General features: G+C 45.1%; 1 protein-coding gene across 2 annotated transcripts; it reads left to right on the top strand.

Moving 5' to 3' along the window:
• The first annotated feature begins 18,671 nt into the window (after nucleotides 1-18,671).
• Nucleotides 18,672-62,368, top strand: FBRS (fibrosin). 2 transcript variants are annotated; one of them, XM_063430930.1, is made up of 19 exons: nucleotides 18,672-19,905; nucleotides 21,648-21,818; nucleotides 27,188-27,250; nucleotides 34,090-34,137; nucleotides 46,528-46,557; nucleotides 51,581-51,629; nucleotides 51,717-51,960; nucleotides 52,085-52,320; nucleotides 52,489-52,661; nucleotides 53,786-53,830; nucleotides 54,702-54,797; nucleotides 54,879-54,944; nucleotides 56,466-56,489; nucleotides 56,686-56,757; nucleotides 56,856-56,973; nucleotides 57,117-57,197; nucleotides 58,260-58,343; nucleotides 61,273-61,444; nucleotides 61,525-62,368. In XM_063430930.1, the coding sequence occupies exons 1-19, from the start codon at nucleotides 19,648-19,650 to the stop codon at nucleotides 62,165-62,167; spliced, it is 2,673 nt and encodes an 890-aa protein (XP_063287000.1). In that variant the 5' UTR covers nucleotides 18,672-19,647; the 3' UTR covers nucleotides 62,168-62,368. The 2 variants fall into 2 exon arrangements, with proteins under 2 accessions (XP_063287000.1, XP_063287001.1); XM_063430931.1 differs by lacking the exon at nucleotides 34,090-34,137.
• The last annotated feature ends 9,721 nt before the right edge of the window (nucleotides 62,369-72,089 follow it).

The following is a 72,089-nucleotide window of genomic DNA, read 5'->3' as shown; positions in this document are numbered from 1 at the left end:
TTTCTGTCGAAGGGCACGTGTACTAGAGTGATACTACAATCCTCGATAGGCACGCTGAACTTTGCTATGAGAATTACTGCACAGGGCCGGGCTTTTATTTCTGGAATACTGTACCTTCTTCCCCTTCGTGATGAGTAGAGTACTTTTCTTTTAGCTACACACACTAAGGCAGACCTACTCATGTGGCTTGATCTTCTATTTTGGTGGAATGGGAAGGCGATGTTTATTTCCCCAATCTCTAACTCATCCCCAGTCATTCAGTGTCCACAGCTATTTTTGTGACGCCTGGTTCAGAATTTTGACCAGTCAAGGCCCATGTTCTACCTTCATTCCATACTACTTCAAGCCTATTTGAAATCGACCCTATCATGGCAGCATCCAAAGCCTAGGGGCACCAGTGGCAAGGAAAAGCAGTGATATGATTCTCCGATAACAAGCAGCTTGCGGCATCATAAATAAGGGCAGATCATCATCACTCTCCTTCACGAGGCTAATTAGACAATTGACATGGCTAGCGGCTACACTACAATTTCACATGCATACACGTCCCAGGCCTCATCAATACAGCCGCTGACGTGTTGTCTCATTCTAATTTGTAGGTCAGCGACACACATTCCCTAGGTTCTATAGTGGAGTTTATTTCTTTTTGCCACCTTAACCTAAAATTGTCACTAAAGACCATAAAACTCTACCTTACTGGTATACAACACCACATCCTAAGTTGCCTATCCTAGCACAAATCATTTATGTCCACCTATCCTATCAAGAATATACTGAAAGGCTCCTACACAGCAACACTGCATGACAGACATGAGAAATGCACTCGCACTTGGATGCCCTGGCTGTGGTACCCAGGGCCGCCACCAGAAATTTTGGGGCCCCTAACTCAGCTCAGGGTCTGGGGCCCCAGGCACCCGCCTCCAAATACCGCCCACTGGGTCCGCCTCCAAATACCGCCCACAGGAATACACACACAGACACAAACACACACACTCATACAAAAGGTCACAGATACATACTAACAGACACACATACTGAAACAGACATATACGCATACAGGCATACATACTGACACACACATACTGATGATGTGGGATTATTAAAAAATCCTTATTGTACTTATATTCAATTATTGCACTAACTCCATTTTAACCTCATATTGTGAATCCTCCATTTTGTCCTCCTAACCTGACTTCTTCATTCCTCCATTTTGTCCTCATAACCTAACTTGTTCATTTTAAAACTACCTTACTTGACAGAATTTCCCAGCACATCTAATACAATAAGACAAAGACTGTATGTTCTAACAAAGACATGATTAACACAGGAATTGCTGACTTTTCCTTAAACTTGCAACATAGTATAATTTGAAGGCCATGAGAACACAGTAGTAATGAAATGTTCTATTCATAAGAGACCTTGCACCTGGCCACGAGGCCTGAGATCACCGACCGTGTAAAATGACGCTCAAGACCCCCTTGTGCCCACCCGTGTCCAGAACAATCCCACCTCTTGGTGGGTGGGCACGGGACTAACCACTTAGTTTTTAAGCCAATTAATAATATTGATAGGAGGACACTAATCCCGACACTTAACAATTAATCCAATTAATGATGTTTATTTGCTGATATTCTAATAATCAATGATGACGTAAAATACCTCTTAAAAGGGCCTGCGCGCCCGCTTTTTAATCACTTGCCAATAAATTTTCTCGAAGTTATTTTAACCTGAACCTTGTGTGTCAGACTTAATTACTTCAGCGTATATACGCAATTCAATTTTATTAATTTGGGCAGGAACAGATAGACATTTAAACATTTTGGTTTACTGCTAAAAAGTACCATAACAACTTGGCGCCCAACGTGGGGCATCGGGCTATGTCCGGCCGGTGAGCCGTCCTAAGGAAGACAAGGGTGGACGGAGGAATCCAGGGGGAAGGAAAGGAGATTGATCACCTCCAGGTACACGGTAGAGACTTCTGCAGAGCCACCGGTATGTTCCGGCCCCTTTGATTGACCCGTCCACGTGTCTGTGACTGCTTCCCGGGAGGACATCAAAGACAGGTAATATCTTGCCCGGTGTCTCGTTACTCACTTGTTTACCTGCATTTTAGTCTATCTGTTGCCTGGGTGTGTTTGAATTGTTTGCCTGTTTCCCCATTTTGAGATAAAGGGGGGTGGACCTGCAGGGGATTTGCCTGGGGTTCTCTGTTTCACTTGTTTTCCCCTTTTTGGGATAAAGGGGGGTGGACCTGAGGGGACTTGCCTGGGTCTTCAGTTTGTCTGTCTATCTGTTTGTATTTTACCCCTTTTGGGATAAAGGGGGGTGGACCTGTGGATGCGTTCCTGGGGGTCTTCTGTTGCCTGTTTTACTCCTTTTAGGAACCACGGTGCTGTGGTTGTAGGGAAAAAGGGGGGTTGACCTGTGGATGCGTTCCTGGGGGTCTTCTTTGCCTGTTTACCTCTTTTAGGAGCCTCGTGGCTGTGGCTGTAAGGAAAAAGGGGATTGTTGGAACTGTGGATTTTGTGTAGACTCATAATTTCCTGTGATCCTTCTTGTGACACTTTGAGAGCCCAGCTAGCCTCATTGTGCACGTGGTAACCCACAGCTTCGAGTGCTGGGGCTAGTGGAATTCCAAGTTTGGTAACCACTGCCCCGAGTACTGAGGCTGGGGGGATTCCAGTTTTGGTAAACCTCAGCTTCGGCTGGGGGGATTCCAGTTTTCTTTTGGTAACCACAACCCCGAGCGCTGGGGTTGGTGGAATTCCAGTTGTCTGTTTATTTGTGGTAGGGGACTTAGTCTTGTGGCAGGGGACTCTGTTTCCTGGGGGGATTCAAGTAGGCATTGCTTGTTTTCCGCATCACGTGGTAGTGAGACTTATAAGTGGGTTTTATAGGGGCACTACGGGAGTGAGGATAGAGGTGGCCACATTCTTGTGGACTGCTGAGTAGAGGGAAGCTGACGGAATTCGGACCGGTGTCAGTTGTTTTCCGTGGCCGCTGGTAGTGAGACTTATGAAAGTCGTTCTCCGAGCGGAGACACTACGGGGTTGAGGGAGGTGACTTTGGAGTAAGCACACGAGTAAAGGAAAGGGATTATTGTTGATTTCATTTGAACTGTGATGCATGCACTGTATTTCAATTGTATTGTTGTCTTGTCTGTCTAATTAGGAGTCTCATGAACTCCTGTGTCTGTCTCTAAGGATTTTCCTTGCCTTTCATCTTTTCTACACTTCCTATATTATTATACTATCCACTCCCATTTCTCTTAAAAGAGAAGTGATTGGTCACACACTTCTCACCTCGCTCCAATCCGTGTCTACCACCCCGGGTAGGCGGATTCAGTGACTAGTCTACGTTTTGGGAAGACGCACCTGAGAAAGTCCCACTGTTCTCGGGTGGCAGTCGAGCATTGTAGACGTTCCTGTTCAATTTTCTCTCTCTCTCTCTATATCTAGGACGCTGGTATAGGGGTAAAGGGACTATGGGACAGGATTTAGGTAAGCCCAGTAAGGGCTGGTTAGCATGTGATTTGGTAGAAAACAGAGAGGGTGAGGAGATGGTTAAAGGTGTTGAAAAGATTGCAAAAGTATGTAAAATTGCTGTACCGACATGTGGAAGATTGCAACCAGAAAGTTGGCGCAAGTTACTGGCAGAAATGAAAGGCAAGCTTACAGATAATGATTTATTAAAGACTGCTGAAGCATGGTACAGAGTAGCGAAGGCTATTCAGTTAGAAGGTTGGGTTGAGGAAGAGATAAATCACAAAGGTGTGAAATTGTTTGTGTATCATAAGAATTGTGTTGCTGGGGTTTACCTTCAGCCAGCGCCCCAAAATGGCGCCCAGGGGATGTCTATCCCCAAGGTTCAGTCAGCAACAGGTGATAGCCAGCTGACTATGTTCCCCACTCCAAATCCTCCCGAATCCAATCCCATCACCTCCCCTGTCTGCCCGGTCCTGAATTCTGATGGATCTTTCTTTACCCCTTCCCCGTCTCTAACAGTCCCATCATCCTCATCCATCCCCACGCTACCTTCCATGCCTAATCCTAACATTTCATCTGCCATTTCCTCCCTGCAATCCCTCTCCGTAGCTAATCCCCTCCCATCAGCATCCACCCAACTAACTACCCCTCCCTCCCTTGCTCCGGCTCCTCCTTCTGCACCCATCCCTACCAATCCCGTCCTGTCTCCTCCCATAACCGGCTCCACCCCAGTCCAATACCCTACCTCCTTAAATGTACCTACCCACCCTACTCTACTGCCCTCCCCTGCCTGGCCCTACCCCTTCCCATATCCCATGGCCCTGCCCTACCCCGGTTACCCTCCCTTTCCCCAAGCCACTCCCCAGGTTCCGGTCATGCCCAGTCCGGCTCAGTCTGCCCCGGAAGTGCCCATATCAAACATGGCCGCCACTTCTTCCCTTAATCCTAATGCAACTCCTTTTCCCGCCTCCAATATGGCGGCCCCCAGTTCAGCCCTGATGCCGGTAATCCCCGGTGACTACCTGTCCCCAGGTTATGACTCGCTAGCCACCCCTGCATCTGGGGCTCTTTCCCATCCCCCGATCCTTTCACCTCACGCGGGCCCTGCACCACGTAAGAGAGCCAATATCATAGAATTCGATGACGAAGAGGAGGACAGGGTGTCCCATGTCTCATCGGAGGTTGCTGCGGGAGCCTCAGCTCATCGTTCTATCGATGACCCCTTCGGCCACAAGGGTCGGGGAGAACGGACCCCTCCTAAGTATGTTGCTTTCAACCCCACTCAAGCTAGTGCTCTAATGAAATCACTCCCTGACCCAGAAAAGCAGCCTATGCCCTTTTACCGAGGGATAGTTCAAATTCAAAAGACTTATTCCGCCGCATGGCGTGATCTACTCAGCATTTGTGCTATTAAAGCAGGGGATGCATATTGGCCAAGCATGGCCCGTCACCTCAGTACAGATCTGCTTTCCAGTGATGTTGATTACCCCTCCGGGGTAACCTTTTGCACCCAATTAAGAGAATGGGCTAAGGACAAACTTGCAGATCAGGCCGCTGGCCTTACTGATGTTATTCAAGATAAAGGAGAATCAGTGGAAAGGTTTCATGCAAGACTGTATCAAATGTTTACAGATTTGGGGTTTGATCTTACTGACAAGATTCATTCACAAATGCTGTCAGGTGCGTTTGTCCAAGGTGTTAAAGACTCTATACACAAGGGAATCATTGCTGCACGCCCTGAATATAAGGTTGTTCCCCTGGATACCCTGCTTTTAGTTGCTAGAGGCTTGGAATCTGCTCAGACCCCAAGAAGACCCACTTCAGCTCCTCTCATGGTATCCCGCTCCACTCCAGTCCCAAGAGGTACTAGACCGGAGGAGGGGGGACATTGCTTTAATTGTGGAGCAAAGGGGCACTTTAGAAGTGACTGTCCAGAACCAAAAAAGGAGCCAAGGGAGCCCAGAAAGCCATCCAAGCCTGCCCCGGCTCCCAAAGCCACCAAACAGGTTCCAATAGTTGAGGAACCCGATGAATAGGAAGTTGGCAAGCCTGTGTCCGTAACCCCTGTCATGGCAGTGTCTACAGGGGATAAGGGGGGGCCACTTGCCACAGTGACTTTGCCCATTGAAGGCCACCCTACCACATTTCTAGTTGACACAGGTGCAGCCGGTAGTGTTCTGCGAGAACAAGACCTGCCAGACCCATCCTTCCTGTCAAATATCGATGTCTCTTGTGTTGGAGTGGATGGCCAGCCAAGGCATAGCCCTTTAACAACTCCACTACGAGTTGGCTCTAGCCTGCTTGCTCGCTTTGTGGTATCCTCCACATGCCCAATTAACCTGTTAGGTGCTGATGTTCTCTCACGCCTGCAAGCATCCATCACCTTCACCCCAGATGGGCAGGTAGAAATGTCTACACCTCTATCTGAATCAGACACCTCAGCCTTGTGCTCCTTGCCTCTGATGCTGCATTTAGAAAAGCCCCGTGAGGAAGCAGCAGAATTAAGGTCCAATTTCCCAGAGGTATTAAAATCACAGGTGCCCGCCAAGTTATGGTCCTCAGGCCCAGAGGACATAGGTCACCTAAATGTTCCCCCTGTGGTGGTAAAGCTTATTCCAGGAGCTAAATTACCAAGAAAGCCACAATATCCATTAAAACCAGCACAGGCTGCTGCCATTTCTATCCACATCAAGGCACTCTTGGAGAAGGGTGCCCTGGTAAAATGTAAATCTGAATGCAACACCCCATTATTCCCTGTGAAAAAGAAAACTCCAAAAGGTGAGCCAGAGAAGTACAGGATGGTTCAGGATCTCCGTGCTGTCAATGAAGCTACCGTCCTGGACACCCCTCTTGTACCAAACCCCCATACCCTGCTCTCTGGAGTCCCACCATCTGCAAAATTTTTCACAGTCATTGACCTAGCCAATGCCTTTTTCAGTGTCCCACTGGACCCATCCTGCCAATACCTGTTTGCTTTCACCCATGAGATGCAACAGTATACCTGGACTGTCATGCCCCAAGGGGCACAAAATTCTCCAAGTCAATTTGCAAAGGCCATGGCCACCATCCTTGACCCATGGCAAGCCGAGCACCCAGAAGTTGTTCTGCTCCAGTATGTGGATGATTTGTTGCTCTGTGGAGATGATATACCCACTACTGAAAATTGCTCAATTAGTCTCCTTTGCTATTTGGCAGAACAAGGATGTAAAGCTTCGCTCATCAAGCTCCAATTCTGCCAACCCTCAGTAATCTTCCTTGGACATTGCCTATCTCAAGGTACCAGACATCTTACTCGGGACCGGGTAAGAGCTGTACTGGACATTCCACCTCCAAGGACTTCAAAGTCTCTTCATGCCTTCCTAGGCCTCATTTCCTACTGCAGAGCATGGATCCCAGAAGCCTCTCTGCTTATGCAACCTCTCTATGGTGCTCTTAAGTCTGACCCATTCTGTTTGACCAATGAAGCTCTGGACAATTTCAATGCTCTAAAACGTGCCATTGCTTCTGCTCCTGCCTTGGGCCTACCTGACTACTCCAAACCTTTCAAATTATTTGTCTCCGAAAGACAAGGCCATGCAACAGGAGTTCTCACCCAAACTAATGACTTAAGAGGCCGCCAGAGGCCTATTGGATATTTCTCATGTCAACTGGACATTGTGGCCAGAGGGACTCCCTCCTGTCTCAGGGCTGTTTTTGCTGCAAGAGAGCTCATAGAAAGAACCTCAGACCTGGTCCTTGGCCACCCTCTGGTTGTTTTGGCCCCTCATGACATTTCTGCCATCATCAACCAAGTCCAGCTCAAGCACGTGTCTCCAGCCAGACACCTACGCCTACAGTGCCATCTTCTTCTGCCTGACAACATTTCCATCCAAAGATGTCAAGTTCTTAACCCGTCCACTCTTCTTCCACTCCCTGAGGGGGGTATCTATTATGGATTTATCACGGATGAAACCTACATTTACCTGCTCTGTGGATGTATCAAGAAAGTCATGCATCCACATTTGACATTTTAAGAAGATGAGACACCTCTTTGTGAAGGCCCGGATTACGCCTTCTGTACCATGTGGTACAAGCCGAACATTACTCCTGAACCTTGCTATGAAGATGAGCTTTACCACTGGACTGATGTAAAGCTCACTGCTCAAGATTTCTATTGTGACTCTGAAGGCAATAGCATGGTCTTGGTCCAACTACCTCAACAACTCAACTACCTCTACCGCCATTGGGATACTGCTATCCCACATATTCCTGTTACCAAATTGAAGACAAGGTCATGGAATGATCTTGGGCCCATGGCGAAGCTATGGCCCACCATGGATGAAGAACAGCTACAGGAAAATGGTATTGTCAAATACCCAACAACTGACCTTCTGGAAGCATGGCCACGCCACTTCTTAGAAAAAGAATTTCAAGATCTGGTCATAGTGAATGATTATGACCCTGAAACACCTCATGACTGTTTTGAACAGATGAAAATGGAGACAGTGCACCTACCAACTGTGCATGAGAATCCGTTACCAGATCCAGATTTTACCCTGTTTGTGGACGGTTCAAGATATGCTGATGAAGAAGGAAGATATCATACAGGATATGCCGTAACCACAACAGATGAAGTTATCAAATCATCACCCCTACCGCCAGCAATGTCTGCGCAAGAAGCTGAATTACAGGCTCTGACTTCAGCATGCATAATTTCCGAAGGAAAACGTGCCAACATCTATACAGATTCAAGATATGCTCTGGGCGTGGCACATGACTTCGGCCTAATTTGGAAGACAAGAGGATTTCTTACCACCGCCGGTACACCAGTCAAGCATAGTACTGCAATCAAGGAGCTAATGGATGCCCTCCTACTCCCTAAAGAAGTGGCCGTTTGGAAGGTAAAGGCCCATGGGAAATTGGATACAGATGAAGCAAAGGGCAACCATTTGGCTGATCAGGCTGCTAAGCTAGCGGCCAGGGATCTGCAGGAAGTGGATGAAGAAGTGTCCGGACAAGAAGAAGAAGTCCCTATTTTTGCTCTGCAAACTCTTCCTACTGATTTGCGAATTTTGCGAGAACAACAAGCTGCAGTCACTCCTGAAGAAATCCAGAAATGGAAAAAGAAAGGAGCTGTCCAAAAGGACGGAGTATATTACAACAACTTCAAATTTTGTCTTCCCAAAAATTTATATCCAGCAGTTGTCCAATGGGCACATGGGCCTGCACACCTGTCAAAGGAATTGATGGCCGCCCTCATACAGAAGTATTATGAAGCACCCGGAATCACAACATTGATCAGCAGCTTCTGTAAGGCCTGTGTCATTTGTGCAAAATGCAATCCAGGAAGACCAATCAAGGTGCCTGCAAAACACCTGGCAAAGCCCATGTACCCCTTCCAGCGAATTCAAATTGACCACATCCAAATGCCCAAGAGTGGGCCCCATGAATATGCACTAGTCATAGTGGACATGTTCTCAGGATGGCCAGAGGCCTACCCAGTGGCCAATATCACTGCAAAAACAACCGCAAGACGCCTACTTACAGAAATAGTATGTAGGTTCGGACTCCCAGAAGTCATTGAAAGTGATCAAGGCCCAGCCTTTACAGCAACAGTGACTAAAGAAATTTGGACTGCTCTAGGGGTGACCCTAGCCTTCCACACCCCTTACCACCCACAAAGTAGTGGTAAAGTAGAGCGCATGAATGGCACTCTAAAAGCCAGAATGTTAAAAATGTCACAAGAAACAAAAATGCCCTGGCCAGAAAGCCTGTCAATAGCTTTATTTAGCGTTAGGCACACACCTAGAGGGAAGCATTCACTGTCCCCATATGAGATTCTATTTGGGACAGCACCCAGACTAGGTTGTTAATATCCGCAGCAGTTACAGCTCCAATCAGATGTTTTAGTAGACTATGTAACTGAACTTGCAAGTGCCTTAAACAAAATACATGCCCAAGTTTTCTCTTCAATTCCAGATCCCGATTTGGATACAGGTACCCATAACCTGCTTCCCGGAGATTGGGTTCTGGTCAAGAAGTTTGTGCGGAAAAATACCCTGGAACCAAGATTTGACGGTCCATTCCAAGTTCTCCTGATTACCGCAACCTCCGTCAAACTGGCCGGTAGGCCAAATTGGATCCACGCTTCCCACTGCAAGAAATCTCCTGCCCCCGAGGAAGCAGATACCGCACAAGCATGTACCTCTGGTACACCTTCTCCTTAATTAGCCTCATAAAGGCCCAGCAAGTAGCCATCACCAAAGATATTAGTGGGTATACCTTCTGGTACAATTCATCATGCACCCATGTGGCTACTTACACCTTTGACTACTGTGATATTGTAGAATGCCCATTTCCCACATCACAAATCCAGAGTATCTATAGAGATATCCCTCATTCAAAAGACCCATATGTTTGTGTAGTTGACAAACAATGGGGGCACAATTGTAACCATTGGGGGGCGGCGGGATGGAATGCCGGGCCTGCCTGGGGTTACAAACCAAAAAGTGCCTTATCTAAAGTAGATGATCATGGTAGATCCCTTCTCCAGAGAATGACTTTGAGGAAGCCTGGGGGGGGTACACCAATTAAATTAATTCTTAACATTGAGCATCCAAGCCCAACAGATGCAGACCAGTATGTGATGGGAATGTATTGGAAAAAGGGTTCCTACCGTAAATTAGGGCATTTCTACCTCAAAGATATGTGTAACTCTTCTGAGTGGCAAGGGGCTACCCATATGGTCCCTAACCCATTAAAACCTCATATCCAGACCTTTCAAGACATGATGGCCATTGCTAACCCCACCTTTGAAGATACCATGGCCGCTGAAACAGGTTTTAATGATGTAAATTTATGGTTAGAATGGATGAAATATAATGCTAATAAGCATAATAAGACCGCATGCTATGTGTGTGGCGGTGCCCGGCCTCACCTGGGTACTGTACCTCTAATCCTGCCAGTAGATGTAGAGGAATGTGTTTTAAGCCTTTTTGCCTATCACTATAATTTTAACAGGTCCATATGTATTGCATGGACAAAGGAGTATCCTCTCCTAACCAAGGATGTCAAACCCCCAGATGGTATTACCGTGTATAAAGGTAATTACACTTGTTATGCTAATTATGATGGAATTGGTAAATTCTTAGGTAACTTCTCTAAGGGGTATTGTGCCACCTACAGAAATGTCTCTATGAACTTGTTGCAGTTTCACACCAGGTCATTAGGGGATATTTACTGGTTGTGTGGGGATTTACAGCTAAGATCCAGAATGGACAAAGAGTGGTGGGGGGAGTGTACTCTGGCTAAAGCCATTATGCCTATACATATCATCTCTGACACACACCTCGTCACCCATGAGTCCAGGCACACTAAGGTTAAGCGTGACGCCCCAGTGAAAGGAAGTTTTGATCCTCATGTGTATATTGATGCCATTGGAGTGCCTAGGGGGGTGCCCAATGAGTTTAAAGCAAGAGATGAAGTTGCTGCAGGATTTGAATCACTTTTTGCCATAGTTACCACAAACAAGAATTTAAATTGGATAAATTACATTTATTATAATCAACAGCGTTTTGTTAATTATACCAGAGACGCCCTCCAGGGGTTGGCCGAACAGTTGCAGGCCACATCCCAAATGGCTTTCCAGAATAGAATGGCCCTAGACATGATCTTAGCCGAAAAAGGAGGGGTTTGTAAAATTTTGCCCGACACCATGACATGTTGTACCTATATCCCAGAAAACACAGGCCCAAATGGTAAAGTCACATTAGCCATAGAGAAATTAAATGACCTGTCTGAAGAGTTAAAAAGGAATTCTGGGATAAAAGATCCCTGGGAAAGATGGTTTGGTTGGATGACAGGATGGCAAAAGGCTTCAATGCATATTGGTATGGCTATACTAATTTTTCTTTTTATCTTTGCTCTTCTCTTTTGTTGTATCCTCCCATGTCTGAGAAAATCCCTCATGAAGACTGTTGACCAAGCGGCACCCACTTTCACCCATCTCGAAGTTGATGACCAAGATTTCCAAGACATCAACTCACCCTGTCTGCCGCTGCAAACAATCCCTTTTGTTGATAAAGTGCAGGAATTCTAGGAAGGGACCAGTTTAGGGACAGCATCTGTCAGTGAATGGTAAAGGCCCCGTGTGGAGAAGTGGTGGGTTAGCTGCCATGGGACACCCATGGGTGTGAAGTGTTCGAGAGCAGGGGCGGACTGACCGGTCGGGCACTTCGGACATGGTCCGAGGGCCCAGCCGGGAGGGGGGCCCGCCATCAGGGGGCCCGGCCGCCCCTTTAAATGCTGCAGCCGCCTGAGCGCTCTCTCTTAAGAGCGCTCAGGCGGCTGCAGCTTCTCACCTCCCCTCCCCGTAGCGTGGCCAAGCTGCTCTGCGTCCGCGGTGCCGGCCGGAGTGATAGGAAGGTGCACACACACTGAGTGTGCACCTTCCTGTCAGTCCGGCCGGGTACAGGAAACAGAAACTCCTGTTCCGCGCGGAACAGGAGTTTCTGTTTCCTGTACCCGGCCGGAGTGACAGGAAGGTGCACACTCAGTGTGTGTGCACCTTCCTATCAATCCGGCCGGCACCGCGGACGCAGAGCAGCTCGGCCACGCTACGGGGAGGGGGTAAAAAGAGGGAGGGAGGGAGGGGTTAAAAAGAGAGAGGGAGGGGGGGGGGTTAAAAGAGGGGGGGGTTAAAAGAGAGGGGGGGTTAAAAGAGAGAGGGAGGGGGGGGGGTTAAAAGAGAGGGGGGGGGTTAAAAGAGAGAGGGAGGGGGGGGTTAAAAGAGAGAGGGAGGGGGGGTTAAAAGAGAGAGGGAGGGGGGGTTAAAAGAGAGAGGGGGGTTAAAAGAGAGGGAGGGGGGGTTAAAAGAGAGGGAGGGGGGTTGTTAAAAGAGATGGGTTAAAAGCGAGAGGGAGGGGGGTTTAAAAGAGGGAGGGGGTTAAAAGAGAGAGGGGGGGTTAAAAGAGAAAGGGGGGTTGTTAAAAGAGATAGGGAGGGGAGGTTAAAAGAGGGAGGGGGTTAAAAGAGAGAGGGGGGGTTAAAAGAGAAAGGGGGGTTGTTAAAAGAGAGAGGGAGGGGAGGTTAAAAGAGAGAGGGAGGGGAGGTTAAAAGAGAGAGGGAGGGGAGGTTAAAAGAGAGAGAGAGGGGGGGTTAAAAGAGAGAGGGAGGGGGGTTAAAAGAGAGAGAGAGGGGGTAAAAAGAGAGAGGGAGGGGGGTAAAAAGAGAGAGGGGAGTAGGGGGGGTAAGAAGAGAGGGGTAAGAAGAGAGAGAGAGGGGTAAGAAGAGAGAGGGAGGGGTGTAAGAAGAGAGAGGGAGGGGGGTAAGAAGAGAGAGGGAGGGGGGTAAGAAGAGAGAGGGAGGGGGTAAGAAGAGAGGGGGGTAAGAAGAGGGAGGGGGGTAAGAAGAGAGAGAGGGGGAGTAAGAAGGGAGGGGGGAGTAAGAAGGGGGTAAGAAGAGAGGAAGGGGGGAGTAAGAAGAGGGGGAGGGGAGAGTAAGAAGAGGGGGAGGGGGGTAAGAAGAGAGGGGGGGAGTAAAGGGGGTAAGAAGAGGGGAGTGGGGAGTAAAAAGAGGAAGGGGGAGTAAGAAGAGGGGGGAGGGGGTAAGAAGAGCGGGGAGGGGGTAAGAAGAGGGGGGAGTAAGAAGAGGTGGGAGTAAGAAGAGGGGGAGGGGGGAGTAAGAAGAGGGGGAGATTAAGAAGGGGGAGTAAGGAGAGGGGGAGAGTAAGAAGGGGGGTAAGAAGAGAGTGGGAGTAAGAAGGGGGTAAGAAGAGGGGGAGGGGGGAGTAAGAGGAGGGCAATTGCCCCCTCCCCTGTCCGCAGGCACAGTGCGTGCAGCCGGCAGGGGAGGGAGGAAGAGAGGACCCGGGAGCTCAGCCTGCAGCTCCTCTGGGTCCTTCTTGCGCGAGCACAGATCGTTGCCGCGGTTTCCACGGCAACGTTACGGCTCTTGCGAGAGTAAACTCTAGCCCTGGAGCTACGGGCTAGAGTTCACTCTCAACACTGTGACCACCAGGTATTCCTGGTGGTCGCAGTGGTGAGAGTGAACTTTAGCCCCATAAACACACTGCCCCCACACACCATACACATTCACACACTGCCCCCCATACACACACACTGCCCCCACACACACCATACACATTTACACACATTGCCTCACACACATACACTGCCCACCCATACACACACAGCCCCCCATACTAACATTGCCACACACATACACAGCCCCCTCGTACACACATTGCCCCACACACCCTACACATTCACACACTATACCCCCTCACACACACTGAACCTTTCACACACACTGCACCGCTTACATATTGCACCACTGCTCCAATACCCTACTACAGCCTCATATCCCAGCAGACCCCAGGTAAGTTGTCAAACTGTTCTTAAACGGTTTGACTACTTACTCTGGGAGGGGGGCCCGGCCCTCCTGGCACCATAACGACTACACAGAGTAGTAGTGGTTATTGTGCATGGATTATTTCTTTAAATAACCTACCAGTGCCCCAGTAGCCAGCAAGCCAGCCAACCCACAGGCCAGCCAGCCCACAGGCTGGCCAGTAGACAGCCAGCCAGCCTACAGGCCACCAGTTAGGCTTAAAGCCAGCAAACCCACAGCCTGCCAACCGCAGCCAGCAAGCCACAGCCTGCCAGCCGCAGCCAGCAAGCCCACAGCCTGCCAGCAAGCCCACAGCCTGCCGGCAGTAGCCAACAAGCCCACAGCCTGCCAGCAAGCCCACAGCCTGCCAGCCACAGCCAGTAAGCCCACAGCCTTCCAGCAAGCCCACAGCCTGCCAGCCGCAGCCAGCAAGCCCACAGCCTGCCGGCAGTAGCCAGCAAGCCCACAGCCTGCCAGCAAGCCCACAGCCTGCCAGCCCCAGCCAGTAAGCCCACAGCATTCCAGCAAGCCCACAGACTGCCAGCCAGCAACAGTAATTAAGGTAAGAGGAGCCAACTTGGCCTAGGTATCAGCTATGTTGTGTTGCTATATTGTGAATAGGAACCAGAGTGTTGGAGAGACCCCCCTCCAGGCCCCATTAGACTCCATTGTAGTCTCTAATGGGACCTGGAGGAAATTCTTTCTAACACACTCTCTAAAGGACACTGAGATAGCCTCTGCTAGAATGCTCCCCCCCCTCCATGGCCCATTAGCCCTCAATTGTAGTCTCTACTGGGGCCTGGAGGCGACTGTTTCCAGCAAGGACACTGAGATGGCCTCTGTTAGAAAGACCCCCTTCCAAGCCTATTAGACTCCTATTGTAGTCTCTAATAGGGCCTGGAGGGGATTCTTTCTATCACACTCTCTAAAGGACACTGAGATAGCCTCTGCTAGAAAGACCCCCCTCCATGGCCCATTAGCCCTCAATTGTAGTCTCTACTGGGGCCTTGAAGGGATTTTTGCACTTTTGTTCCTTGTGTCTAAAGATTGTGTAGGGTGTGGCTGGAGGCAGGACATGGGTGGCGCTTGCTGCGGAGTATGGGTGGGGCCTGTAAGGGGGCCCTTGATTTATTTTGCCCTGGGGCCCTGAGGGTTCTCAGTCCGCCCCTGTTCGAGAGCCATACTGACGGATGAGTTAGCCTATCAGGGTCAGATCTAGGGACAGTCTTGCACTTTGCATTAACACCTAGCTAGCGGCCACGGGGTTTCTGTGCCTTTGGGTTAACACGTCTTCCTGGTACTAACTTAATAAAGTTTTATCTCTTAGAATCTAACATTTCATAGGGGGGACTGATGTGGGATTATTAAAAAATCCTTATTGTACTTATATTCAATTATTGCACTAACTCCATTTTAACCTCATATTGTGAATCCTCCATTTTGTCCTCCTAACCTGACTTCTTCATTCCTCCATTTTGTCCTCATAACCTAACTTGTTCATTTTAAAACTACCTTACTTGACAGAATTTCCCAGCACATCTAATACAATAAGACAAAGACTGTATGTTCTAACAAAGACATGATTAACACAGGAATTGCTGACTTTTCCTTAAACTTGCAACATAGTATAATTTGAAGGCCATGAGAACACAGTAGTAATGAAATGTTCTATTCATAAGAGACCTTGCACCTGGCCACGAGGCCTGAGATCACCGACTGTGTAAAATGACGCTCAAGACCCCCTTGTCCCCACCCGTGTCCAGAACAATCCCACCTCTTGGTGGGTGGGCACGGGACTAACCACTTAGTTTTTAAGCCAATTAATAATATTGATAGGAGGACACTAATCCCGACACTTAACAATTAATCCAATTAATGATGTTTATTTGCTGATATTCTAATAATCAATGATGACGTAAAATGCCTCTTAAAAGGGCCTGCGCGCCCGCTTTTTAATCACTTGCCAATAAATTTTCTTGAAGTTATTTTAACCTGAACCTTGTGTGTCAGACTTAATTACTTCAGCGTATATACGCAATTCAATTTTATTAATTTGGACAGGAACAGATAGACATTTAAACATTTTGGTTTACTGCTAAAAAGTACCATAACACTGAGACATACACACAGGCATACATAGTAAAAGACAGACACATACTAACATACATACAGACACACATGCATGAGGACATAAAGGCACATATTATGGGAGCGGTGTATTCTGGGAGCGGTGTAATATTATGGGAGCAGTGCATTCTGGGAGAGGTGTAATATTATGGGAGCGGTGCATTCTGGGAGAGGTGTAATATTATGGGAGCGGTGCATTCTGGGAGAGGTGTAATATTCTGGGAGCGGTGCATTCTGGGAGCGGTGTAATATTATGGGAGCGGTGTAATATTATGGGAGCGGTGCATTCTGGGAGCGGTGCATTCTGGGAGAGGTGTAATATTATGGGAGCGGTGCATTCTGGGAGAGGTGTAATATTCTGGGAGCGGTGCATTCTGGGAGAGGTGTAATATTATGGGAGCGGTGCATTCTGGGAGAGGTGTAATATTCTGGGAGCGGTGCATTCTGGGAGAAGTGTAATATTCTGGGAGCGGTGCATTCTGGGAGAGGTGTAATATTATGGGAGCGGTGTATTCTGGGAGAGGTGTAATATTCTGGGAGCGGTGTATTCTGGGAGCGGTGTAATATTATGGGAGCGGTGCATTCTGGGAGCGGTGTAATATTATGGGAGCGGTGCATTCTGGGAGAGGTGTAATATTCTGGGAGCGGTGCATTCTGGGAGAGGTGTAATATTCTGGGAGCGGTGTGTTCTGGGAGAGGTGTAATATTCTAGGAGCGGTGCATTCTGGGAGCGGTGTAATATTATGGGAGAGGTGTATTCTGGGAGAGGTGTAATATTATGGGAGCGGTGCATTCTGGGAGAGGTGTAATATTCTGGGAGCGGTGCATTCTGGGAGAGGTGTAATATTCTGGGAGCGGTGCATTCTGGGAGAGGTGTAATATTCTGGGAGCGGTGTGTTCTGGGAGAGGTGTAATATTATGGGAGCGGTGTAATATTATGGGAGCGGTGCATTCTGGGAGCGGTGTAATATTATGGGAGCGGTGCATTCTGGGAGAGGTGTAATATTCTGGGAGCGGTGCATTCTGGGAGCGGTGCATTCTGGGAGAGGTGTAATATTATGGGAGCGGTGTAATATTATGGGAGCGGTGCATTCTGGGAGCGGTGCATTCTGGGAGAGGTGTAATATTCTGGGAGCGGTGCATTCTGGGAGCGGTGCATTCTGGGAGAGGTGTAATATTATGGGAGCGGTGTAATATTATGGGAGCGGTGCATTCTGGGAGAGGTGTAATATTCTGGGAGCGGTGCATTCTGGGAGAGGTGTAATATTCTGGGAGCGGTGTGTTCTGGGAGAGGTGTAATATTATGGGAGCGGTGCATTCTGGGAGAGGTGTAATATTCTGGGAGCGGTGTATTCTGGGAGCGGTGTAATATTATGGGAGCGGTGCATTCTGTGAGAGGTGTAATATTCTGGGAGCGGTGTGTTCTGGGAGAGGTGTAATATTATGGGAGCGGTGCATTCTGGGAGAGGTGTAATATTATGGGAGCGGTGCATTCTGGGAGAGGTGTAATATTCTGGGAGCGGTGCATTCTGGGAGCGGTGTAATATTATGGGAGCGGTGCATTCTGGGAGCGGTGTAATATTCTGGGAGCGGTGCATTCTGGGAGAGGTGTAATATTATGGGAGCGGTGCATTCTGGGAGAGGTGTAATATTATGGGAGCGGTGCATTCTGGGAGCGGTGCATTCTGGGAGAGGTGTAATATTATGGGAGCGGTGCATTCTGGGAGCGGTGCATTCTGGGAGAGGTGTAATATTATGGGAGCGGTGCATTCTGGGAGTTGTACAGTAACTTGTACTGACAGGAGGTGAAGGAATAGTAGGAAGTGGTTACTATGGTGACGTAACTTGGAGTGGGCGTTTCTTAGCAGCACACACTAGGTGTTAGTCACGTGCGCTTTAGCACAGGCGCCGTGAGTTACGGAGGCGGAGTTACGGAGCGACGGAGCCCACTGATGGTCTAATGTTGATGACGTCGGGGCGCCTATTGTATCGCGTTTTGTTGGTGACGTACAGACGTAAGCTTGCGTGCGGTAGGCGGGGCTTGAGGAGAAAGGGAAAGAGTGGAGTCAGGGACGGAGAGGGGAGACGGAGAGAGATATCGGGGAGTCCGACCGCCCCCCAACAGCAGCACCCTCACTGTGACACCGGCTCCCAGGGGCCCCTTCTCCTAAATTACAGGCTCCCAGGGGCCCCTTCTCCTCCATTACAGGCTCCCAGGGGCCCCTTCTCCCTCCTTACAGGCTCCCAGGGGCCCCTTCTCCCTCCTTACAGGCTCCCAGGGGCCCCTTCTCCCTCATTACAGGCTCCCAGGGGCCCCTTCTCCCCCATTACAGGCTCCCAGGGGCCCCTTCTCCCCCATTACAGGCTCCCAGGGGCCCCTTCTCCCCCATTACAGGCTCCCAGGGGCCCCTTCTCCCCCATTACAGGCTCCCAGGGGCCCCTTCTCCCCCCATTACAGGCTCCCAGGGGCCCCTTCTCCCCCATTACAGGCTCCCATGGGCCCCTTCTCCCCCATTACAGGCTCCCAGGAGCCCCTTCTCCCCCATTAAAGGCTCCCAGGGGCCCCTTCTCCCCATTACAGGCTCCCAGGGGCCCCTTCTCCCCCATTACAGGCTCTCAGGGGCCCCTTCTCCCCATTACAGGCTCTCAGGGGCCCCTTCTCCCCCATTACAGGCTCCCAGGGGGCCCCTTCTCCCCCATTACAGGCTCCCAGGGGCCCCTTCTCCCCCATTACAGGCTCCCAGGGGCCCCTTCTCCCCCATTACAGGCTCCCAGGGGCCCCTTCTCCCCCATTACAGGCTCCCAGGGGCCCCTTCTCCCCCATTACAGGCTCCCAGGGGCCCCTTCTCCCCCATTACAGGCTCCCAGGGGCCCCTTCTCCCCCATTACTGGCTCATAGTGGCCATCCTCCCTCAGTCCATACATTATAGACTCCCAGGAGCTGCTATTCTCCATCCAGCCCCACTCTCGCCCCTACCACAGTCCCCTAGGGCCCTGCTTCTCCTTTCTCAAAGGTTCCCCTATCTTTTAATCCCTGCACGCAGGGTCCTGTCACAATCCCTGTATCACAGGCTCCCCTTTGTTTTAATCCCTGTATCGCCGGCACTCGGGGCTCCCGTCGCAATCCCTGTATCGCCGGCACTCGGGGCCCCCGTCGCAATCCCTGTATCGCCGGCACGCTGGGCCCCCATCGCAATCCTTGTATACCTGAAACACCCCAACAAAGATTCACTAGGACACCTTCAGACATTAACAACTTTTAAAGAATCCAAAGCACCAATCCCTCTCATTGTTTTATATTCTTTATATCATCTGGGTCTCTTCAAGGTCACTTAGTTATCCCAGAACATCCTATTATCTTTTTATATTCACTGGATATTTCACCCCTACCTAAATCCTGCGTTCGGCTGGATCCCCCCGTCTGCCATCCTTAATTTCTGCACGTAATTGGGTATTGGAGATACCTCTTTTTGCAGCTTTGTGTTTTTACCCATCTACTTTCTGTATAAGCCCTAGGTTACATCACACTCATCACACATCTGTTATATCTGACTCACAGCATTTTCAATGTCTGTATAACCAGTATTAAAGCCAAACAGTATTTGGCTGGTGGTTTTTGTCAGGAACAAATATGCTGTATCCTGGTGGGTAATCTTTCTAAGTCTAAATGGAGGCTCAGCCCCACACACCTAGAGTCCGTTCAGGGCCACGCATTCCACACAGGCGATCCAAATCACAGAGAGACCGCCAGCGAGGACTGTCCCCTGCTAATTCTTCTTCCTCTAGTCCTGATACTGCACATTGGCCACGCCCACCACGCAAGAAAAGGAGACGGCGGAAAGGAGGAGAAAGTACATTGTTTCGAGAAGAAGATCTGATTGATGGGTTTTGTATCAGCAGTTATGGCAGCCTGGAGGCCATGCAGGTGAGAGAGGGAGTTAGGTCAGATAAAGGAAACTAGTAAAGTGGAGTTTTGGCAACAAATGGCGATTGGGCATCAAGTGTGAACAGATTTGTAATATACAGTCCCTGAAGCAGTAATTATTTCTATAATTGATCCATAAAGTTGAGATCAATTAACCTCTTGTAGCTCTGTGTGTGCTATATTGCATCTGATAGCCCTCCAGTGCCGGGCGGGGGACTCTCCTCCTCCTCTTCGGCTGAATGCGCAGGCGTGGCATGATCAGCCAGTCTCAATGCTTTCCTATGGACGCTGGCGTCTTCTCACTGTGAAAATCAGTGAGAAGCGCCTCTAGCGGCTGTCAATGAGAGCCACTAGAGGCTTGATTAACCCTATTATAAACATAGCAGTTTCTCTGAAACCTCTATATTTATAGAAAAAAGGGTTAAACCTAGCTGTACCTGGCACCCAGACCACTTCATTAAGCTGAAGTGGTCTGGGTGCCTATAGTGGTCCTTTAAAGGAGCAATATAGGGTCAGGAACACAAACATGTATTCCTGACCCTATAGTGCTAAACCCACCATCTAGCCATCCTGGTATCCTCATGATTCCCTAAATATAGTAAATCTTACCTGTATTCAAGTCTGCAGCTTTGTGCCTGTTTCAATTAGACCTGCCTGCTGACATGGTAGCCTGATCCAATCACAGTGCTTCCCCATAGGATTGGCTGAGACTGACAAAGAGGCAGATCAGGGGCAGAGCCAGCACAAGTCAAACACAGCCCTGGCCAATCTGCATCTCCTCATAGAGATGTATTGAATCAGTGCCTCTCTATGAGGAAAGTTCAGTATCTGCATGCAGAGGGAGGAGATACTGAATGTTTGGATGCATTTTAGGCAGCCATGACCCAGGAAGGATCTCTAACAGCCATCTGAGGAGTGGCCAGTGAAGTTATCACTAGGCTGTAATGTAAACACTGCATTTTCTCTGAAAAGACAGTGTTTACAGCAAAAAGCCTGAAAGTAATGATTCTACTTACCAGAACAAATTCAATAAGCTGTAGTTGTTCTGGTGACTATAGCGTCCCTTTAATCATAAAAACACAGATCCTGGTCTAAACAAAGAGTGTAACAAAGCAAAAGTAATCGACAGGAGGCACAGAACTGTAACATTTTGGCTGAATAAGCCGTTGTCAAAGCCTTACCGAGAGGAAGTCAGGTATTTGGTAGATCCAGATTACTGGACTTTTTTTGCCTTTTTTGGAGGGGTTCACGAATCCTCGCCAAAAACTGCTGAATAGAATTACCCATGTTGCTTTAGGGCTCTACTTGCTATATTGCTTAAGGATGCAGCAACTCCCTCTATTTCAGTAGTCCTAGCAAGCAATAACTTATGGATAGATGGAATGCCCTGCTCCACCATTCTCCTGCCACCTTTCATAAAGTGTGGAGTAATTAGTCACAGTGTTTGGAAACAATGTACCCAGAATGTCCGCATTGACCACCTATTTTTATTTATTTTTTGTATTTGGCTTTTGAAGGGCTTATCACCTTATCTTATGTAAAATTAAGCCTCAATAAATATTGTACTGCAAATTTGCACCATCATGACTAAACAAGGAAAAATTAAAATTTTGCAAACTTGTCAATCACTCAATCTTACTAATTAGCTGGAACAGTTATACAAACATCACAATTTCTCTTGCTGCTTTCATTCCTGATTGTGTCATTTCTTCATTAATGGTAATGCCCATCACATCTTTCAGAGAGATGTGTCACTGGATTCTGCACCACGGGAGGAAGCGGCCAGGAAGCATCCAACAACCAAGCGAAAGAGAAGCGATGAGGCCAGCTCAGATGATCCTGGGGCCAGTGGTCTTGAGAATAGAATGTCAATTCCAATAAACCAAAAAAAACGTAGACGGTACAAGGAGCAGGTATGTAGAACTATTTAACTAATAGTTACAAAGAAGCATGGCGTCTAGTGTTGATTTTGTATTGGGCATACACACTACCTTACATACAATAGGTGGATCACATGTGTGTGTGTGTGTGTGTGTATATATATATATATATATAAAAAAATTTGGTACAATATGGAGATTAAGTACTCACATGCCTGCAGCCAAATAGTAACATATAAATACAAAAAGTGTGTGCTATAACGTTAATCAAAAATAGAAAATGTGCTATCACCAAGAGTGTGCCTCACTCACTCAACAATACACAATACTAAAACAGAAAATAGCAGATATGGCTATACAAGCAATATAAGCTAAAAAGGAGGGATAGCACATAAAAGGAGAATACAACCATAAAAACGGACGGGATCTTTAAACAGATCTAAAACATAAATATAATATGGTGAAGTATGAATGGACAAGAAGTGTTATATCCAGGAGGTAAAGAACTTACAAGAGGTATAGTCGTTCTGCGCTTATCTCCCTTTAAGGGTGTCTGTAGCGAGTCAATATGTAGCATATACGATAAAAATTCCTCCAAAGGTCAAATCATCTAGGTAACAATCAGCAAGCATATCTCCACTGACAAGTGGACCAAGGTGGTAAAATGGATCAATGATGCAGATGGTGTATCAGCTGATCGCACTATATGAAGTGCTTGAACAAATAACAAATAAATACAGATATGATAATAAAATAAAATAGTATAAATACTCAATCCAACGCGTTTCGTCTTAAGGAGACTTCTTCAGGGATGTGAGTACTGTCCCAAAACGTTCCTTTTTTATATCTATCGATCCAGGTGATTTCCATTGAAGAAAACCGCGAAAACGGGTACTTCCGGGTTTCTTCATACGCTCCCTCATTGGACGGTCTTAGGTGTACGTCATGCGTCCTTGCGGGCGTGCGATTACTTCCGTGTTCCAACACATATCCTAGTCTACATTCTTGCGTTCCAACCGTGGAACGCATATGACATGGAAACTCAGAGGTCAGGACGGCAGTGGGCGGCAAGAACCACCCGCTAACATCTTGAGCTCATAAATAGAGAGGTATAATACATCGGTATATGTGGGAAGGTATATATATATAGATACATAGAGGATACAGGACTTAATAAATCAATATATATGCGGATACAAAGGAGACTCCAAGGTTTGTGAAGGAAAAGTATAACCCATGGGGCATCCAACACAAAAAAATGAATGAAATGAAAAAAATTAATGAAATGAAAAAAATATAATAAATAAATAAAAAAAATAATAAAATAAAATAAAAATATATATAATAAAAAATTTCACATAATAAAAAATTATATATAATAAAATAATGAACGTCAAAATAAGTCAAACCAATAGGGTATCATGTAGATCCGCATATATGTACATAAAATCATAAAAACAACAAAACAAACCTCCAATAGAGAGACTCGTATTGCAACATAATACAGATGATATTTTTTTTGGCTAACAGATTTTACACATAATATTTGAATTAAAAGGCATAACCTTCTTAGATCTTCTATAAAAAAAAGAGAACATTTGAGTTATTATGGAGTAGATGTAGACTTACATTATTATATATTTTTATTTATTATATTTTTTTCATTTCATTCATTTTTTTCATTTCATTCATTTTTTTGTGTTGGATGCCCCATGGGTTATACTTTTCCTTCACAAACCTTGGAGTCTCCTTTGTATCCGCATATATATTGATTTATTAAGTCCTGTATCCTCTATGTATCTATATATATACCTTCCCACATATACCGATGTATTATACCTCTCTATTTATGAGCTCAAGATGTTAGCGGGTGGTTCTTGCCGCCCACTGCCGTCCTGACCTCTGAGTTTCCATGTCATATGCGTTCCACGGTTGGAACGCAAGAATGTAGACTAGGATATGTGTTGGAACACGGAAGTAATCGCACGCCCGCAAGGACGCATGACGTACACCTAAGACCGTCCAATGAGGGAGCGTATGAAGAAACCCGGAAGTACCCGTTTTCGCGGTTTTCTTCAATGGAAATCACCTGGATCGATAGATATAAAAAAGGAACGTTTTGGGACAGTACTCACATCCCTGTAGAAGTCTCCTTAAGACGAAACGCGTTGGATTGAGTATTTATACTATTTTATTTTATTATCATATCTGTATTTATTTGTTATTTGTTCAAGCACTTCATATAGTGCGATCAGCTGATACACCATCTGCATCATTGATCCATTTTACCACCTTGGTCCACTTGTCAGTGGAGATATGCTTGCTGATTGTTACCTAGATGATTTGACCTTTGGAGGAATTTTTATCGTATATGCTACATATTGACTCGCTACAGACACCCTTAAAGGGAGATAAGGGCAGAACGACTATACCTCTTGTAAGTTCTTTACCTCCTGGATATAACACTTCTTGTCCATTCATACTTCACCATATTATTATATTTATGTTTTAGATCTGTTTAAAGATCCCGTCCGTTTTTAAGGTTGTATTCTCCTTTTATGTGCTATCCCTCCTTTTTAGCTTATATTGCTTGTATAGCCATATCTGCTATTTTCTGCTTTAGTAAATAGTAACATATGGCTCTCATGAGTGGTGCAGTGGGACTTTTCAGTAGGATGTCCTCATCCTTCTAGATGTTCCTGTGGTATATTCAGGATGAGTAGAATAAAGTTGAGCTGTGCAGGCAGATTTTCTTCACAAAGATCTTTATGAAAGAACCACTATAGGCACCCAGACCACTTCAGCTTAATGAAATGATCTGGGTGCCAGGTCCAGCTAGGTTTAACCCTTTTTGCCTTAAACGTAGCAGTTTCAGAGAAACTGCTATGTTTACCTATGGGTTAATCCAGCCTCTAGTGGCACCCTCAGGGCACTATAGTTCCAGGAAAATTAGTCTGTTTTCCTGGCACTATAGTGGTCCTTAAATCCAGAATAAATAAAAAATGTGCAGTAAAACCAATAAAATCGGTATAAATGGTTAAAAACAAACAATGGGGATGGATCAGTCCAAAGTCAGATATTGCCAAATTGCTTGTAGTGTCCGAAACTGAGGAAGCCCCTGGCACGGGGCGAAATGTTTCGGACACTACAAGCTCGGTATTGGCATTGGGTGGGCAGCTTTGGGGACAGTAGGAAGGGATGTGCTCGGTATTGGCATTGGGTGGGCTGCTTTGGGGACAGTAGGAAAGGATGTGCTCGGTACTTGCATTGGGTGGGCAGCTTGGGGGACAGTAGGAAAGGATGTGCTCGGTATTGGCATTGGGTGGGCTGCTTTGGGGACAGTAGGAACGGATGTGCTCGGTATTGGCATTGGGTGGGCAGCTTGGGGGACAGTAGGAAAGGATGTGCTCGGTACTGGCATTGGGTGGGCAGCTTGGGGGACAGTGGGAAAGGATGTGCTCGGTATTGACATTGGGTGGGCTGCTTTTGGGACAATAGAAAGGGATGTGATCGGTATTGGATGGGCAGCTTGGGAGACATTAGGAAGGGATGTGCTCGGTATTGGCATTGGGTGGGCAGCTTTGGGTACAGTAGGAAGGGATGTGTTTGGTATTGGCATTGGGTGGGCAGCTTTGGGGACAGTAGGAAGGGATGTGCTCGGTACTGGCATTGGGTGGGCAGCTTGGGGGACAGTAGGAAAGGATGTGCTCGGTACTGGCATTGGGTGGGCAGCTTGGGGGACAGTAGGAAGGGATGTGCTTGGTATTGGCATTGGGTGGGCAGCTTTGGGGACAGTAGGAAAGGATGTGCTCGGTATTGGCATTGGGTGGGCAGCTTTGGGGACAGTAGGAAGGGATGTGCTCGGTATTGGCATTGGGTGGGCAGCTTGGGGGACAGTAGGAAGCGATGTGCTCGGTATTGGCATTGGATGGGCAGCTTGGGGGACAGTAGGAAGCGATGTGCTCGGTATTGGCATTGGGTGGGCAGCTTTGGGGACAGTAGGAAGGGATGTGCTCGTACTGGCATTGGGTGGGCAGCTTTGGGGACAGTAGGAAAGGATGTGCTCGGTATTGGCATTGGGTGGGCTGCTTTGGGGACAGTAGGAAGGGATGTTTGGTATTGGCATTGGGTGGGCAGCTTGGGGGACAGTAGGCAGGGATGTTTGGTATTGGCATTGGGTGGGCAGCTTGGGGGATAGTAGGAAAGGATGTGCTCGGTACTGGCATTGGGTGGGCAGCTTGGGGGACAGTAGGCAGGGATGTTTGGTATTGGCATTGGGTGGACAGCTTGGGGGACAGTAGGAAAGGATGTGCTCGGTACTGGCATTGGGTGGGCAGCTTGGGGGACAGTAGGAAGGGATGTTTGGTATTGGCATTGGGTGGGCAGCTTGGGGGACAGTAGGAAGGGGTGTGTTTGGTATTGGCATTGGGTGGGCTGCTTGGGGGACAATAGAAAGGGATGTGATCGGTATTGGATGGGCAGCTTGGGAGACATTAGGAAGGGATGTGCTCGCTATTGGCATTGGGTGGGCAGCTTGGGGGACAGTAGGAAGGGATGTATTTGGTATTGGCATTGGGTGGGCAGCTTGGGGGACAGTAGGAAGGGATGTATTTGGTATTGGCATTGGGTGGGCAGCTTGGGGGACAGTAGGAAGGGATGTGCTTGGTATTGGCATTGGGTGGGCAGCTTGGGGGACAGTAGGAAGGGATGTGCTCGCTATTGGCATTGGGTGGGCAGCTTGGGGGACAGTAGGAAGGGATGTGTTTGGCATTGGGTGGGCAGCTTGGGGGACAGTAGGAAGGTGTGTGCGCTCGGTATTGGCATTGGGTGGGCAGTTTGGCGGACAGTAGGAAGGGGTGTGTTTGGTATTGGCATTGGGTGGGCAGCTTGGGGGACAGTAGGAAGGGGTGTGTTCGGTATTGGCTTTGGGTGGGCAGCTTGGGGGACAGTAGGAAGGGATGTGTTTGGTATTGGCATTGGGTGGGCAGCTTGGGGGACAGTAGGAAGGGATGTTTGGCATTGGGTGGGCAGCTTGGGGGACAGTATGAAGGTGTGTGTGCTCGGTATTGGCATTGGGTGGTCAGCTTGGGGGACAGTAGGAAGGGGTGTGTTTGGTATTGGCATTGGGTGGTCAGCTTGGGGCACAGTAGGAAGGGGTGTGTTTGGTATTGGCATTGGGTGGGCAGATTGGGGGACAGTAGGAAGGGATGTGTTTGGTATTGGCATTGGGTGGACAGCTTGGGGGACTGTAGGAAGGGATGTGTTTGGTATTGGCATTGGGTGGGCTGCTTGGGGGACCGTAGGAATGGATGTGCCCCCACCCCATGTTGTGTGTTTTTGCTTTTTTGGGAGACCATGCATCACATGATACATCTGTGGCATCATTCTTGTTCCCCATGCAGAGGCAGAGCTGTCCTGCTATTGACATGGAGATTACGTGCGCTCAGAGAGGGGGACCTGCACAGGTATTGAGTCCAGTAACGTATAAGATCTTCTTCTTGTATTTATGCTTAGAGATTTGTATCTCAAATGTAATGTTTGTGCAGATCTACTTAAAGGGCAACGTCTACAGATGATATAACTTGTCTGTGTGTTTTTAGAACGTAAGCAAGAAGCACGGCTGCTTCTTGCTCCCTTATGGCATTTCATTAGAGCTGCAACCTGGGACTTCCCCATAAAGCTTGCAGAGCTCTGTGTCTGGCTCCTCTTTATAATTAGTAGGCTTGCAGAGCTCTGCGTCTGGCTCCCCTGTATAATTAGTAGGCTTGCAGAGCTCTGCGTCTGGCTCCTCTGTATAATTAGTAGGTTGGCAGAGCTCTGCGTCTGGCTCCTCTGTATAATTAGTAGGTTGGCAGAGCTCGGCGTCTGGCTCCCCTGTATAATTTAGTAGGCTTGCAGAGCTCGGCGTCTGGCTCCTCTGTATAATTAGTAGGCTTGCAGAGCTCGGTGTCTTGCTCCCCTGTATAATTAGTAGGCTTGCAGAGCTCGGCGTCTGGCTCCTCTGTATAATTAGTAGGTTGGCAGAGCTTAGCGTCTGGCTCCCCTGTATAATTAGTAGGCTTGCAGAGCTCGGCGTCTGGCTCCTCTGTATAATTAGTAGGCTTGCAGAGCTCGGTGTCTTGCTCCCCTGTATAATTAGTAGGCTTGCAGAGCTCGCCGTCTGGCTCCCCTGTGTAATTTAATAGGCTTGCAGAGCTCGCCGTCTGGCTCCTCTGTATAATTAGTAGGCTTGCAGGGCTCGGCATCTGGCTCCCCTGTATAATTAGTAGGCTTGCAGAGCTCGGTGTCTTGCTCCCCTGTGTAATTTAATAGGCTTGCAGAGCTCGCCGTCTGGCTCCCCTGTATAATTAGTAGGCTTGCAGAGCTCGCCGTCTGGCTCCCCTGTGTAATTTAATAGGCTTGCAGAGCTCGGCATCTTGCTCCCCTATATAATTAGTAGGCTTGCAGAGCTCGGTGTCTTGCTCCCCTGTATAATTAGTAGGCTTGCAGAGCTCAGCGTCTGGCTCCCCTGTATAATTAGTAGGCTTGCAGAGCTCGCCGTCTGGCTCCCCTGTATAATTAGTAGGCTTGCAGAGCTCGCCGTCTGGCTCCCCTGTATAATTAGTAGGCTTGCAGAGCTCGCCGTCTGGCTCCCCTGTATAATTAGTAGGCTTGCAGAGCTCGGTGTCTTGCTCCCCTGTATAATTAGTAGGCTTGCAGAGCTCGGTGTCTTGCTCCTCTGTATAATTAGTAGGTTGGCAGAGCTCGCCGTCTGGCTCCCCTGTATAATTAGTAGGCTTGCAGAGCTCTGCGTCTGGCTCCCCTGTATAATTAGTAGGCTTGCAGAGCTCGCCGTCTGGCTCCCCTGTATAATTAGTAGGCTTGCAGAGCTCGGCATCTGGCTCCCCTGTATAATTAGTAGGCTTGCAGAGCTCGGCATCTGGCTCCCCTGTATAATTAGTAGGCTTGCAGAGCTCTGCGTCTGGCTCCCCTGTATAATTAGTAGGCTTGCAGAGCTCGGCATCTGGCTCCCCTGTATAATTAGTAGGCTTGCAGAGCTCGGCATCTGGCTACCCTGTATAATTAGTAGGCTTGCAGAGCTCCGCGTCTGGCTCCCCTGTATAATTAGTAGGCTTGCAGAGCTCTGCGTCTGGCTCCCCTGTATAATTAGTAGGCTTGCAGAGCTCTGCGTCTGGCTCCCCTGTATAATTAGTAGGCTTGCAGAGCTCTGCGTCTGGCTCCCCTGTATAATTAGTAGGCTTGCAGAGCTCGGCATCTGGCTCCCCTGTATAATTAGTAGGCTTGCAGAGCTCGGCGTCTGGCTCCCCTGTATAATTAGTAGGCTTGCAGAGCTCGGCGTCTGGCTCCCCTGTATAATTAGTAGGCTTGCAGAGCTCAGCGTCTGGCTCCCCTGTATAATTAGTAGGCTTGCAGAGCTCGCCGTCTGGCTCCCCTGTATAATTAGTAGGCTTGCAGAGCTCTGCGTCTGGCTCCCCTGTATAATTAGTAGGCTTGCAGAGCTCTGCGTCTGGCTCCCCTGTATAATTAGTAGGCTTGCAGAGCTCTGCGTCTGGCTCCCCTGTATAATTAGTAGGCTTGCAGAGCTCTGCGTCTGGCTCCCCTGTATAATTAGTAGGCTTGCAGAGCTCGCCGTCTGGCTCCCCTGTATAATTAGTAGGCTTGCAGAGCTCTGCGTCTGGCTCCCCTGTATAATTAGTAGGCTTGCAGAGCTCGGCGTCTGGCTCCCCTGTATATTTAGTAGGCTTGCAGAGCTCGGCATCTGGCTCCCCTGTATAATTAGTAGGCTTGCAGAGCTCTGCGTCTGGCTCCCCTGTATAATTAGTAGGCTTGCAGAGCTCTGCGTCTGGCTCCCCTGTATAATTAGTAGGCTTGCAGAGCTCTGCGTCTGGCTCCCCTGTATAATTAGTAGGCTTGCAGAGCTCGGCATCTGGCTCCCCTGTATAATTAGTAGGCTTGCAGAGCTCGGCGTCTGGCTCCCCTGTATAATTAGTAGGCTTGCAGAGCTCGCCGTCTGGCTCCCCTGTATAATTAGTAGGCTTGCAGAGCTCGCCGTCTGGCTCCCCTGTATAATTAGTAGGCTTGCAGAGCTCGCCGTCTGGCTCCCCTGTATAATTAGTAGGCTTGCAGAGCTCGCCGTCTGGCTCCCCTGTATAATTAGTAGGCTTGCAGAGCTCTGCGTCTGGCTCCCCTGTATAATTAGTAGGCTTGCAGAGCTCGGCATCTGGCTCCCCTGTATAATTAGTAGGCTTGCAGAGCTCTGCGTCTGGCTCCCCTGTATAATTAGTAGGCTTGCAGAGCTCGGCATCTGGCTCCCCTATATAATTAGTAGGCTTGCAGAGCTCGCCGTCTGGCTCCCCTGTATAATTAGTAGGCTTGCAGAGCTCGGCATCTGGCTCCCCTATATAATTAGTAGGCTTGCAGAGCTCGCCGTCTGACTCCCCTGTATAATTAGTAGGCTTGCAGAGCTCGGCATCTGGCTCCCCTGTATAATTAGTAGGCTTGCAGAGCTCTGCGTCTGGCTCCCCTGTATAATTAGTAGGCTTGCAGAGCTCGCCGTCTGGCTCCCCTATATAATTAGTAGGCTTGCAGAGCTCGCCGTCTGGCTCCCCTGTATAATTAGTAGGCTTGCAGAGCTCGCCGTCTGGCTCCCCTGTATAATTAGTAGGCTTGCAGAGCTCTGCGTCTGGCTCCCCTGTATAATTAGTAGGCTTGCAGAGCTCTGCGTCTGGCTCCCCTGTATAATTAGTAGGCTTGCAGAGCTCGGTGTCTGGCTCCCCTGTATAATTAGTAGGCTTGCAGAGCTCTGCGTCTGGCTCCCCTGTATAATTAGTAGGCTTGCAGAGCTCTGCGTCTGGCTCCCCTGTATAATTAGTAGGCTTGCAGAGCTCTGCGTCTGGCTCCCCTGTATAATTAGTAGGCTTGCAGAGCTCGGCGTCTGGCTCCCCTGTATAATTAGTAGGCTTGCAGAGCTCGGCATCTGGCTCCCCTGTATAATTAGTAGGCTTGCAGAGCTCTGCGTCTGGCTCCCCTGTATAATTAGTAGGCTTGCAGAGCTCTGCGTCTGGCTCCCCTGTATAATTAGTAGGCTTGCAGAGCTCTGCGTCTGGCTCCCCTGTATAATTAGTAGGCTTGCAGAGCTCGGCATCTGGCTCCCCTGTATAATTAGTAGGCTTGCAGAGCTCGGCGTCTGGCTCCCCTGTATAATTAGTAGGCTTGCAGAGCTCGCCGTCTGGCTCCCCTGTATAATTAGTAGGCTTGCAGAGCTCGCCGTCTGGCTCCCCTGTATAATTAGTAGGCTTGCAGAGCTCGCCGTCTGGCTCCCCTGTATAATTAGTAGGCTTGCAGAGCTCGGCATCTGGCTCCCCTGTATAATTAGTAGGCTTGCAGAGCTCTGCGTCTGGCTCCCCTGTATAATTAGTAGGCTTGCAGAGCTCGGCATCTGGCTCCCCTGTATAATTAGTAGGCTTGCAGAGCTCTGCGTCTGGCTCCCCTGTATAATTAGTAGGCTTGCAGAGCTCGGCATCTGGCTCCCCTATATAATTAGTAGGCTTGCAGAGCTCGCCGTCTGGCTCCCCTGTATAATTAGTAGGCTTGCAGAGCTCGGCATCTGGCTCCCCTATATAATTAGTAGGCTTGCAGAGCTCGCCGTCTGACTCCCCTGTATAATTAGTAGGCTTGCAGAGCTCGGCATCTGGCTCCCCTGTATAATTAGTAGGCTTGCAGAGCTCTGCGTCTGGCTCCCCTGTATAATTAGTAGGCTTGCAGAGCTCGCCGTCTGGCTCCCCTATATAATTAGTAGGCTTGCAGAGCTCGCCGTCTGGCTCCCCTGTATAATTAGTAGGCTTGCAGAGCTCGCCGTCTGGCTCCCCTGTATAATTAGTAGGCTTGCAGAGCTCTGCGTCTGGCTCCCCTGTATAATTAGTAGGCTTGCAGAGCTCTGCGTCTGGCTCCCCTGTATAATTAGTAGGCTTGCAGAGCTCGGTGTCTGGCTCCCCTGTATAATTAGTAGGCTTGCAGAGCTCTGCGTCTGGCTCCCCTGTATAATTAGTAGGCTTGCAGAGCTCTGCGTCTGGCTCCCCTGTATAATTAGTAGGCTTGCAGAGCTCTGCGTCTGGCTCCCCTGTATAATTAGTAGGCTTGCAGAGCTCGGCGTCTGGCTCCCCTGTATAATTAGTAGGCTTGCAGAGCTCGGCATCTGGCTCCCCTGTATAATTAGTAGGCTTGCAGAGCTCGCCGTCTGACTCCCCTGTATAATTAGTAGGCTTGCAGAGCTCGGCATCTGGCTCCCCTGTATAATTAGTAGGCTTGCAGAGCTCTGCGTCTGGCTCCCCTGTATAATTAGTAGGCTTGCAGAGCTCGCCGTCTGGCTCCCCTATATAATTAGTAGGCTTGCAGAGCTCGCCGTCTGGCTCCCCTGTATAATTAGTAGGCTTGCAGAGCTCGCCGTCTGGCTCCCCTGTATAATTAGTAGGCTTGCAGAGCTCTGCGTCTGGCTCCCCTGTATAATTAGTAGGCTTGCAGAGCTCTGCGTCTGGCTCCCCTGTATAATTAGTAGGCTTGCAGAGCTCGGTGTCTGGCTCCCCTGTATAATTAGTAGGCTTGCAGAGCTCTGCGTCTGGCTCCCCTGTATAATTAGTAGGCTTGCAGAGCTCTGCGTCTGGCTCCCCTGTATAATTAGTAGGCTTGCAGAGCTCGGCGTCTGGCTCCCCTGTATAATTAGTAGGCTTGCAGAGCTCGGCATCTGGCTCCCCTGTATAATTAGTAGGCTTGCAGAGCTCGCCGTCTGACTCCCCTGTATAATTAGTAGGCTTGCAGAGCTCGGCATCTGGCTCCCCTGTATAATTAGTAGGCTTGCAGAGCTCGGCATCTGGCTCCCCTGTATAATTAGTAGGCTTGCAGAGCTCCGCGTCTGGCTCCCCTGTATAATTAGTAGGCTTGCAGAGATCGCCGTCTGGCTCCCCTGTATAATTAGTAGGCTTGCAGAGCTCGGCATCTGGCTCCCCTGTATAATTAGTAGGCTTGCAGAGCTCGGCATCTGGCTCCCCTGTATAATTAGTAGGCTTGCAGAGCTCCGCGTCTGGCTCCCCTGTATAATTAGTAGGCTTGCAGAGCTCAGCGTCTGGCTCCCCTGCTCATTGGAAGGTTGAAGAAAATTTAAGTTTGTGTCTGTTACTATTTTAAAGCAGAAAATGGTCATATTCCAAACCTAGCTTAAAGTTGTTATAATGGAATTAATGAAAGGTTATTAAAGAAATACTCCAACCCAAAACAGTGTTTAATAAAACCATTTCTGTTTAGAATAACACTAGCTGGCATGACCCCTTACCTACGATGGACAACGCACAGATTTAACATTCACAGCCAGCAGCAGCAAAGTGCTTTATGCACACTCCAAACACCATAACCACTTCAAATCATTAAAATGGTCTTGATGCTTGGAACAAACCTTTAAAATTTATATTTTATTGGTTTTGTACATATGATATACATCTCTCATTATATGTGAAATAGTATGAACAAGTAACAAAGCATTGTGGTTATAAGCATAGTCATATACGGTAGTACAGTCATGAGCCTTACACATCCTTAGTTATAGTAACGGTGTCATGTGAATGCATATAATGGGCGACTTCATGCTGTATACTGCTAACTGTGTGCTGAGAGTGTCGCTTAGTGGGGCTGCCTGGCGTTGGCGTTCTCGCAGCCCTGATCTATGGGAACAAACCTTTAATGTCTCTTGGAACTGTTGCAAAAATGGATACTAGTAAGACAATATAATGTAGCCACGGACAGCTAGAGAACCAGATTTCTTCCAAAAATACCAGTAGTAGTTGAGTACTCTAACGTGTCACAGCTCAATGCCCAGCCATTTAGGAGATAAATAACGTTTACGCAGCACTAGTCACGCCTCCCTGCACCCTTCCTGAAAATGTTTAAAATGTATTATCTCCTGCTCTGTTAATTGCCTGTTGTCTGCTGCAGCTTCCTATGTGTGATTAACATTCAATCAACAGAGCAGGAAATAAGAAAACTAACTTCTAAAGTAAACACACTATGCTGTCAGATCTTGTTGAAAGTGAAATACTTTTTTTATGCAGACCCAGTGAGACACAGCCAGGGGAGGTGTGACAAGACAAGGGTTGTAATAATCAGAAACTAAAATGATTTAACTCCTAAATGGCAGAACATTGAGCAGTGAGTTGGCATGTTCTATACACAAAAACTGCTTCATTAAGCTAAAGCTGTTTTGGTGACTATAGTGTTACAAAGATACTATAGTGTTTCCTTTGCTGATCTTTTGCAGTGTTCCGTGCAGGGTTGCCTAAGCTGCTGCCTGGATACTGGATATATTGTGAGTACTCGCCTACCACTTTGTTCAAAATGCTCTTAAAATGCAATATATATATCAAGACCAACCATCCCCCATGTTTCATATATATATATATATATATATTTTTTGTTTTTATTTTATTTTTTTATCCCTTCGCTCTCCAGAGCGAGCCCTGCTTCTATCTATGGATTTATATATAGTGTATGAACAGAGTGAGCCCTGCTTCTAAACAACTATGGATTTATATAGTGTATAAACAGAGCGAGCCCTGCTTCTATCTATGGATTTATATAGTGTATAAACAGAGCGAGTCCTGCTTCTATCTATGGATTTATATAGTGTATAAACAGAGCGAGCCCTGCTTCTATCTATGGATTTATATAGTGTATAAACAGAGCAAGCCCTGCTTCTATCTATGGATTTATATAGTGTATAAACAGAGCGAGCCTTGCTACTATCTATGGATTTATATACTGTATAAACAGAGCGAGCCTTGCTACTATCTATCTATGGATTTATATAATGTATAAACAGAGCGAGTCCTGCTTCTATCTATCTATGGATTTATATAGTGTATAAACAGAGCGAGCCCTGCTTCTATCTATGGATTTATATAGTGTATAAACAGAGCGAGCCCTGCTTCTAACTATGGATTTATATAGTGTATAAACAGAGCGAGCCTTGCTACTATCTATCTATGGATTTATATAATGTATAAACAGAGCGAGTCCTGCTTCTATCTATCTATGGATTTATATAGTGTATAAACAGAGCGAGCCCTGCTTCTATCTATGGATTTATATAGTGTATAAACAGAGCGAGCCCTGCTTCTATCTATCTATGGATTTATATAGTGTATACACAGAGCGAGTCCTGCTTCTATCTATCTATCTATGGATTTATATAGTGTATAAACAGAGCGAGCCCTGCTTCTATCTATGGATTTATATAGTGTATAAACAGAGCGAGCCCTGCTTCTATCTATGGATTTATATAGTGTATAAACAGAGCAAGTCCTGCTTCTATCTATGGATTTATATAGTGTATAAACAGAGTGAGCCCTGCTTCTATCTATCTATGGATTTATATAGTGTATAAACAGAGCGAGCCCTGCTTCTAACTATGGATTTATATAGTGTATAAACAGAGTGAGCCCTGCTTCTATCTATGGATTTATATAGTGTATAAACAGAGCGAGCCCTGCTTCTAAACAACTATGGATTTATATAGTGTATAAACAGAGCGAGCCCTGCTTCTAAACAACTATGGATTTATATAGTGTATAAACAGAGTAAGTCCTGCTTCTATCTATCTATGGATTTATATAGTGTATAAACAGAGCAAGTCCTGCTTCTATCTATCTATGGATTTATATAGTGTATAAACAGAGCGAGCCCTGCTTCTATCTATGGATTTATATAGTGTATAAACAGTGAGCCCTGCTTCTATCTATGGATTTATATAGTGTATAAACAGAGTGAGCCCTGCTTCTAACTATCTATGGATTTATATAGTGTATAAACAGAGCGAGCCCTGCTTCTAACTATCTATGGATTTATATAGTGTATAAACAGAGCGAGCCCTGCTTCTAACTATCTATGGATTTATATAGTGTATAAACAGAGCGAGCCCTGCTTCTATCTATCTATGGATTTATATAGTGTATAAACAGAGCGATCCCTGCTTCTATCTATGGATTTATATAGTGTATACACAGAGCGAGTCCTGCTTCTATCTATCTATCTATGGATTTATATAGTGTATAAACAGAGCGAGCCCTGCTTCTATCTATCTATGGATTTATATAGTGTATAAACAGAGCGAGCCCTGCTTCTATCTATCTATCTATGGATTTATATAGTGTATAAACAGAGCGAGTCCTGCTTCTATCTATGGATTTATATAGTGTATAAACAGAGCGAGCCCTGCTTCTATCTATGGATTTATATAGTGTATAAACAGAGCCAACCCTGCTTCTATCTATGGATTTATATAGTGTATAAACAGAGTGAGCCCTGCTTCTATCTATGGATTTATATAGTGTATAAACAGAGCCAACCCTGCTTCTATCTATGGATTTATATAGTGTATAAACAGAGTGAGCCCTGCTTCTATCTATGGATTTATATAGTGTATAAACAGAGCGAGCCCTGCTTCTATCTATGGATTTATATAGTGTATAAACAGAGCGAGTCCTGCTTCTATCTATCTATGGATTTATATAGTGTATACACAGAGCGAGTCCTGCTTCTATCTATCTATCTATGGATTTATATAGTGTATAAACAGAGCGAGTCCTGCTTCTATCTATCTATCTATGGATTTATATAGTGTATAAACAGAGCGAGCCCTGCTTCTATCTATGGATTTATATAGTGTATAAACAGAGCGAGCCCTGCTTCTATCTATGGATTTATATAGTGTATAAACAGAGCGAGCCCTGCTTCTATCCATCTATGGATTTATATAGTGTATAAACAGAGCGATCCCTGCTTCTATCTATGGATTTATATAGTGTATACACAGAGCGAGTCCTGCTTCTATCTATCTATCTATGGATTTATATAGTGTATAAACAGAGCGAGCCCTGCTTCTATCTATGGATTTATATAGTGTATAAACAGAGCAAGTCCTGCTTCTATCTATGGATTTATATAGTGTATAAACAGAGTGAGCCCTGCTTCTATCTATCTATGGATTTATATAGTGTATAAACAGAGCGAGCCCTGCTTCTAACTATGGATTTATATAGTGTATAAACAGAGTGAGCCCTGCTTCTATCTATGGATTTATATAGTGTATAAACAGAGCGAGCCCTGCTTCTAAACAACTATGGATTTATATAGTGTATAAACAGAGCGAGCCCTGCTTCTAAACAACTATGGATTTATATAGTGTATAAACAGAGCAAGTCCTGCTTCTATCTATCTATGGATTTATATAGTGTATAAACAGAGCAAGTCCTGCTTCTATCTATCTATGGATTTATATAGTGTATAAACAGAGCGAGCCCTGCTTCTATCTATGGATTTATATAGTGTATAAACAGTGAGCCCTGCTTCTATCTATGGATTTATATAGTGTATAAACAGAGTGAGCCCTGCTTCTAACTATCTATGGATTTATATAGTGTATAAACAGAGCGAGCCCTGCTTCTAACTATCTATGGATTTATATAGTGTATAAACAGAGCGAGCCCTGCTTCTATCTATCTATGGATTTATATAGTGTATAAACAGAGCGATCCCTGCTTCTATCTATGGATTTATATAGTGTATACACAGAGCGAGTCCTGCTTCTATCTATCTATCTATGGATTTATATAGTGTATAAACAGAGCGAGCCCTGCTTCTATCTATCTATGGATTTATATAGTGTATAAACAGAGCGAGCCCTGCTTCTATCTATCTATCTATGGATTTATATAGTGTATAAACAGAGCGAGTCCTGCTTCTATCTATGGATTTATATAGTGTATAAACAGAGAGAGCCCTGCTTCTATCTATGGATTTATATAGTGTATAAACAGAGCCAACCCTGCTTCTATCTATGGATTTATATAGTGTATAAACAGAGTGAGCCCTGCTTCTATCTATGGATTTATATAGTGTATAAACAGAGCCAACCCTGCTTCTATCTATGGATTTATATAGTGTATAAACAGAGTGAGCCCTGCTTCTATCTATGGATTTATATAGTGTATAAACAGAGCGAGCCCTGCTTCTATCTATGGATTTATATAGTGTATAAACAGAGCGAGTCCTGCTTCTATCTATCTATGGATTTATATAGTGTATACACAGAGCGAGTCCTGCTTCTATCTATCTATCTATGGATTTATATAGTGTATACACAGAGCGAGTCCTGCTTCTATCTATCTATGGATTTATATAGTGTATAAACAGAGCGAGCCCTGCTTCTATCTATGGATTTATATAGTGTATAAACAGAGCGAGCCCTGCTTCTATCTATGGATTTATATAGTGTATAAACAGAGCGAGCCCTGCTTCTATCCATCTATGGATTTATATAGTGTATAAACAGAGCGAGCCCTGCTTCTATCAATCTATGGATTTATATAGTGTATAAACAGAGCAAGCCTATTCTATCTATGGATTTATATAGTGTATAAACAGAGCGAGCCCTGCTTCTATCTATGGATTTATATAGTGTATAAACAGAGCGAGCCCTGCTTCTATCCATCTATGGATTTATATAGTGTATAAACAGAGCGAGCCCTGCTTCTATCCATCTATGGATTTATATAGTGTATAAACAGAGCGAGCCCTACTTCTATCTATGGATTTATATAGTGTATAAACAGAGCGATCCCTGCTTCTATCTATGGATTTATATAGTGTATAAACAGAGCGAGCCCTGCTTCTATCTATGGATTTATCTAGTGTATAAACAGCGAGCCCTGCTTCTATCTATGGATTTATATAGTGTATAAACAGAGCGAGCCCTGCTTCTAAACAACTATGGATTTATATAGTGTATAAACAGAGCGAGCCCTGCTTCTAAACAACTATGGATTTATATAGTGTATAAACAGAGCGAGCCCTGCTTCTATCTATCTATCTATGGATTTATATAGTGTATAAACAGATCGAGCCCAGCTTCTATCTATGGATTTATATAGTGTATAAACAGAGCGAGCCCTGCTTCTATCTATCTATGGATTTATATAGTGTATAAACAGAGCGAGCCCTGCTTCTATCTATCTATGGATTTATATAGTGTATAAACAGAGCGAGCCCTGCTTCTATCTATCTATGGATTTATATAGTGTATAAACAGAGCGAGTCCTGCTTCTATCTATCTATGGATTTATATAGTGTATAAACAGAGCGAGCCCTGCTTCTATCTATGGATTTATATAGTGTATAAACAGAGCGAGCCCTGCTTCTATCTATGGATTTATATAGTGTATAAACAGAGCGAGCCCTGCTTCTATCTATCTATGGATTTATATAGTGTATAAACAGAGCGAGCCCTGCTTCTATCTATCTATGGATTTATATAGTGTATAAACAGAGCGAGCCCTGCTTCTATCTATCTATGGATTTATATAGTGTATAAACAGAGCGAGTCCTGCTTCTATCTATGGATTTATATAGTGTATAAACAGAGCGAGCCCTGCTTCTATCTATCTATGGATTTATATAGCGTATAAACAGAGCGAGCCCTGCTTCTAACTATCTATGGATTTATATAGTGTATAAACAGAGCGAGTCCTGCTTCTATCTATCTATGGGTTTATATAGTGTATAAACAGAGCGAGCCCTGCTTCTAACTATCTATGGATTTATATAGTGTATAAACAGAGCGAGCCCTGCTTCTATCTATCTATGGATTTATATAGTGTATAAACAGAGCGATCCCTGCTTCTATCTATGGATTTATATAGTGTATACACAGAGCGAGTCCTGCTTCTATCTATCTATCTATGGATTTATATAGTGTATAAACAGAGCGAGCCCTGCTTCTATCTATCTATGGATTTATATAGTGTATAAACAGAGTGAGCCCTGCTTCTATCTATCTATCTATCTATCTATGGATTTATATAGTGTATAAACAGAGCGAGTCCTGCTTCTATCTATGGATTTATATAGTGTATAAACAGAGCGAGCCCTGCTTCTATCTATGGATTTATATAGTGTATAAACAGAGAGAGCCCTGCTTCTATCTATGGATTTATATAGTGTATAAACAGAGCCAACCCTGCTTCTATCTATGGATTGATATAGTGTATAAACAGAGCCAACCCTGCTTCTATCTATGGATTTATATAGTGTATAAACAGAGTGAGCCCTGCTTCTATCTATGGATTTATATAGTGTATACACAGAGCGAGTCCTGCTTCTATCTATCTATGGATTTATATAGTGTATACACAGAGTGAGTCCTGCTTCTATCTATCTATGGATTTATATAGTGTATAAACAGAGCGAGCCCTGCTTCTATCTATGGATTTATATAGTGTATAAACAGAGCGAGCCCTGCTTCTATCTATGGATTTATATAGTGTATAAACAGAGTGAGCCCTGCTTCTATCCATCTATGGATTTATATAGTGTATAAACAGAGCGAGCCCTGCTTCTATCAATCTATGGATTTATATAGTGTATAAACAGAGCAAGCCTATTCTATCTATGGATTTATATAGTGTATAAACAGAGCGAGCCCTGCTTCTATCTATGGATTTATATAGTGTATAAACAGAGCGAGCCCTGCTTCTATCTATGGATTTATATAGTGTATAAACAGAGCGAGCCCTGCTTCTATCCATCTATGGATTTATATAGTGTATAAACAGAGCGAGCCCTACTTCTATCTATGGATTTATATAGTGTATAAACAGAGCGATCCCTGCTTCTATCTATGGATTTATATAGTGTATAAACAGAGCGAGCCCTGCTTCTATCTATGGATTTATCTAGTGTATAAACAGCGAGCCCTGCTTCTATTTATGGATTTATATAGTGTATAAACAGAGTGAGCCCTGCTTCTATCTATGGATTTATATAGTGTATAAACAGAGCGAGCCCTGCTTCTAAACAACTATGGATTTATATAGTGTATAAACAGAGCGAGCCCTGCTTCTAAACAACTATGGATTTATATAGTGTATAAACAGAGCGAGTCCTGCGTCTATCTATCTATGGATTTATATAGTGTATAAACAGAGCGAGCCCTGCTTCTATCTATCTATCTATCTATGGATTTATATAGTGTATAAACAGATCGAGCCCAGCTTCTATCTATGGATTTATATAGTGTATAAACAGAGCGAGCCCTGCTTCTATCTATCTATGGATTTATATAGTGTATAAACAGAGCGAGCCCTGCTTCTATCTATGGATTTATATAGTGTATAAACAGAGCGAGCCCTGCTTCTATCTATGGATTTATATAGTGTATAAACAGAGCGAGCCCTGCTTCTATCTATCTATGGATTTATATAGTGTATAAACAGAGTGTGCCCTGCTTCTATCTATGGATTTATATAGTGTATAAACAGAGCGAGCCCTGCTTCTATCTATCTATGGATTTATATAGTGTATAAACAGAGCGAGCCCTGCTTCTATCTATCTATCTATGGATTTATATAGTGTATAAACAGAGTGAGTCCTGCTTCTATCTATGGATTTATATAGTGTATAAACAGAGCGAGCCCTGCTTCTATCTATGGATTTATATAGTGTATAAACAGAGCGAGCCCTGCTTCTATCTATCTATGGATTTATATAGTGTATAAACAGAGCGAGCCCTGCTTCTATCTATCTATGGATTTATATAGTGTATAAACAGAGCGAGTCCTGCTTCTATCTATGGATTTATATAGTGTATAAACAGAGTGAGCCCTGCTTCTAACTATCTATGGATTTATATAGTGTATAAACAGAGCGAGCCCTGCTTCTATCTATCTATGGATTTATATAGCGTATAAACAGAGCGAGCCCTGCTTCTAACTATCTATGGATTTATATAGTGTATAAACAGAGCGAGCCCTGCTTCTAACTATCTATGGATTTATATAGTGTATAAACAGAGCGAGTCCTGCTTCTATCTATCTATGGGTTTATATAGTGTATAAACAGAGCGAGCCCTGCTTCTAACTATCTATGGATTTATATAGTGTATAAACAGAGCGAGCCCTGCTTCTATCTATCTATGGATTTATATAGTGTATAAACAGAGCGATCCCTGCTTCTATCTATGGATTTATATAGTGTATACACAGAGCGAGTCCTGCTTCTATCTATCTATCTATGGATTTATATAGTGTATAAACAGAGCGAGCCCTGCTTCTATCTATCTATGGATTTATATAGTGTATAAACAGAGTGAGCCCTGCTTCTATCTATCTATCTATGGATTTATATAGTGTATAAACAGAGCGAGTCCTGCTTCTATCTATGGATTTATATAGTGTATAAACAGAGCGAGCCCTGCTTCTATCTATGGATTTATATAGTGTATAAACAGAGAGAGCCCTGCTTCTATCTATGGATTTATATAGTGTATAAACAGAGCCAACCCTGCTTCTATCTATGGATTTATATAGTGTATAAACAGAGCCAACCCTGCTTCTATCTATGGATTTATATAGTGTATAAACAGAGTGAGCCCTGCTTCTATCTATGGATTTATATAGTGTATAAACAGAGCGAGCCCTGCTTCTATCTATGGATTTATATAGTGTATAAACAGAGCGAGCCCTGCTTCTATCTATGGATTTATATAGTGTATAAACAGAGCGAGTCCTGCTTCTATCTATCTATGGATTTATATAGTGTATACACAGAGCGAGTCCTGCTTCTATCTATCTATCTATGGATTTATATAGTGTATAAACAGAGCGAGCCCTGCTTCTATCTATCTATGGATTTATATAGTGTATAAACAGAGCGAGCCCTGCTTCTATCTATGGATTTATATAGTGTATAAACAGAGCGAGCCCTGCTTCTATCCATCTATGGATTTATATAGTGTATAAACAGAGCGATCCCTGCTTCTATCTATGGATTTATATAGTGTATAAACAGAGCGAGCCCTGCTTCTATCTATGGATTTATATAGTGTATAAACAGAGCGAGCCCTGCTTCTATCTATGGATTCATATAGTGTATAAACAGAGTGAGCCCTGCTTCTATCTATGGATTTATATAGTGTATAAACAGAGCGAGCCCTGCTTCTATCTATGGATTTATATAGTGTATAAACAGAGCGAGCCCTGCTTCTAAACAACTATGGATTTATATAGTGTATAAACAGAGCGAGCCCTGCTTCTAAACAACTATGGATTTATATAGTGTATAAACAGAGCGAGTCCTGCGTCTATCTATCTATGGATTTATATAGTGTATAAACAGAGCGAGCCCTGCTTCTATCTATCTATCTATGGATTTATATAGTGTATAAACAGATCGAGCCCAGCTTCTATCTATGGATTTATATAGTGTATAAACAGAGCGAGCCCTGCTTCTATCTATCTATGGATTTATATAGTGTATAAACAGAGCGAGCCCTGCTTCTATCTATGGATTTATATAGTGTATAAACAGAGCGAGCCCTGCTTCTATCTATCTATGGATTTATATAGTGTATAAACAGAGTGTGCCCTGCTTCTATCTATGGATTTATATAGTGTATAAACAGAGCGAGCCCTGCTTCTATCTATCTATCTATGGATTTATATAGTGTATAAACAGAGTGAGTCCTGCTTCTATCTATGGATTTATATAGTGTATAAACAGAGCGAGCCCTGCTTCTATCTATGGATTTATATAGTGTATAAACAGAGCGAGCCCTGCTTCTATCTATCTATGGATTTATATAGTGTATAAACAGAGCGAGCCCTGCTTCTATCTATCTATGGATTTATATAGTGTATAAACAGAGCGAGCCCTGCTTCTATCTATCTATGGATTTATATAGTGTATAAACAGAGCGAGTCCTGCTTCTATCTATGGATTTATATAGTGTATAAACAGAGTGAGCCCTGCTTCTAACTATCTATGGATTTATATAGTGTATAAACAGAGCGAGCCCTGCTTCTATCTATCTATGGATTTATATAGCGTATAAACAGAGCGAGCCCTGCTTCTAACTATCTATGGATTTATATAGTGTATAAACAGAGCGAGTCCTGCTTCTATCTATCTATCTATGGGTTTATATAGTGTATAAACAGAGCGAGCCCTGCTTCTAACTATCTATGGATTTATATAGTGTATAAACAGAGCGAGCCCTGCTTCTATCTATCTATGGATTTATATAGTGTATAAACAGAGCGATCCCTGCTTCTATCTATGGATTTATATAGTGTATACACAGAGCGAGTCCTGCTTCTATCTATCTATCTATGGATTTATATAGTGTATAAACAGAGCGAGCCCTGCTTCTATCTATCTATGGATTTATATAGTGTATAAACAGAGTGAGCCCTGCTTCTATCTATCTATCTATGGATTTATATAGTGTATAAACAGAGCGAGTCCTGCTTCTATCTATGGATTTATATAGTGTATAAACAGAGCGAGCCCTGCTTCTATCTATGGATTTATATAGTGTATAAACAGAGAGAGCCCTGCTTCTATCTATGGATTTATATAGTGTATAAACAGAGCCAACCCTGCTTCTATCTATGGATTTATATAGTGTATAAACAGAGCCAACCCTGCTTCTATCTATGGATTTATATAGTGTATAAACAGAGTGAGCCCTGCTTCTATCTATGGATTTATATAGTGTATAAACAGAGCGAGCCCTGCTTCTATCTATGGATTTATATAGTGTATAAACAGAGCGAGCCCTGCTTCTATCTATGGATTTATATAGTGTATAAACAGAGCGAGTCCTGCTTCTATCTATCTATGGATTTATATAGTGTATACACAGAGCGAGTCCTGCTTCTATCTATCTATGGATTTATATAGTGTATAAACAGAGCGAGCCCTGCTTCTATCTATGGATTTATATAGTGTATAAACAGAGCGAGCCCTGCTTCTATCTATGGATTTATATAGTGTATAAACAGAGCGAGCCCTGCTTCTATCCATCTATGGATTTATATAGTGTATAAACAGAGCGATCCATGCTTCTATCTATGGATTTATATAGTGTATAAACAGAGCGAGCCCTGCTTCTATCTATGGATTTATATAGTGTATAAACAGAGCGAGCCCTGCTTCTATCTATGGATTCATATAGTGTATAAACAGAGTGAGCCCTGCTTCTATCTATGGATTTATATAGTGTATAAACAGAGCGAGCCCTGCTTCTATCTATGGATTTATATAGTGTATAAACAGAGCGAGCCCTGCTTCTAAACAACTATGGATTTATATAGTGTATAAACAGAGCGAGCCCTGCTTCTAAACAACTATGGATTTATATAGTGTATAAACAGAGCGAGTCCTGCGTCTATCTATCTATGGATTTATATAGTGTATAAACAGAGCGAGCCCTGCTTCTATCTATCTATCTATGGATTTATATAGTGTATAAACAGATCGAGCCCAGCTTCTATCTATGGATTTATATAGTGTATAAACAGAGCGAGCCCTGCTTCTATCTATCTATGGATTTATATAGTGTATAAACAGAGCAAGCCCTGCTTCTATCTATCTATGGATTTATATAGTGTATAAACAGAGCGAGCCCTGCTTCTATCTATCTATGGATTTATATAGTGTATAAACAGAGCGAGCCCTGCTTCTATCTATCTATGGATTTATATAGTGTATAAACAGAGCGAGTCCTGCTTCTATCTATCTATGGATTTATATAGTGTATAAACAGAGCGAGTCCTGCTTCTATCTATGGATTTATATAGTGTATAAACAGAGCGAGCCCTGCTTCTATCTATCTATGGATTTATATAGTGTATAAACAGAGCAAGCCCTGCTTCTATCTATCTATGGATTTATATAGTGTATAAACAGAGCGAGCCCTGCTTCTATCTATCTATGGATTTATATAGTGTATAAACAGAGCGAGCCCTGCTTCTATCTATCTATGGATTTATATAGTGTATAAACAGAGCGAGTCCTGCTTCTATCTATGGATTTATATAGTGTATAAACAGAGCGAGCCCTGCTTCTATCTATCTATGGATTCATATAGTGTATAAACAGAGCGAGCCCTGCTTCTATCTATCTATGGATTTATATAGGGTATAAACAGAGCGAGCCCTGCTTCTATCTATCTATGGATTTATATAGTGTATAAACAGAGCGAGCCCTGCTTCTATCTATCTATGGATTTATATAGTGTATAAACAGAGCGAGCCCTGCTTCTATCTATCTATGGATTTATATAGTGTATAAACAGAGCGAGCCCTGCTGCTATCTATCTATGGATTTATATAGTGTATAAACAGAGCGAGCCCTGCTTCTATCTATCTATGGATTTATATAGTGTATAAACAGAGCGAGCCCTGCTTCTATCTATCTATGGATTTATATAGTGTATAAACAGAGCGAGCCCTGCTTCTAACTATCTATGGATTTATATAGTGTATAAACAGAGCAAGCCCTGCTTCTATCTATCTATGGATTTATATAGTGTATAAACAGAGCGAGCCCTGCTTCTATCTATCTATGGATTTATATAGTGTATAAACAGAGCAAGCCCTGCTTCTATCTATGGATTTATATAGTGTATAAACAGAGCGAGCCCTGCTTCTATCTATCTATGGATTTATATAGTGTATAAACAGAGCGAGCCCTGCTTCTATCTATGGATTTATATAGTGTATAAACAGAGCGAATCCTGTTTCTCACTATATACATTTCCTATTCCCCCATTCTCTTCTTCTTCCCTCATGCTGTATTTTCTATTCTTCCCTCATGCTGTATTTGCTAAACCTGCTCACATTCTGACTCTGTTTTCTTGCAGTGTGATGCTGAGAGCAGCTGTGATGAGCAGGTAATTGTTGAATTTTTTTTTTTGTTTTCTCACTCCAGTTTTACCTTTTCTCAAAATCCTGTAACTTCTACATTAAAAATATTGCCCACATTTTGCCTTTTTCAAGATACGAAATATAGCAGCTCATTACCCAAGTTGACTATTGCAACTTACTTTAGCTTACATTGCTCCCCTTTAGTCTGTAGTTAATGCTGTCGCCTGGCACAACTATATGACTGACCGCTACTCCCATACCTCACCCCTTTGCCAATTGTTAGATTGGCTTCCTGTACCCTTCAGGTTCCCATTTCAACTGCCAACACTAACCTACAAAGCCCTCACTAACTCCACTCCTCACTAGACTTCCTTATTACTCAGCAAATATACCGCTTGTCATTTCCTTTCAAAGCAATTCTCTCATCTGCTTATTCCCGCTGTGCCAACTCTCATCTGTAAGAATTTCAAGAGCTGCCCTATTACTATCTAATTTCCTACTCTATGCATTCAGACTCTCCCTTAGCCTCCAGTCCTTTAACCCCTTCCAGACCGCGGACATGTCGGGTACATCCGACAAAAAGAACAGTCCTTAAGGACCGCGGACGTACCTGATACGTCCGCAGCGAATTAGAGCGACGGAAGCGATCATGATCGCTTCCAGCCGCTCTGATGGTATTGCAGTACCCCTCCTTGCTGCTGGGTGATCGCTCCCCCGGAGAAATCACTTCTGGGTTGCCCCACATGGAGCCCGGCAGTGAGGCTCCGTATGAAAAGCTACTGAAGTTCCTTAATCTGGACGTTTGCCTCACCAAACCCAGCCATCTAGAAGCTGGCAATACTCTGCATCGCTCGCAGTTTTGCCGATGGACAATGAGCAGCCTGGACTCAACACGCAACTGCGGGTTATTTGTGGGTGCTGGCATGGAGAATGCGGTCGATCTTCCTGCTGGCTATCCTACTGGAATAAGTGGACATAGCAAGGGTTCCCGTTCCCCACCCCTTCCCCCCCACCCCTTGCCGGTGGGCTTATCCCGGCCCCAGTGCTGGTGGCACTGCGACTCCGCACATGCTTCGGCGGGAACCAAGATGGCAGGCGAAAGACCTCACACCATACCCAATGGAATCCACTCTCACAGGGCCGCATGGAATTCTGGTGCAGGCTTGAGGAGAGGCGACTGGGTGTAACCAAGCAATACTACTCACCCCCTGCTTCTGAGGGCTCCACGCCTGATCCAAAGCATCAAAGCAAGCCCATACCTAAGCGCCGGAACAAACATGCCCAGACATCCATATTGCCCAGGACCCGTATTCCCAGACTGAAGGCCTCGAGGGGTATAACCACACAGCAAATCCTACACCCTCGGAGAATGTACCAACGCTGCCACTCTGTGAACACAGCTATTCGAGATGCAGCTTATGGTGCCACAAGAAACCGGAGCAATGGGAACTGTATGCCGGCTCTTACGAAGGCCTGGGTTCAGCGGAGAAGCCCACTAAAAGTCGATGGGACTCAGTCTCGATGTGAGACTCCAGTAGTAAGCATGGGTATCGGGTAAACAATAAAAACATAGTCGCATGTGGTGCATGAAGTTGCTTGACCCCTCGGGTGCACCATTTAATGTGCCATACTTAAAGGACCACTCTAGTGCCAGGAAAACATACTCGTTTTCCTGGCACTAGAGTGCCCTGAGGGTGCCCCCACCCTCAGGGTCCCCCTCCCGCCCGGCTCTGGAAAGGGGAAAAGGGGTAAAAACTGACCTTTTTCCAGCGCTTCCTCCTCCATTCCGCCCCGTCGGCTGAATGCGCACGCGCGGCAAGAGCTGCGCGCGTATTCAGCCGGTCGCATAGGAAAGCATTTACAATGCTTTCCTATGGACGCTTGTGTGCTCTCACTGTGATTTTCACAGTAAGAATCACGCAAGCGCCTCTAGCGGCTGTCAATGAGACAGCCACTAGAGGATTAGGGGGAAGGCTTAACCCATTAATAAACATAGCAGTTTCTCTGAAACTGCTATGTTTATAAAAAAAAATGGGTTAACCCTAGCTGGACCTGGCACCCAGACCACTTCATTAAGCTGAAGTGGTCTGGGTGCCTAGAGTGGTCCTTTAATATGTAATAGTAGTTCACTCACCTGAGACAACAACACTACTGATCAGAGCCTTGTGTGAGTTTGAATTTTAGTTTGTGGGGAGCTGGTGTTTGCTAATGAACAGCTGGGTTTAATCTTTCATGTTTAACTTCTTAATTGTATCCTTCAGTTATGTTCTTCCTGTTTCTCGTGACTCTTAACCCCTTAACGCCGTTATTACGTTCTATGCCGTCCCACATTATAAGGGATTTAAAGCCGTTACTGGAATAAGTGGACCTAGCAAGGGTTCCCGTTCCTCTCCCTCCCCTTGCCGTAACGGCAATGAGCCCTGGAGCCTCAGAAATACTTACCGTCCCGGCGCTCCGCTTCGGGAGGACCGCCAGACAGCCCTCCCACGGCAAAAGTGGCCCCCTATAGCTTTAATTACCATATTTATCGGCGTATAACATGCACCTTTTCTCCCTGAAAATAGGGGGAAAATGATGGGTGCGTGTTATACGCCGATATCCCATATTTACTTACCTGTCTTGAAGCGTGGGCCGGTGTTCAGCGCGCACCGTGGTACTGGAACTTCAATTTCAGGTTCCGGTTTCCGGCGGGACTGAAGGGAAGTGTGCACACTTCCTTTCAGTCCCGCCGGAAACCGGAACCTGAAATTGAAGTTCCTGTACCGCGGTGAGCGCTGTGAAGCCGGCCCACGCTTCAAGACAGGTAAGTAATTATGGGACAAGGGAAAGTGCACAATGGGACAAGGGGAGGGGGGGAGAATGCTAATGGGAGGGGGGGGGGAGAATGCTAATGGGAGGGGGGGGGGGAGAATGCTAATGGGAGGGGGGGGGGAGAATGCTAATGGGAGGGGGGGGGGGAGAATGCTAATGGGAGGGGGGGGGGGAGAATGCTAATGGGAGGGGGGGGGGAGAATGCTAATGGGAGGGGGGGGGGGAGAATGCTAATGGGAAGGGGGGGGTGAATGCTAATGGGAAGGGGGGGGTGAATGCTAATGGGAAGGGGGGGGTGAATGCTAATGGGAAGGGGGGGGTGAATGCTAATGGGAGGGGGGGGGAGAATGCTAATGGGAAGGGGGGGGTGAATGCTAATGGGAAGGGGGGGGTGAATGCTAATGGGAGGGGGGGGGAGAATGCTAATGGGAAGGGGGGGGGAATACTATGGGAGGGGGGGGGAGAATACTATGGGAGGGGGGGGAGAATACTATGGGAGGGGGGGGAGAATACTATGGGAAGGGGGGTAGAATACTATGGGAAGGGGGGTAGAATACTATGGGAAGGGGGGTAGAATACTATGGGAAGGGGGGTAGAATACTATGGGAAGGGGGGGAGAATACTATGGGATGAGGGGGGGGAGAATACTATGGAAGGGGAGGGGAATTTCCTTCTTAAAATGAGGTGCGTGTTATACGCCGATAAATACGGTAATTAATTTTAATTAATTAAAATTTGATTGGCATGCCTGACAACACAGGGAGAAAGTGCAGAGAATTTAATTTGCAAGCACTATATTTGACCATGTAACTCTCCAAGACACCATAAAACCTGTACATAGGGGGTACTGTTTTACTCGGGAGACTTCACTGAACTCAAATATTAGTGTTTCAAACTGGTAAATTGTATTACAACGATGATATTTTCAGTAAAAGTGAAGTTTTTTTTTGCATTTTTTTTTACAAACGAACGGCACTTTTATGGACTATATTATTGTTGTAATATGTTTTACTGTTTTAAAACACTAATATTTGTGTTTAGTGAAGTCTCCCGAGAATAACAGTACCCCCTATGTACAGGTTTTATGGTGTTTTTGACATTGAAATTTGCCAGATTGGTTATGTTGTCTTTGAGAGCTTATGCTTATATAGAACGTTCCATTTTCAAATTTAAATTTGCCACATTAGTTAGTTACCTTTGAGACAGTGTGGTAGCCCAGGAATGAGAATTACCCCCATGATGGCATACCATTTGCAAAAGTAGACAACCTAAGGTATTGCAAGTGGGGTATGTCCAGTCTTTCTTAGTAGCCACTTAGTCACAAACACTGGCCATAATTTTTTTTTTTTTTTCACACAAAAACAAATATGATCGCTAACTTTGGCCAGAGTTTGTGATTAAAGTGGCTACTAAAAAAGACTAAACATACCCCACGTTCAATACCTTGGGTTGTCTTCTTTTTCAAATGGTATGCCATTAGTAATGGGGGTAATTCTCATTCCTGGGCTACCACACTGTCTCAAAGGTAACTAACTAATGTGGCAAATTTAAATTTGAAAATGGAACGTTCTATATTTGACCCTGTAACTTTCCAAAACACCATAAAACCTGTTAATGGGGGGTACTGTTGTACTCGTGAGACATTGCTGATTACAAATATGTGCATTTTTTTTGCAGTAAAACCTAGCAGTATTATGACATTCACAGCTAAAATGTCAGACGGAAATAAAAATAAAAAAATCTAATTTTCTCATGTTCTTTTATGTTTTTCATAACAAATTTATGATCCATCTATGAATAGTTAATGATAAATTAAAGCCCTGTTTCTCCTGAACAAAATGATATATAATAAGTGTGGGTGCATATAATGTGAAAGAGGTGAATTACGGTTGAACAGACATATAGCGCAAATTCCAGTTTTTGTTTACGTTTAGTTTTGATCGGAACGTGCACTATTGACTCCGTCCTAAAGGGGTTAAATTAACCTAAAATGAGACCTTCACAGTGCTGAACTTTTCAATGTATGATCATAATCTACATTCAAACCTATCTTGTACATTATACATGTTTTTTTTTTTTATGCAATGTCAATGCAATGGTGGTACTACTGCTATAAAAGTCTGTATTTACACCTTGTGTCTCAATAAAAAAGTGATTTGGGAAAAAAAAACAGGTTTATTTAATGTTAATTCTAGTTTGCCTGTTCCAAATGTTTCTTTGGTCAATCTTCTTTTGTAGGTTCCCGGCGATGACTTGGCGGTATCATTCACCGTGTCCACAAGCACAGGTATACTATGTTCTCTGTTCTTTCCTTTGCTGTTTCATTCCTTCTATTTTCTCCATGGCTTAGCTCTTCTGTTCTCTCATTCTGCAGCATCTCCCCCTCTCTCTGGAGGTCGGCTCAAACTGTTGGTCCTATCGCAGATCTCTGGATTGAGTAGAAGTTGCGAAAGAAGTCCGGAACAGGAATGCGAAGCCATTTTGCCCAAACCATGCCAGTCTCCCGCTCCCCCCCGGAGAGCTCTCGGTACTCCAACTTCTGTGGTGCCCAGTGCATCCCCAAAAGCCCAGCTTGCACCTATTCCCACCACATCAGCCCCAGATCCAGGCCACAACAGGTAAAAGCCAACATAACATGAGATCAGTGGGAATGGGGTTCTGATGGGGCAAAGCCATTTTATCTGCGCTGTAGAATTAAATGTTTTCTTATAACCTTTATACCACCTTCTCTGACTCTTCTAGTACTGGTCGGAGCAGTGTGTCGAAGCCGGTGTCTGCACCTCGCATATCTCAGCGTCCCACCACTCCATCCCTTTCTCTGACAGGTCACATGGTAACGCATAATTTCCCCTCTGCTCTACGCCCACCCTCGCATCGTCACATGGGCCTATTTGCACCTTCTCCAGGTCTGCCTCCGCCCCCTCCCCTACTGCAGGTCACTGGACATCCTTCATCCACGGTCACTGCTGTCTTATCTGGTAAGTTTGCATCCAGACTGGCACCAATGGGTTGGTGGTTTAAATGTTACAGGCAACACAGGTGGAGGGGATGTTGGTTGGGCTTTCCTGCTCCCACTAGGGAGGGGATGCTGGGCAGGCGGCTTTGCGCCTGCTCTCTTCATCTCTTTTTAATTGTTCTCTTTTTAGAACATGATATGATGGCACAAGATATTGGTTCCCGCTTCCTGACAGCACCTGGAGCTGATTTAAGTACATCTCTCCGACCTATGTACCAGTTCCACCACCACAACCATCAACATACCCACCAGCATACCCACCAGCACTTCGCTCCATATCCCCACAACGTTGGCTCAGCTACAGTAAGTCTTTAGCCAATCACATATGAAGCATCATCAGCACCTCAACACTCCCAACCTTCTCCTACTCCATATCTCCTCACCGATGCCAACCTTATCCTATTCCATATCTCCTCACTAGCACTTCACCGATCCCAACCTTGTCCTATTCCATATCTCCTCACCAGCACTTCACCGATTCCAACCTTGTCCTATTCCATATCTCCTCACTAGCACTTCACCGATCCCAACCATGTCCTACTCCATATCTCCTCACTAGCACTTCACCGATCCCAACCTTGTCCTACTCCATATCTCCTCACTAGCACTTCACCGATCCCAACCTTGTCCTACTCCATATCTCCTTACCAGCACTTCACCGATCCCAACCATATCCTGTTCCATATCGCCTCACTGGTCCCAAACTTATCCTATTCCATATCTCCTCACCACTCCCAACCTCTTTGGCCCAGATGGTCAGAATTTAGAATCTTAACCAATCACGTGCTTTCCCCTAGGAAAGCATTGGGAGGCTCTCACATGCATGGCAAAATGTGGCGCTGCGCCAATCAGCATTTCGATCCAGTGCTAAAACCTGAGTAACCATGGCAGTAGTGCATTCAGTGTGGTTGCTGTGCTGAAGGGCAGGGCTACGTCTGTGGGTGGGTTGTCCTGCACTCCCTGTAGATGAGTTCCAAAGAATTAATTGACAGCTACAGGGAGGACCATTATTTATTAACTATGACCTTATAAACGGATGTGTATATTGTAAGGGTTAGATGGACTAAAGTAATCATTATGGTAATTCCAAACAATTTGTACCAAATAGAGCGGTATGGGATGCATTATATAATAACAGATTTGTAAGCAACTATAGCCCAAACTGGAACAAATTGGCAAACTGCTGATGTGAGATGTGAGGGATCTCTTTTAATTTGGTTTTTCTAGCAATGTAAAGATACAAGTGTACCTTTTTAATCTTCTCCCAAATGCACAGACACTAACAGTGAGTGTATATATAAACGTGAGAGCCACTGGGTACCTGAAATCCTAAATCCGACTCTGCCCAATCCTACACTCCCACATTCCCTACTGTCATATCCCCTGCTTCTCAAACTGCTTTCATGTGTCTCTTGTTCTTATTTCAGTTTGAGAAGTATCCGGCTAAGATAGAAAGTCTGTACAGACAGAATGTGAGTACAATGTGCACGGATTGCTCCTCTATGCCTCCTAGTGGCATTGCATTCAGAATGCTGACCCTACTCCCTCCTGTGATTTCTGGGGATGTTTAACAAAAAGGTCTGTGGCAGTTTATTCAGCCACTAATGCTAGTCATCGTCTGGGCACTCCTGGTGCCTTTGCCAAGCCATGGCTGAATAAACTCCCATCGACCCTTATACCTGCCACACACTCACCTCAAGATAGATTTCATTGGAGTGCTCTCTGCAGACTTATGGGTTAATTCTCTAAACTGGGAACTATAGGCTATGAACAAGGGGATTGTCATTTGTAGCCCAAATAGCCAGACTAGAAAAAAGCTATCAAAGTGTTATTTGTCAGTTTAGTGAATGAAACGTGGATTGTGTCAGGCACTCTCCATGATCCATAATGTTTTATAGCCGTGTGGGCCATCCCATTTAATGTTCATGTGGCCTTGTTTTTTTTTTTTGTTTTTTTTCTATTTTTGAACGTTTTTTTTTTTTCGGAAAAAAATGAATGTGAAAGAATACATTTTACCGTAGAATTGAAAGTAACGCTGTGGTCTGTAGTGATTACAGTCCTTGGGCATGCTCATTAAAGACATTGTCTTACAGGGAGTTCTCTCCGACCGTAACCGGACTGTCCGTTACTAGAAACCAAGTATCGCTAGTATACGGTTAGCTGTGCTGGCAGGTTCTTTTTATTTTCCCCAGGCCGTTTTTAAAGTTTTTCAGCTCTGGTTTCTTTCTGTCCCCCTCTTCATACTTTTTATGGTTTGTTTAATTCTAGCTGTGTCACAGCGCTCCCACATTCTTCACACTGTCTCTTAACACTATTTTCCTTTTTTTTTTTTTTTTTATGCAGTTTTTTCCACCATATTCACCAGTTATCACTGCTCTTAGTCCTGTTCTACCTCCCAATGTCTCATTCGGATCCCTTCAGGGGGCCTTTCAGCCCAAGGTGAGTATATGATGACGGTGGTGGTGTGGTGGAATTTTCCCACCTATTATGTTTAAATTTAAGCCACCCTTTTCCTTACAGAGCACAAGTTCAGAGCTGGCCTCACGGTGCTCTGTCCCTTCTGCTGTTGGCCACAAGAATGCACAGGTGAGACATTTTCAGTATGAGTGGTATCTTTAGTATGCTGGGAAGTGGATGTTGGGGTAATATAATGTGCTGCGAGTGATGTGCCAACATGGGAAGCCAGTGCTGGAAATGACCTGAATGGGGTGGTGTGCAGAAGGGATTCTGGGGTGGTTTACCGAGAGGCAGAAAGGATTCTGGGGTGGTGGGCCGAGGAGGCGGAGGGGGATACTGGGGTGGTGGGCCGAGGAGGGGGATACTGGGGTGGTGGGCCGAGGAGGGGGATACTGGGGTGGTGGGCCGAGGAGGGGGATACTGGGGTGGTGGGCCGAGGAGGGGGATACTGGGGTGGTGGGCCGAGGAGGGGGATACTGGGGTGGTGGGCCGAGGAGGGGGATGCTGGGGTGGTGGGCCGAGGAGGGGGATGCTGGGGTGGTGGGCCGAGGAGGGGGATGCTGGGGTGGTGGGCCGAGGAGGGGGATGCTGGGGTGGTGGGCCGAGGAGGGGGATGCTGGGGTGGTGGGCCGAGGAGGGGGATGCTGGGGTGGTGGGCCGAGGAGGGGGATGCTGGGGTGGTGGGCCGAGGAGGGGGATGCTGGGGTGGTGGGCCGAGGAGGGGGATGCTGGGGTGGTGGGCCGAGGAGGGGGATGCTGGGGTGGTGGGCCGAGGAGGGGGATGCTGGGGTGGTGGGCCGAGGAGGGGGATGCTGGGGTGGTGGGCCGAGGAGGGGGATGCTGGGGTGGTGGGCCGAGGAGGCGGATGCTGGGGTGGTGGGCCGAGGAGGCGGATGCTGGGGTGGTGGGCCGAGGAGGCGGATGCTGGGGTGGTGGGCCGAGGAGGCGGATGCTGGGGTGGTGGGCCGAGGAGGCGGATGCTGGGGTGGTGGGCCGAGGAGGCGGATGCTGGGGTGGTGGGCCGAGGAGGCGGATGCTGGGGTGGTGGGCCGAGGAGGCGGATGCTGGGGTGGTGGGCCGAGGAGGCGGATGCTGGGGTGGTGGGCCGAGGAGGCGGATGCTGGGGTGGTGGGCCGAGGAGGCGGATGCTGGGGTGGTGGGCCGAGGAGGCGGATGCTGGGGTGGTGGGCCGAGGAGGCGGATGCTGGGGTGGTGGGCCGAGGAGGCGGATGCTGGGGTGGTGGGCCGAGGAGGCGGATGCTGGGGTGGTGGGCCGAGGAGGCGGATGCTGGGGTGGTGGGCCGAGGAGGCGGATGCTGGGGTGGTGGGCCGAGGAGGCGGATGCTGGGGTGGTGGGGTGGTGGGCCGAGGAGGCGGAGGGGATGCTGGGGTGGTGGGTCGAGGAGGCGCAGGGGATGCTGGGGTGGTGGGCCGCGGAGGGGATGCTGGGGTGGTGGGCCGAGGAGGCGGATGCTGGGGTGGTGGGCCGAGGAGGCGGAGGGGATGCTGGGGTGGTGGGCCGAGGAGGCGGAGGGGATGCTGGGGTGGTGGGCCGCGGAGGGGATGCTGGGAAGGTGTGCCGAGAGGAAGAAATACAGTTGCTGATTTAAAAAAAAAAAAAAAAACTTATGTATTTATAATTTTTTTCAGCTTACAGACCAGTTCAAGCCGAGGGTGAGTTTTTCTGTGTAGGATTGTGTCCATTTGCACTTTATCTCCCTGCAGTATAGCGAATGATTGATATCTGTATTATCTGCCATATGTGAGGTTTACCAAGGTGATATCCGCCTGGCTCTGTCTGGTTTGTGAATTGTGTATAATCCCTCTTATGACCCTGAAGAAACCTTTCCTCTCTCTTTCCTTATTACAGAGGTCTGGGCGCTGGTGTGCGATGCATGTTCGTGTTGCATATATGATTTTGCGGCATCAGGAGAGACTTAAGGTATTGTGTTCTCTTCCAAGCCATCCCACCTTCTCCCTTTCCACCAAGTCTCTCTTTATTGCTGACTACAGGTATATTGTATACGCTCTCTCCCACAGCTTGCACATGGAACCCATAAGTATGATTTCCGAGGTGATCTTTTGTCCTGCCTACCACCAGGACTTGGTTCTTTACCCACCTCTCACGAGCTAGTGCGACCTTCCTCTCTCTTCACTGGTAATGAATTTCCTATTTCCATTTTGAATTGAGATTCATAGTTCTGTTTCACAGTACTTGTTATGACCTGTCCGTGTCTCTAGTCCTATATCTATCCCCATGCTTCATTTCTCTCTCTCCTCTCATATATTTTTTCTTTATAGGCACCATGTCGCACACACCGAATCAATATCGGGTTACTCCTCCCACCGCAGCATCTTTCCTGCCCCCGTCAGGATCTGTGGGTAAGCTTTCTGTGTGAGTCTGATGTACGGTGGATCTTCTACATTTAGGTCTGCAGTCTGAAACCATGTGAACATATGATTACATAATGGAAGTGTCTCCTTGTGTACCATTCACTGTTGAGGACAGTGGATGACAATGTCTCTGTTCTTTAATTTATACCAGTGGTTCCCATATTTTTTAGGTTCAAGGCACCCTTAATATTTCAATATTTTTACAAGTCGCCCCAAGTCAAAACAATTTTCTAGGTTGTATATATGTACAGCGCAGCAGCATATACTGGGCTCCTGTTGGACAGAAATGCTTGCCCTTCAAGCGCAGATCCAGAACCTAATCTTGGGAGGGGCACTGGTAGATTATTTAAAGAAACAATCCAGGCACAATAACCACGACAGCACTTTGTAGTGGTTACGGTGCCAGCAGTACTGTAGTGCCCTCCCAGAGAAAGTAGTCAAACTGTTCAACAACGTGTGTGTGTGTGTGTGTGTGTGTGTGTGTGTCTCTCTCTCTCTCTCTGGAGGGGTAAGAGGGAAAATTTTAATAAATAATTCTAATTATTTTGATATTCCTCCCTGCTTACCTTTGCCTGGGCGGGGGAACACTACTAATTCCTAGTGGTCTGGTGGAGAAGCCCTGGCCGTCCTAGTGGTGAGAGTGCACTCTAACCTGCAGCTCAGGCTAGAGTTCACTCGTGCGCAATGCGGGGCGTTGCTGTGGTAACTGCGGCAACGCTCCAAGCTCACGAGAGGAGAACCCGGCGGAGCTGCAAGTTAAAGCTCCCCCGGGTCCTCTCTCCCCTGCTGACTGCCTGCATTATAGTGCTAGTGGGCCGGAGAGGGAAATCTCTGGTCTCCCCTCCGGTCCTGCAGAGCCAGCAGGGGAGAGGGAAGCACCGTTCTCAGTGATATGATCATAGCACTGGGAAAATATATTGTGTCGCCACGGCACACAGATTGGGAACCGCTGATTTATACTATGAATGCTGGCGCTTCCTTTCACTGTGCTTTGTATGTTTTACCTCTTGTGGACTCTAACTGTTTTCTGCTGTTCCTCTTTTTTTGCAGACCCATTCAATCGGACGTCTGGATTTTCTTCTTTGGCATCTCTGACTAATGGGGCATTTGGTGGATTGGGGGGCCCCTCTTATAGTGAGTGTTCTCTTAGTATAAACTCCATCCCATACTATCAATATTAAACGTCAGATTTCAGCGGGGTGCTAAATTAAGGGTGGGTTCAGTGGGGTTCAGCTGAATTAAAGAACACTCTGGTCACCATAACAACTTCATCTAAATAAAGTTATGGCGCCAGGAGGCCCCCAGCTTAACCCCAAAGGCTGCGTCCAGCGCCGAATTTCCAGGTCCTCCAGCAGCATCCGGCTTCTGAAAACGAGTTTCAGGAAGCCCAGAGTGCCATCTTGCTGGTACCAACTAATTGGTTACATAGTTGCATACTTACATGGCTGAAAAGAGACTTGCGTCCATCAAGTTCAGCCTTCCTCACATATTTTTTTGCTGTTGATCCAAAAGAAGGAAAAAACCCAGTCTGATGCGCTTCCAATTTTGCAACAAACTAGGAAAACATTTCTTCTTGACCCCAAAATAGCAGTCAGATGTCTCCTTGGATCAAGCAGCTATTACCCCACTAATTAGAAATGATATCCCTGTATGTTATGGTTGGGACATTAAATAAGTGAATTGGGAACTACTGAATGGCTAAGAGTGTCTGCTGACCGCACTAGCCAATCAGCGGCACTCCTTCATGCTGGCACTCCGTACTTCTTGAAACTGCAACTGGGGTTCTGGATATCCGGTGCTGGAGGCATTCTTTGAGGATAAACCATTTGAGATCAGTTTAACCCATTAAGGAAACAGTGCCCCGTGGCTTCCTGTCACCATAGCAACTTTATTTAGATTAAGTTGTTTTGGTGACTGGAGTGTTCCTTTCGAGGCGGATTTCAGTAAAGGTGCTGGGATATTAAAGGGGGTGTTAGGGTGGGGAGCTGGGATATTAAAGGGGGTGTTAGGGTGGGGAGCTGGGATATTAAAGGGGGTGTTAGGGTGGGGAGCTGGGATATTAAAGGGGGTGTTGGGGTGGGGCGCTGGGATAGCCACTAGAGGCTGGATGAACCCTGCAGTGTAAACTGCTATGTTTTCAGCTGGAGGGTTAAAACTAGGGGGACCTGGCACCCAGACCACTTCATTGAGCTGAAGTGGTCTGGGTGCCTATATGGGTCCTTTAAGCTATATAGAATACATTAAATTGTGTATTGTATAATATACATTATATTGTGTACTGTACATAATCCCTTCCCGACCAAAGACTGAAACTTTCCGTCAAGCTTCTCCTTGCGTTAAGGACCCTTGATGGAAAACTTCCGTCATTTACTAAAGTCAACCCCAGATCGCTGCGATCGCGGGGTGTAACGCTCACCCGATCGTGCTGGCCCTGCAGCAGTGATCGCTCTGACAGGCTGTCAGAGCGAGCACATGTGCTGCCGGGACTCACAATCCACCTCCCTGCTCTTCCGTGGTCAGTGTGAAGTGCAGGGAGATGGATCAGTGCGCCCCCTTCCCCCTGCTTTAAGAAAATTAACCCCTTCTCTGCCAAATGATCACTGACTACAGTGATCAATTGGCAGGGACTACATTTTACTGTCATCTGATTTTATTTTATTTTAATCCCCTCAGGGGTTAAATTTATTTTATTAATTTAAAGTTTTTAAATTATATATTGAGCTAGCAGGGGTGGGTGAAAGTTAGTGGGGAAATGGGGGATTTGGTGTTAGGCTAGTGGTGCATATCAAGTGTAAGAAATACTCGGCAAAAATGCAATATATATGTAAAAAGCCAATTCCCCCCCACCACAAACATTGACTTAAGTTGGTGAACAAATGGTGACAACTTAAGGCACAATATGCACCATGTAAGATACACTGGGGTGTCTGCTTTATCAATGAAAGCCCTTTGTGGGGTTATTTGAACAGTCACACTGCTATAATACCCTAAAATGAGACATTTACAAATTTCTAACTGAAATAGCCTTGTCTCTGGTATGGCACTGTAGCTTCACAGAATAGTGCCAAAGGCATACAATGGGGGTATCGTTATACTCAGCAGATGTAGCTGAACACAATATGGGGATCTGTGCAGGAATAGCACACACCAGCTTTACGCATTACAAAAACCTTGTTACGTGTATATGCCAAAATAGAGAAAAAAACAAAACACAATTTTACTCCAATATTTAGCATTGATTGGCAATGTAAAAAGGGTCAAACTAGCCTGTGATGTCTGCTTTATATAAATATATCATTTTCTGTGATGGTTCCTAAACCTACAAGACAAACTTGTAAAATAGTTTCACATTAAAATTTTATTTTAGTCCTTTTATTTTGTGACCTGTAACTTTCAAAATAAGCTGAAATCATATACATATTATGTACTCTATAAATCAAAAAACATTCATTTTTTTTAAATTACTTTTTCTAAGCTGGACCTATTATGCACACGGTATTATTGCCAAAACTGTGGGGAAAAAAATATTTTATTTTTTTCCCATTTTTTTGGCATTTTTTTTTTTATAATTAATGAGACTTTATCTATGTATATGTGACATCAAATTAAAGCCCTGTTTGCCCTCTGAAAAACGGTATATAATATGTGCAATAAATGACAGATGCAAATTGCGTTTAAACACAAACAGCAAAAAATGCAAAAATGGCTTGTTTCTTTAAGGGTGAGACAAGCTATTCGAGCTGTGTCCTTAAGGGGTTAAGCTATATATTGTATATTAAGCTGTATAATATGCATTATATTGTGTACTGTACATTAAGCTGTAAATACTACACATTAAGCTGTGTATTGCACATTAAGCTGTAAATACTACACATTAAGTTGTGTATTGTACATTAAGCTGTAGTTCTGGTGACTAAAGTGTACTTTTAACCCATTAAGGACCAAACTTCTAGAATAAAAGGGAATCATGTCATGTGTCCTTAAGGGGTTAAACAAATCCCTCAATGTTTCTCTGGTGATTCAGGTCTTCCATCGAATTTCATAATGTGTTTTTGTTTTGTAGATCCCTCCACCGTGTTTAATCAGAAGGAATCTCCCACAATGCATAGCTTCCCCAGCCCCCATGACGCTTGGAATCGGCTGCATCGCACTCCTCCATCCTTCCCCATAGTTTGTCCTAAGCCAGGGGACATGGATGCACACAGTAGTGTTCTTATTAAAGAGGAAAAGGATAGGTAAGAAGCCTAGCTTGAGAACCAGAAGAGTTTTGCTAGAACTGTGCTGATGGTAAAATGTAATTTGCTTTTTCACACAGAGATCTCCTTTTTTCACGTCTGGGAACGCATGCTTCACCTCTCACTTCGTCACAGCGTCTTCCTGGGGGAGAGGAGCGTGGCCCCAGCCGCACCATCTCGCCATATGTCGGCATAAGGCCAGGCAGCAGCTCTGAAATAAAACCTCGTCTGACTCCAGACCATCCCCCCAAGGTAAAGGTGAAAGAGGAACCGGAGGTCCTTACCTTTGATGTGAGTCGTTCCACCATCCCTGGGCTACACTTACCCCACACCTCACCCACACTGGAGAGGTTTCGAGGGGCTTTTCTTGGAGATCAGTTCCCTCATTCTTTGGAACCATGGAGAGATCTATACCGCAGAGCAGACCCTGCTCCACTACGCCTTCCACCTGTACCACCACGCCTGTATGAACAGAGGGAGGAGAGAGCCCACATCCTGAGAGAGGACTTTGAGCGTGCCCGCGTGTATGGGATGCCTACTCATGTCACTATGCAGCCTGCGACCCCACCCATGATTGGCTCTCTCTACCCTCACCCAGGTGCCACTTTACTTAGAAAGACACCTCCCATCAATCTTCTGAGTGCACCACCTCCACTTATATCAACATCACGACCTGGCTCCCCGCATCGCAGGGACATTTACAAGGAGAGGGACTCCAGATAGAACTCCAACAAATGCTGCCACCATCTTCCCTTTACAAGGGGACAACTTGTGAATATTTATATATTATACCCCACCCCTGCAATTTTGTACATTTTTATGGCATAATGTGATTTTAGACATTTTGTTCTGTCACTTGCTCCCCTCAGGTTTGATCATGGAAGACGTTCCGTTGACTTTTCCACCAATAAAGTCTTTCCCTGAGCCCAGTTCTAATTACTATGTAAAAGCTTTCTCACGCCCTACATTCCCATAGTCTAGGTGCAGTAAGGCAGGGCTGTCTGTTCCGTGCGATCTTTATCATTCATGAATAGAATTTGGGAAGGGGATGAGTTTGGTTCTATTGGAGAACAGATTTGGGGCATATAGAGGAATAGGTGGGTAGATGCAGAGTTGCAGAGCGACTGCTTCGATACAAGACAGGATTGGGGTGTATTTGGAAACAGAATAGTAAATGCTGGATAAAGATATTAGTGGAGATGGATGTAAAGAGGTTGAAGTTGTTTTTTTGGGGGGAGGAGGAGGCAACTAACACATTACAATACACTACCTAGCTTCATATCCATAGAACGTTCATCAACCGATTAGCACAGCACATGGTCTATACCCCCCCTTCTGTTGCAATCCAACTCAAAATCAAATGATTAGTTTAAAGGACAACTGTCATAGAAACATAGAATGTGACGGCAGATAAGAACCATTCGGCCTATCTAGTCTGCCCAATTTTCTAAATACTTTCATTAGTCCCTGGCCTTATCTTATAGTTAGGATAGCCTTATGCCTATCCTACGCATGCTTAAACTCCCTCACTGTGTTAACCTCTACCACTTCAGCTGGAAGGCTATTCCATGCATCCACTACCCTCTCAGTAAAGTAATACTTCCTGATATTATTTTTAAACCTTTGCCCATCTAATTTAAGACTATGTCCTCTTGTTGTGGTAGTTTTTCTTCTTTTAAATATAGTCTCCTCCTTTACTGTGTTGATTCCCTTTATGTATTTAAATGTTTCTATCATATCCCCTCTGTCTTGTCTTTCCTCCAAGCTATGCAGGTTAAGTTGCTTTAACTAAGTTTTATCTTGCAATCAATGAACCAGTTTAGTAGCCCTTCTCTGAACTCTCTCTAAGGTATCAATATCCTTCTGAAGATACGGTCTCCAGTACTGCGTACAATACTCCAAGTGAGGTCTCACCAGTGTTCTGTACAATGGCATGAGCACTTCCCTCTTTCTACTGCTAATACCTCTCCCTATACAACCAATCATTCTGCTAGCATTTCCTGCTGCTCTATTACATGGTCTGCCTACCTTTAAGTCATCAGAAATAATCACCCCTAAATCCCTTTCCTCAGATGTTGAGGTTAGGACTCTATCAAATATTCTGTACTCTGCCCTTGGGTTTTTACGTCCAAGATGCATTATCTTGCACTTATCCACATTAAATGTCAGCTGCCACAACTCTGACCATTTGTCTAGTTTACCTAAATCATTAGCCATTTGGCTTATCCCTCCTGGAACATCAACCCTGTTACATATCTTAGTATCGTCAGCAAAAAGACATACCTTACCATCAAGACCTTCTGCAATATCACTAATGAAAATATTAAAGAGAATGGGTCCAAGTAAAAAATCTCTGAGGTTACTTCACTGGTAACAAGACTTTGCTTCAAATATACTCCATTGACTACAACCCTCTCTTGTCTGTCACACAGCCACTGCTTAACCCAATCAACAATATTTGAATCCAAACTCATGTCTACTGTATCACCTTGATCAATTTTTAGTTACCCAATAAAAAAAAAAACTAAGATTAGTTTGGCATGATCTCCATGAAGTAAACCCATGTTTTCTCTGAACTTGAAATCCATGTGATTTTAGATGCTCAACAATCCTATCCTTTAACATGGTTTCCATCACTTTCCCCACTACTGAAGTAAGGCTTACTGGCCTATAGTTGCCCGACTCCTCCCTATTACCTTTCTTGTGAATGGGCACAACATTCGCTAACTTCCAATCTTCTGGGACTACTCCTGTTATCAATGATTGGTTAAATAAATCTGTTAATGGTTTTGCTAGTACACCACTAAGCTCTTTTTAATAACTTTGGGTGTATTCCATCAGGTCCCATTGACTTTTTTGTCTTTACTTTTGACAGTTCAAATAGAACCTCTTCCTCTGTAAACTCACGTGTAATAAATGACTCATTTATCCATTTTCTTAACTGAGGTCCCTTTCCTTCATTTTCATCTGTAAATACTGAACAAAAATATTCATTGAGGCAGTCAGCTAGACCTTTATCCTCATCTACATACCTTACTTCTTTTGTTTTTAATCTAACTAATCCTTGTTTTACTTTTCTTTTCTCATTTATGTATCTAAAAAAAGTTTTTCCCCCTTTTTTACTGACTGTGCTATTTTCTCTTCTGTGTGTGATTTGGAAGCTCCTATAACTTGCTTAGCCTCTTTCTGCCTAATCTTATAGATCATTCTGCTTTTTAATATAATAATCCTTTCATAAAGTTTTAAAAGATAATAGGTTTTATTTAAAATATATATATATATTATTTTTATGTTTTAAATGATATGAAAAAAAGAGAACCTCGTCTTCGTATATGACAGGATGCTTCATCCAAAACAGCTTGTGATCTACCCTGCTTCATTCCCTGCACGGAACTGTTGGTTTTCAAACACTGTCTGATTCAAGGTTCCTGTATCTGGCCCAAGAATCCTGTCATACACTAAAGGTAGGAATGAGTTTTAAAAAAAATAATCATTTTTTTTTAACTTTATGAAATGGTTATTGTGTTAAAAGAATACGTTTTGTGGTGACAGTTTCCATTTAACTGACCAAAAAGAAATAGACAAACAGCCAAAAAACAAGTCAAACTGTTACGAATATAAATGTGGGACAAACCTGCATTTTTATTTTGTCCTGAAAGTCAGCAGACTAGAAAACTGGCCTCTGTTTTTTAGGAAAATACAAGGTTTTAGTGGTGGGTCCCGAGGCTAATGTGAGGATGTCTGTCAAGGAACATCCAACTGGAAAAACATAGACTTGCTTCCTCAAGTGGTGGGTCCCGAGGCTAATGTGAGGATGTCTGTCAAGGAACATCCAACTGGAAAACCATAAACTTGCTTCCTCAAGTGGTGGGTCCTGAGGCTAATGTGAGGATGTCTGTCAAGGAACATCCAACTGGAAAAACATAAACTTGCTTCCTCAAGTGGTGGGTCCAGAGGCTAATGTGAGGATGTCTGTCAAGGAAAATCCAACCGGAAAAACGTAGACTTGCTTCCTCGAGTGGTGGGTCCTGAGGCTAATGTGAGGATGTCTGTCAAGGAACATCCAACTGGAAAAACATAGACTTGCTTTCTGAGTGGCGTGAAAAACAGATTAATTTACATCAACTCCAGCTAAAGACAAAAGGGGGTATTTACCAAAGGAAAAACCGTCAGGAATTGAAAGTCCATTTCAAGCTTAAAGTCAAACTGTAAATGTGGTTTGCTACTTTGACCTTTAACGGAAGATGTCCTCTGAATTCCCAGCAATTCTCACACAGTGACTAACCATAATAAGTTAATTGAGCTGAGACAAGCACGGCCACCAGTAGGTACATTATGCAATTTAGAAATATATCATTATGAGTAAGCAGGATGTATTAAAGGGACACTATAGTCACCAGAGATTCAATTCATCTCTGAGGAGATGCTGATTGGCCGGGGCTGTGTTTGAATCATGCTGGCTCTGCCCCTGATCTGCCTCTTTGTCAGTCTCAGCCAATCCTATGGGGAAGCATTATGATTGGATCAGGCTACCACTTCTGATGATGTCAGCAGACTGCTTTTTTTTCTGAGTCTAACAGCATGCAGAGTTACAGCTTCAGGCTTGATTTAACTATATTTATGGAGGCATGAGGGGTCAAGGGGGTCTAGCTAGTGGTTTTAACACTATAGGGTCAGGAATACATGTTTGTGATCCTTTAAATTCAGAGAGAAAGCATTGAACATGTCAGCAGCCAGTTTATTACTACTTCAGAGATTCACTCCTGTATGTAAAATGGAGGCCTTAAAGGAATTTTATAGGGCCAGGAATACAAACGTGTAATCCTGACCCAAGTATCTTAAAACAACTGATTAGGTGGCCAGTCCCTGTCCCCCCCCCCTGCTCCTTGTTGAATAGGGTAACAACTCTCCTTTATTCCAGCGTTGCTTGGACCTTAAAATGTTCACTTTAATATGCCCCCAATATGAGTGTGATACCCAAGGAGGCAGCAGTATTTGGGGGAAGCCAATAAGGAAAACCTATACCATACTTTCCGCCATTTTCTTTTCCTGACTTTTATCATGGGAGCACATCACATTCCGGCAGCTCCACCCCCAGCCTGATAAGGACAGGAAATAATTAAACAATTGCTCAGCCTGTAGGCATAAGCAGTCTCTCCCTTCATACCTCAGTTTAATTAAAAAGCTCAGAATAATATGTGGGCAGGAATCTGATCCTGACATAAAAGCCCGCAAAAGAATATTACAGTAAGTATGGTATATATTTTGACTTATTCCTGCCTAATCATGGCAGCATCACATATAAGTATTACTCAAACTAAGAAATTCAAGGAAGGATCGAAATAATACACTAACCCAAAAACTATGTAATGCCAGAACACACTTTATTATACAGAAGACACCGAGGATAACAAACTTCTCCCAAAAGAGGTGGAAGAAGAGGCTACATCCAACTTGTAGTCCTTAACAAAGGTCACTGGATATGGCCAAGTCGCTGCCCTACAAATTTCAAAAGAAAACCTCTGCCCAATTAACCAATGATGTCACCAAAGCTCTGGTCGAATGATTTTTTTTTAGCTAGGCCTTCATAACTACATTAGAAATCCAGCGCCTCAGAGTGGATGTAGAAGCTGCTTCTCCTTTTCTACATCTGGATGGAAGAATGAATAATTGGCTAGCTTACCGGAAGGTCTGGAATACTGCCAAATATTTAATGATGCATTCTCTCACTTCCAGTTGGGGTAGTTTGGCTTCTGCTTCATATGTAGCATTGGGATAAAATGAGGGCAAAACCACTTCCGTAGTCAGATGGAAACTTGAGGCGACTTTCAGTAAGAACTCTTTTGTCTCAAAACCACTCTGTAGTGGTATACCATAGTATGGGTTTCCTCACAAGAAAATGCCTGGATCTTGGACATCCTTTTGACAGACATAAGGGCAGCAAGAAATAAGGTTTCATACATTAGCATTATTGGGTTTAGCTCATCTAATGGAGCAAAAGGTTTTTCTGATAAGGCAGTTGGGACTAGCGGAAAATCCCATGGTGGAGAATAACTTCAATTAAATGCCATCCGAATAGACGCCATTTCCACAGCTCCGAGCGCTAAAAACTTAATCCACCTAATATCTCCTGCATCTTGGCAAAACTAACTGAAAGGAGGGCAGATATCGCAGCAACAAGCCGCCCTGAATCCTCCGATGCCTTTTTTATACACCCCGGGCAAAAAATACCAGAACCGAGGCTCCAAGGCCTATCGCGCTACCAGACACTCCCCAGCAGCCTATGGAGGCCTACTGGACTGGGACGAGACAGACTTCTTCCCTCTGCTGACAGGCGACATGGGCAACAGAACCCAAAAAATACCTGCGACTACTACAAGGACGCAGCACGACAGGCCTGATGCTGCAACAAACGGCTCCCACGATGACACCGGCGGCACGAGAGACCTCACTCACCCAAGAGCCCTCACTCTCAAAGGCTTAGGGCGGGACCCCACTCCAGAGCCCGATACCGGTAAACAAAGGGACACTACATCCACAGGAGACAGAAGCTCCGGCAACAAAAAGGGAACTTCAAAATATGCTCACCGACCTCCAAAACAACCTCAGGGCAATGTGGGAGGCAGATCTGGCGGTTCTTAAAACGGAGGTGCAGGCCGTCAAAACGCACACACAGACTGCAGAAAGAAATGTAATAGACCTACAAAAAGGCTTTAAAGCACTCAGTGACAAGGTACAGCATTTGCAGAATACACAAGCTGAAACCAACAAACAAGTGCACATACTAGACCACAGGGGCAGGAGAAAGAACATAAAGGTAAGGGGAGTAGCAGAGTCTATAACCCTAGAAGAATTGCCACACTTCATAAGAAGGCTGGTGGCATAACTACTGCCAGCAGGAGAAGCCAAGTACTTCTCCTTTGATGGGGCATACAGAATAGCCAAATCCCCTAGGGCCCCTGAAAGTGCACCACGAGACATATTCCTGAGGTGTCAAGTGATGTCCAACAAGTTAAGCCGGCTAGCGGTGCTAAAAGGGAAGACGGCATATAACTTTGAGAACTGTAAAATGTCCTTCTTCCAAGATCTTAGTAGAGCCACACTACAGTGGCGAAAAGCCATGCAACCCCTCACGCAGACCCTACAAAAAGGACTGACCTACAGATGGGCGACACCACACATACTGTGGGTCACCAAAAACGGAAAGTTCTAAAAGGCCACAGACCCTGCAGACGCTCCCGCACTCTTGGCGCCACTGGACTTGCAACCTAACCCTACTCACGAACCGCCAGATACGCAACCCCGAATGGACACTGACTCGGACACGTCTTCACCCGACCCCGGAAGAGGCAGGAGGCCAAAGACCTGAACCAAATAACATGCCTGGCCATCTCATGTTGCAGTGGCACAAACATGACTTTCTTAGTTACAAAGTTTTGCAATTGTAACACTACATCTTAACACTACAAGTTTTGCTTAATTCGCCTACTCTTACACACACTAATGCATAGTCACTCTGCTTTGCCAAAACACCCAAAGGACACACACAACGCTCACAGTAGTCTCAGGAACTCTCCCTCCCCCTCCCCCATAGTTCTGACACGCCAGGGAGAAAAAGACAAGGGGACAAGGGACCAAACACACAGATGAGGGCCACACGATAGGACTTACACCACTAGTACTACCTCATAGAGATAGCCCACTCACTGGAGATGGAACTGAGATATCACCTGGAACCACAGCTCTGGGGCCGACACAACAGAGACACCAACACCTCTCCCTTCTACATACACCCGAGCGACCTAGACACCGCAAAACTCACTGGCACGCAAACTCTGCGGCACCACTCATAGAGGGGGTTTATTAACCCATATATTGACCAACTCACTACAACCCGACAGTCCATCACACTTCTAAAAATGTGCAGCACGCTCACCAGACATAAACCACAAACATATGTTACGTACGATGTTTACTCATGTATCAGACCAAAACGCAAAGAATGTATGTACGTTGCATGCAAATCTGCACCAAAAATAAAGAATTAAAAAAAATTTTTTTTTTTAAAAATGCATTATTAAAGGTTCAGATATAAAACCAAACATAGAATAGTGAGATAACTAGGTGAAGGAGTCTTGCAGACAAGCCACTACAAATGGGAAACACTCCCTATATCCCTCCAAAAACCAGTGCACAAAGAAAACTGTATAGTAATAAAGTTAAAATACAGTGTAGGGCGCCACTATCACAAACTGAGTGGTAGATATAATTACCATCTGAAAGATGAGCATGAAGAACTCCCATGAAAATGAAAGGAAAACATCATAGTGCAAACTTTAATAACAAGAAATGATAAAACAAATAAAATTGGACACTCACTAATGTAGTGGCACGATTGAAACAATCAATATGTGCACATGCGCTTTTGCCTCAAATAGGCTGATTCCCCAGGTATAACAGTCTGCAGTGGTAGTCTTATGCGTCCACAGATCTTCCTTCACTGACAGTCAGTAGGATGGAACGGTTCTTACACCACTAGATGCTGAAATCCTTTGGGGGCTCAGGATATGCTCAACGCGTTTCGTCTCTCTCTTCATACTTCGTCAGGAGCTTGTTCTCTCTTCTAAAACCGGAGTTTAAATATCGCGGGCCGCGTCCCATCAATGTGTATGCGCGACGGCGCACCAACGTGATGTCATCACACCCAATCGGCGTCAGCCGCGCATGTGCGTTCCTCTCTGGAACGCATGCAAACTTTATTGGTATAAGCAAGAAGACAAGACTTGGAATTATATTTAAAAAGCCGGTTGTTGACCCAATGCTATAAGACATTGAATCCACATATTTAATATATGTAAAAAGGCATCTCAAGAATGCCAATGAGTTATAAAAGACTTATAAAAATTATAAAAATATACATACAAGTGTGTTCATCCAAGCAAAATTACATATGGGGTGTTAGTTAATGAAGACCAAGAAAAGGCAGGAATTCTAAATAACTATTTCTCCTCCGTATATATTAAAGAAGAACCCATGGCAATAGATGTGCAAATGATTGCTACTAAAAACTTGCAGAATAATTGTAATTGGTTAACTCAAGACAATGTGCTGCAGCAACTAAAGAAAGTTAATATAAACAAAGCTCCAGGGCCTGACGGTATCCATCCACGTGTACTTAAGGAACTAAGTGTAGAAATAAGTGAACCTCTGTTTTTAATCTTTCAAGATTCTTTTCTTTCAGGAAGTGTTCCGGAGGATTGGAGGAAGGCAGATGTGGTTCCTATATTCAAAAAGGGTTCAAAATCCTTGCCTGGAAATTATAGACCTGTGAGCTTAACTTCTGTGGCTGGTAAAATATTTGAAAGGTTATTAAGGGATAATATTCAAGAATTCCTTGAGAAGAATATGGTTATCAGCAAAAATCAGCACGGTTTTATGAAGCACAGGTCATGTCAAACTAAATTGATTGCGTTCTACGAAGAAGTAAGTAGAAGTATAGATCAGGGTGTTGCAGTGGATGTGATCTATTTGGATTTTGCCAAGGCATTTGATACAGTTCCACACAAAAGATTAGTGTTCAAACTCAAGGAAATCGGTCTCGATGGAAATGCTTGTTCTTGGGTAGAACATTGGCTTAAAAACAGAATACAAAGAGTTGTCGTTAATGGTAAATTTTCAAGCTGGACAGAGGTGGCAAGTGGTGTCCCTCAGGGGTCTGTTCTGGGACCCCTTCTATTTAACCTTTTTATAAATGATCTTGAAGACAGCATTGAAAGTCATGTTTCAGTGTTTGCAGATGACACAAAACTTTGTAAAATAATACAATGTGAGCAAGATATTACTTTGCTGCAGAAGGATTTAGATAGACTGGAGGACTGGGCACTCAAATGGCAGATGAAATTTAATGTTGAAAAATGCAAAGTTATGCACTTCGGCGTAAAGAATACACAAGCAACGTATACCCTTAATGGAAGCGAATTAGGGATAACAACACACGAAAAGGACTTGGGAATTGTTATAGACAACAAACTATGCAACAATGTGCAATGTCAATCAGCAGTGGCCAAGGCCAGTAGGTATTGTCATGCATGAAAAAGGGCATTCATTCTCGGGACGAGAATATCATTTTGCCTCTCTATAAATCACTGGTAAGACCACATATTGAATATGCTGTGCAATTTTGGGCACCTGTTCTAAAGAAGGATATCATGGCACTAGAAAAAGTGCAGAGGCGGGCTACAAAATTAATAAAAGGAATGGAACATATCAGCTATGAAGAAAGGTTAACAAATTTAAACCTATTTAGTTTAGAAAAACGTCGCCTGAGAGGGGATATGATAACATTATACAAATATATTCGGCGCCAATACAAACCATTGTGTGGAAATCTTTTCACAAACCGGACTTTACATAGGACACGAGGCCATGCGTTTAGACTGGAAGAAAGAAGATTTCGTCTAAGGCAAAGGAAAGGTTTTTTTACTGTAAGAACAATCAGGATGTGGAATTCTCTGCCTGAAGAAGTGGTTTTATCAGAGTCCATACAGATGTTCAAACAGCTACTAGATGCATACTTGCAAAGACAGAATATTCAAGGATATAATCTTTCAATGTAGGGTAATAACTGCTTGATTCAAGGATAAAT

Source organism: Pelobates fuscus, chromosome 8 (assembly GCF_036172605.1).
Source record: "Pelobates fuscus isolate aPelFus1 chromosome 8, aPelFus1.pri, whole genome shotgun sequence".
Lineage (NCBI taxonomy): Eukaryota > Metazoa > Chordata > Amphibia > Anura > Pelobatidae > Pelobates > Pelobates fuscus.
The sequence above is the reverse complement of the archived record's forward strand: the minus strand, read 5'-3'. Positions and strand labels throughout refer to the sequence as shown.

Excerpts from the sequence above, each read along its gene's own strand:
- FBRS (XM_063430930.1), top strand. The coding sequence starts at position 19,648 with ATGGAGGCTCAGCCCCACACACCTAGAGTCCGTTCAGGGCCACGCATT. Across the intron at positions 54,945-56,465 it reads TTGGCCACAAGAATGCACAG|CTTACAGACCAGTTCAAGCC; the intron begins GTGAGACATTTT and ends AATTTTTTTCAG. Across the intron at positions 56,490-56,685 it reads CAGACCAGTTCAAGCCGAGG|AGGTCTGGGCGCTGGTGTGC; the intron begins GTGAGTTTTTCT and ends TCCTTATTACAG.